This window comes from Centruroides vittatus, unplaced genomic scaffold (assembly GCF_030686945.1).
Source record: "Centruroides vittatus isolate TY-2023 unplaced genomic scaffold, ASM3068694v2 contig_1250, whole genome shotgun sequence".
Lineage (NCBI taxonomy): Eukaryota > Metazoa > Arthropoda > Arachnida > Scorpiones > Buthidae > Centruroides > Centruroides vittatus.
In genome coordinates this window covers 1-63,425 of record NW_027120800.1, presented here as the reverse complement: position 1 = coordinate 63,425, position 63,425 = coordinate 1, and the positions used below count along the sequence as shown (strand labels likewise).

The following is a 63,425-nucleotide window of genomic DNA, read 5'->3' as shown; positions in this document are numbered from 1 at the left end:
TTGAGCTTATTGTCCAGAGTAGCTCTATTGTTGTCCAATACTAGCTCCTATTATAGAGTCTCTTGCCTTGTTTTTATGGCGGCGTCGCAAGCTGAACAGTTAAGTTGTAGCAAAGAAGATAAAATATATTTTTATGGGTTACTCTCCCATATATATATCATAAAAAGTTGAAGTATTAACTTTTTTATGATATAATTATATGAAGTATAAAGATAAAGCAATCACATAAAAAATTCAGAAAACTTGATTAAGATTTAATTTAAAATATGTATAGATTATGTGGCTCATCAAATATAGATATTATGTTTATAAATATTGTGAGCAAATGTAATTTGTAAGATTTAGTATTAATTAATCATTTACGGTATTCGAAAACTCATCATCTGGAATAGGTTTGTTCGAATTCTTTACGACCTTGTTGTAAGATTAGAGAATATAAACACTGACACACTCAAAACTAATGCTGAGGTTGCCAGTAGTCATGTTACGTAGGGTGTGCTAGAGTGCACTATCATAATCGAACTTAGTAATAGATTCCAGATAAAAATGTAAATAAAATGTCTCGGAGTTACATCATTTAAGCAAGAAGATCCTTCTGGTGTTGCACATAAGTTGAATCGGTTATATTGAGAAATCAACTATCTTGTGGCTTGGTAACTCTATTCCCATTAAATTTGTTGCAAATATTTCCTTCTTCAAGCTGTTGCCTCCGGGGACAGAATTTTGGTAATGGTATTGCTCTATTCGGGAGATTGGGTGGTTGTCGTGTTTTGATGAGATGGACATCTAGGCTGCTCAATAGCACCAAAAGCGTGTTAATAATGATGCTATCTGTTAAAGATTTGACAACATATTGGAACATTAGATTTCAGTTCATTGGTTAGTTTGTATTCGAATTTCAGGCTTATATTGTGTATTATGTGTTGATCTCCAGATTGAGTGCTATTTATTAGCGTTATCTGAACTGTGTGTTGATCTCTGTTGTTGCTCGAGAAATAGTTGGATGAAGCTATGACAAGATTCTAGATAGAATATACTTTGCATTGAAATAGTAGTTTTGTTATACCGCTAATACAATTTGTTCGTAATTTAGATAACAGAATCAAGTGGAAACACATGATACTCACAGTGATTGAGTTTTTACTTTATTAAACGCCTAAGGAGTAGCAATCCAGTTATATTGAAAGAGTAGTATATATCATATGTGCTGAAAATAGTCTTTATTATAACTGTGTTGCGAGATATATGTTAAGTTAGATAGAAATTGGGGTATCTGAAAAATAGCATATACGTTAATGCCTCGGAGTATAATCCAGATAGTCATTTTGATAATCATAACGGTTTTAAAAGCGGATTTGTTACTAGATACAACAGTATTATATTATGTGATTTAATTTTATTAGATGGACAAAATTTTGTAATATATCACGCTGTTCATACAAAGTAATGTTTAGGATTTTGTTATACCTGAATTACGATATAATTTATATGTGGGTACCATACGCACAATGGCAAGCTCGCGAGATAGAGATTGATCACATAAGTTTGGACAGGAAGTTTATATTAGGTGCATAGAGTATAAATGGCGGTGTAGGAGTTAGTCGGTGGTATCATTGAATAAGAATGTTGGAACTTTTTCTACAAATTAAAAGCAGATTTTCTCTCGCATCAACTTACGTTAAACAAATTTCACGCAGATAAGATCTCTTGTGTCGGGCCTTTGGTATGTGATAACATGAAAGCATACTGGGAGATGGTTGATTTTCTGTTGATTAAGTCCGCAAGCCAGATTCAGGGAGATTTGTAATTGGCAAAGAAGTCTTCAAAAACAGAATCATCTTGAGTTAGTAGTAACGCCTCATGCAGGCAAGAAGTGTGAGAGAATGAGACATCAGGGATCGAAGTTGCTAACTTGCAGTTATTGGTGATGCAGATTGGTATATAGTATAATGTTATAACATCTAACAATTATTTGTCTCAGCTTGCACAGTATACTTTTGTGCGACACTGATACGCTTATTATAGCATTCCGGTTCCAATGGATCTCTGATCTGAAGTTGTGCCCGCTTATAATCTTCCCAGTATACATGTTTTATATGTACGAATTGTTTTTACAATTTATATCTGTAGCGCATGTAGTAAATATGCATTTTTGTTTATATAATTGTGTGCAATTAATATATATGGTTTCATAAGAACTAGTATTTAAGGATAGGCTAAATATGCTATATTTATGTTAGATTATTTCGACTTATATATCATATATTTTTTAGGGATAAATTAGTGTGGAGATAAGATAAGAATAATAACTCATATTTCCTTATGTAAATAATAAGAACTTTAAAAGTAGGTGTGTAGGTAAGTTATTCATCTGGAATTTTCGTTTTGGACATAAAATAATAATGTGTGACACTAAGATATGTATAGCTCAATATAATATGACAACGCCATAGTTTTATAGACAACCAAAAATATGAAAACAGTTAGTAGTGAATGATAGAAACTAGAAAGGTTATTAATGAAGTGTTTATGGATAGCCTTGAGGCACAAAATAAATAGGAAGTAGAGTAGTGTATATAAATATAAAGTAAGTGAGAAAGCATATATAAACGTTTATTGCACATATAAGACAGTGTTATAAAAAGGCTCAAAACAGACTTTGCCAGGAAAGTCAATCGTATATGAAGCATTCAGGGGTGAGTTGGTTTAATAAAGTTTTATTTAGTTTCTTATTCTATTACGAAACAATAATAGATTGATTATTATAATAAGTATTATTTCTAATATGTAATATTGTTTTATAACATGTTGTCTGATTTATTTACACTAAATTATTGTACTCCATAATTCTGTGTATATTTATGTAATATGAGAATTATATAAGATTGTTTATAAAAAAGTTTGATATATCAATCTGAAATATAAATGGCTTATAGTTTGCTCAGATAAAACTATTAAGCCTAAAATTAGCACTCATTTAATTTGTGAACAATTAAAAAATATTATGCTCGGCCGTAAGCTCAATAGATTGTTAAAAATTTCAATTTATAATTCTCGCATAGGATCATACTAATATATAGAGAGATTAATATAGCTGGCATTCGTTAATTATGGGAAACTAAGTCTATATATTATGACTATTTTTTCGCCACGCTTATATACTTGTATCTCTATATGGGATTAGTATATTATATATATTCATTAGGTTCTCTATAGATCGTAAAATCGAGTAATACTTAAATTGTGTAGATGACTAATTATGTATATAACGGCAATTTCTATTAATAATGATTAGGGTTTTCATATAAGGTTGATTTTTTCCTAGTTATAATATTAATTATTTAAATAATAGCAATAGCTTTAATTTATGTGATAGATCTTGATTATAGAATATAAATAAGACTAGAATTTTCAGTGTATTGTATTCATTTAAAAACATATCTAACGTAATTATTTTTGCGACGTTGAAATAATTTACTAGGTGCAAAGAATTGTTTTAACATTTGAGGTTACAAATGGATGATCCAGTCAAATTTCAAACTTAGCATTGTTTGTGTCATTAATTGTTAAAATGAGAATATTGAGAGTTTAACTATTTATTCAATTTTTTTAATAAAACTATATAAAACAAACATTCTAATATTATAAATCAAGCTCAAAAGATATTATATATTTATATTTTATCGCAACTTCATAAAAACTTAATTTGATATGAATATTGCGGCTCTATATGAAACACATAGTAACTCTAGAATTTAGAACATTGACTGAAAGGCTATTTCTGGTATGATTAATGTAACTAATTTTTTGATTATATTAGATATTAATTCCGAGCGATTTCTAATATTATAGTGTATTTGTGCAGTGTTTATTATACTCACGTGTGAAGAGATGATTATAAAAAGTAATTGATATATATCTTAAATTCTATAGATTATAGATTAAGCTCGTAAGTTTTTCGTGGTGGACTTGAAAATTGTATACACTTCTGTTGTCGTAAGCAGATGAATAAAGTGAGTGTTGCACTAACAATAGCGGTGTCTAAGAGGGTTTTTGTTTTGTTTGTCTGTAATTTTTAGAGAGCAAAAAATGACAAGAAGATAATAGAGCATCAGGTATTATGTTGGCAGAAATTTTGATTGTCGTATAGGATATGTTTGGTTGTAAGTTTTTTCAACGTGTCTTTTTGGTGTGTTATAGAATTAAAACAGTTTTGTGATGACTTCGTTAGGATTTAAATTGTGACGTCACTGGATGTTTTTTTTACTTACAATTTGGTGTGGTATAAGATGTGTGTATTAGCAAACACAATAATATGTATTTTTTCTTGAATATAACATATTGATTTAAAATTGAACAACTTTGGTGACTCTGACTGTAACTAAGAATATTAACTCGCTGTGTGAAATTAAAGTGGTAACTTTGTTATATGAGATCTGTCATGGGTCATAAAAGCAAGTGACACGCTGACTTTTATTACTAAGAGGAGATTTTCTGACAGCACATGCCAGAAACTGTTGGCAATACAGCCAATGTATTGTAATATTATTTGGATGGTAAAAGACTATCTATTATTGTTTGTTATTTGTTAAGTAAAAAATGAGTGCAGGAAGAAGACTTGATAATATCTGGAACCAGTACAAACTAATTTCTGGAAATCCAGGAAAACCGGCATACAGGGTGTAATGATAAATATGTAGGAAAGAAATGGCTGGATTAGTCACTCGTACGAAAGAACGTATTGAAAATAACCACCTACAGGATGATATACAGGAATTGCAACAGCTGGGTGAGTATTTTGAACCATTATAAGTTTTAATTTTTTCTATAGCTTGCTATAAAGTTTTACCTGGGTCATAATTCATTTGTACCTATATAGATATTCTTAAGTTCTTCGCCCAAGTTACATAGTTCTGCCCTCTCGGGCAGTTTACATAGCGTTACGAAAAAATACGGTCCTTTTCCAAAAATGTATGGGCTAGTACATATACATCGTTATCCTATGAAAATTTTATTAATTACTTTTGCCGCGAAAGTTTTTTATAACGTTTTATTAATTAGCATATTAATTGCCATCATTGTTTTTTAATGAGAGTTTTTTTAAGTAAAATTAATTAAATCGTTCTGAACTTTTATAGGACGTTTTGACTTCGATAAAATTTTTAAAAAATACTATTGGATGATTTTTATGACATCAGCAGGTTTTTTGTTTGTTTTTTATTCAGTAGAATTTTTTATATATACCTTTTTTCAGTTTCTTCCCTATATTAATAGCATAAAAATCAGAAATTTTGTGTAATACTGTCAACTGGTTTGTAAACAATGTAGACTGCACGTGTGAATTTTCAGGCCTGTCAAATGAAAGAATAACAATTCCTGCAGCTATATTTATCAAATAAAAGCATTTTTTGGTTATTATTAAATTTTTCATATAGTTTTTTCTATAAAAACACGTTTTTTGGGGGTATTTATTCCCCGGCAATTATTTCGGCTGTCAGATTCGCTTTTACGTGGAAATAATTATTTAATATAAAAAAATCAATAGATTAAAAATTTTCCGAGCAGAAATTAATTAGGCCTCGGAAACTAAAGTCAATAGTATACAATTATATATCGTAATCATTGTGAACTGAACATACAGAAGTGTGTAAATTATTAGACTCATGCATAAAGTGTATTATTTTTGGTTCTTATCCTAAAATGTATCATTTTATATTGCACTTGTCCGACTTGAGTCTAATAATTTTCACACGTCTGTATGTAGTAGTAATTTTAAAAACATACACCTAATTAGTAATTAATTTATTGTTTCTATATTTATTATTTAGATTGGCAGGAGTCAGAAAGTCAGGAGCCTGAGTCTGAGACCAGTGGGAAGCGCTCCGCCACCACTTCTGGCTCCACTAGTGGCACTGGCACTGCATCCCAAAGCAAAGTAAAATTGCAACGCATTGATTCATTTATTGTGAAAACGTCAACTAATCAAAAAATGCAATTGGATCTCCAATGCGCAAAATTTATATATGCCACCAATTCAGCCTTTACTCGTGTAGAACACCCCAAATTTATAAAATTTTGTCAGATGTTGCCACCTGGATATGACCCTCCACACAGAAAGGAAATTGGGGGACCCTTGCTGGACACTGTACACAATTCCATTGAGAATGAATCAGCTGATGAGTTAAAGGATATTACAGTCTGTATGGCTATTGATGGGTGGAGTAATATCCATAATGAACCAGTGTTTTGTGTCTGTGTGACTGATCCTAATGGAACAGTTCATTTGATTGACTCAGTTGATACAGGCGCAGAAAGGCACACATCAAACTACTTAGAAATTATTGCAACTGCAGCAATAAAAAAATGCAATCAAAAGTATGGCTGTAAAGTAAGAAGCCTGGTAAGTGACAATGCAAGCAATATGAAAAAAATGAGAGAAACATTAGCAATGACAGAAAATTTAGATATTGTCACTTATGGATGCTCTGCTCATATTTTAAACTTACTGGCTCAAGATATCAACATTAAAGAGGTTAAAGTTTTCATTCACCTAAACAACACTACTGAGCGTTATACATTTCTGAAAATAAGAAATTCTTCAAGCTGAAGAAGCCACTGTTGTCAATCCTGTTTTGGTTTTGTACATGCAAATCTTAAAAATGCCATTTCATAAAGAAACATTTAAAAATGCTGTATTTTATATTAAATAAAACATTCTGTACATTCTTGAGTCTTACACTGAAGTTTTTCTGATTTATTTTTCTATTTTACTAGATACCCACTGTTTTATTTATCAAAACAGTTTTAAAAAATGTTTTAAAAAATGTTTTAAATCAGATGTCTATGTTTTAAAACATTTTTTTAAATCATGCCAACCCTGGTTATGCCACAGCTAAACACTGTATAGTGGCCGATCTGATCTAGTGTTCAGCGTGAAATATATCGTAAAATCATATATTAAAAACTATGAATACATTTTAAACATCATTTCGTTAGAAGTGTTTTAAAAATATCTTATCTGGCGAATTACGAATTTTCAATTTATGTATTTGACTTTCTAGAGCCAAATCAGTATCAACTATCATGTAAGGACCGTATTTATTAATGACTAGGGCAATAAATTTGTATTTTTTATTTTATATTGTATTTTTTCCAAAAATCAAGTAAAAAAATAAGGCACACCAGCTTTGAAATCATTTTGTATTATTTCGCATTTATTATTATTGCATTCATTACTACTAAGTTTTTCATATTTACATCATAGGACGCAGTATTTCGTTGTAGAGTTAGATAATTTGCCAGAAGTAACCTAATTAAGTTATTTACCTTGCATTTACAATTGAATGAACTGCCATTTTTCTCAAATAATGTGCTTGAAATAATAGCACGTTCGTAATAAATTTTTTTGCCTATGTTGTTTTTAACATGCTTTTTGATAGATGACATAAGAAGCAAGTTCTTGAAATTTGTGTCCATATGTTTTTGAAAATATAATTTTCTTAATATGCGTTTGTAAATATTTTTACTTTGAATCTCAGGCATATGTATTTTTAAACTGAATGAAGATACCATTTACACAAATGGGAGATCAAGATATAGGAAATCTCTCTTACTTCGAAATTCAAGGGACAAAATATTTGCAACTTCCTTATTGAATTTCAAATTAACTGAGATTTGCATATTTCCATATATCATGCCAAATACGGTACCATGTAACTGGTGTAATTTATTAAGCAAACGGAATATGGCTATTTATGTAAAAGTTATTTTTGTTAATTAATAATAATAAGCTGTGTGAAATAATCAGCAGGTAGGGGTTTGTCCCTAACTCTTGAACGGCGTCAGGATTGTGAGTCCCGCTCTCTTTATCATTGGATGGCTGAAAATGGTTAGAATTAACTAGGAAGGTTTTTTCTAAAGTCGAGTGAGGAGGTGCGGTAAGTCCTCATTAGGGTGATCGTTCTCCGAAGGAAGTCTAACAAATAATAACAACTGAATATAGCCAAAGAAAGCAACGAGTACTGTACATTAATATACTAGGTTTACATACAGACACAAGAACCATTTCTCTCCGGATAATACGTCTAAGAACACAAACTATCTTATAATCTAAGTACTTTATACCGCTAATTAAGCGAGGAAGCTTACAAGGAATCGCTGAGTATAATACCTCTGTAAAAAGTTGTTCGGAGAGAGAGTGGACTTCAAATATTCTGGCTGTAGACACTCTGGAGATGGCTTTGGAGCAGAGATCGTTTCGGAAGAGAAACGAGTCGATCTGGAGAATGCCTGGAGAGTCCTATTGATTGGATAAAGGTAAATCTTTCATCTGGCAAGGCCAATGAAAGCCCAACGTCAGCCATTGCTTGCGGTACCCTGCCAAAAGCCTTCTTCTGCTTTATAAATATTTTGGCAGCACCAGAAAACTGATTATGTGCTTTGCAGTCTTGGTTCTCATCCATGGAGCAGAGGCATTTTGCATCCTCTTTATTTAGAAACCGTTTCAGGTATGCTCGAAAGTTTCCATGGCAGACCATTATGAATTGTGAGGTGGCGAAGTTTGTGCTGGTAGAAGTTCTTGGTTTGTCTGTCCATAACACTCGGTAGAAACTCGAAGGTGTGTCGGCCCGTATCCGTCTAATTCTACCGACGTTGCCACAGCTGTATTATGATGTTGTTTAACTTGGACTTAATAAGGCTTGTTGGAAGAGTGCTTAGTGAGATGGGCATGTCCAACCTCGCGGCCCTTTTCGCCAACAGGTCTACCCGCTCATTTCCACTAACTCCTGAATGTCCTTTAACCCAGTTAAAGTAAATTGTCACTCCTTCTCTTTGGAGTGTTTCCAGAAGAGTTCGATGGGTTTCTTGAACAATAGACAGTCTTGTTCGTAACCGTTTGAATTGAGCCAAGTGCTGTTTTGCTGTCACTGAATATAATTGATTGTCTTATTGTGAAAGTGTTGCGGTTGTCTTTTATTGTAATGGAGAGCCTTGAGCCTGGCCAGACTCTCTTGCCTGATTAATTGAAGCAATGTTCTTTAAGGTTTGTAATTAGCTTGGAAGATGGGACTGTCCGTACTTGTTATAATACTACTACCACGCAGCACAACCTAACACCTACTGTTGACTTTGAGAGCCGTCGGTGAAGATTTTGTATCCACCGTTGCTATAGTTGCACGTGTAAACAGAAACGTCATACAAAATAAAACAAAGAGAATTGAAAGAGACCACATTCCCTTGCCATATTGATTTACAAACTTGGAAATAAACTACATGCTGATAAAATGTGCTATATTAAGAAAGACTATATTCTAATTCTAATTTACTAATTTTAGTATTTAACAAAAAGTCCGAAATATTAGTTTGTTTGTTTACTTTGTGTATCATTGTTTTTGATTTATGTATTCTTAGTGTTATACAGCCATAGGAGTGGTGCACTTATTCTAAAAAAAAAGAGAGAGAGAAACCACTACACGGTCTTTCTCCCATAATAAAAAATGTGTATGAGTGTGATTCTGCTAGCGTTATTAATAATCAGTAATCAAAGCAATTGACATCGAAAACTGGCGTTAGTAACAACGAGAAGTTCTTAAAGAAAGCGTCAAATTGAAACCAAATCCAAAACTCCACCATTCAACGAAATCAAAAAGTAAAAATAAGAATATTACGTAAGACGAGATTTATTACCCCCTACCCCTTGAGTAAGAAATCGTAAGAAATCCTTGACCCCCATTTACCCCAAAATACCTTAAGTAATTTATGAACGGTCCCTAAATATCTGATCGATATTGGGTTGAGCATTCTCCGAGCTCGGAAAGGTTTTCGAATTGTTACCTGGAAACAAGGAAAACCAATCGGTATTCTTTATTTTATGTCGTTTTCTTTTTGTGTTTGTTCTGTGAAGTGTTCCTCGTCTGAACATAAAAATCGCGAAAAGTGTTGTGTATCTCTATTTGTTCGCTGTCCGAACTGTTCGTTAACCGATCACCCACTGTACTTACAAATTTGAGGTGGATAACACGGATTTATTCTGCTTATACTTGTATTAGAACTTAAGGTTAACATCTTGTTTGACTTACGGACTGATATATATTAACGTAAATGTCGATAGTTTTCATTTTCTTTAAAACTGTCAAAATTGCAACTTTGGTCCTTCTCAATCATATCTTCACAGAAATTAACAAACGTTTTAATTTTATTAAATAAAAAATGGTGATTGATCGTGCATATGTTATCGTTACTATCATTATCTTTACCGTCATATTCACTATAAGCTACAATTAATATGGAAATTAACAATTCTTCAAATTAATTTTATACTATTTCAAGCTCACATTAACCCTATGCATTAACATTAACGTTATGTGACATAAAAATCTTTCATTTTCGGGTAAAAGCCATCAAAAGGTTTTTACGACAAATAAGTTTTATAAACAAGCAGCATCCATTCTTTACACAGTATCTAATAGGACGCTGCAGAGTTTTATCACGGATCAAACAAAAACAGTGTAAAATGTTATTTTTAAACTAGTTTTATTGAAACTTGAATTGCATTTAAAAAAGTTATTGAGTAATCTGAAACTGCTTCTATGGAAATGGGTGTTGTGTAAGGAATTTTTCAGTCAGTACGTTATTAAATTGATATCATGCTTTTCTAAAATAATTTGACATATTGGTTTAAATACTGTTTTCTTCCTCCATTATCACTTGGTAAAGAAAAATATGTTTGATTTCCCCAGTTTAGTTTTATTAATTCCTTTCATTTAATAGACCCGTATCATTAATTTTTGATTTTTCCGTTTCATTTAATTAAAGTTTTGTACATTTGCATTTGCATTGGAGACCAATATATACAATAAAAATGATCTTACATAATTTTTTTGATGTAAAGTATCCAATATGTTTGTTATATATATCTCATACGATTTGTTTAATTTTTTGAAGAGTAGTTAGTCGCAAAATGTACGGTGGTTTGTTTTTATCAAATACATGATCTTTGGCTGCTTTACCTCACCACTGCTTCGCAATTTTATATAATAATTCTTTTCTCAAATTTTCACGTGATTCTTCTTGTAGTTATTTCTATTCTTTATTTATTTTTCTTAGCTTTTTTTTTAAAAAAAAATGTGTGTGGCTATTACGTGTATCTACTGTTGTCACATTTGTTGTACCCGTAATAACCGCTATAGAAGGGGGCTTTATAAGTGATGAGCATTAAATTCGGCTTTAACGTTCTTCACAAGAGTCTTTAGTTTTTGAAAAATACTCCTTTGAATGAAAAATTTTAGTCTTTTGAAATATATAAATGCACAGCAATTTATATAAATATGAAATTTATGAAACATATAAATGCATGGGCTTTCGAGAAAACGCTTTTGCAATGACATCAGTCCATACCATTTTTTAATAATATATACGTATTTACTGCCCTGTGTCGCCTTTTTCTTACATGAAATGTTAAATTACTAACTTCTGTATATGAATTTCTATTTGAATGTTTTATTTCTAATCAATGTAATGTATTTCGTATTTATACAATACATAATATGGGATAGGAGGTGAAATAAAATATAGAATTAATGGATAATTTTTAATAGTTAAGATAAGCTAATTTCATTTCAAGAATATAGTAACGATGTATACAACATATAATATAAAGAATATACTGTTAATCTGCAATAAATTCAATTAACATTTTTTTAAAATTTTAACATTAATGTACTATTTTAAATTTCGAAGAAATAAAGTTTACTCATTAAGTATTGATTCACTTTCTTCGACTTTTTCCTTGAGTAAATTGATTAACTGGATATTATTTTTTCCACGGTTTCGGCTCCTATGCATATATGGCTAATGCGTTGATATGATTTTCCGTCATATAAAAGCAGGGTTAGTCAACCTTTTTATACCTACCGTGCACTTTTGTATCTTTGTTGGTATAAAATTTTCTAACCGCAACCCGGTTCCGGCAGTAACTTAATTTAGCGCAATTAAAAGTACTCGTAATTTTTGAGTGGAGGTTTAGAAAAATACGTAGTTAAATTAATTATTTTTATTTATACTTTGCATATGTTTATAGTACACAGACAATTTTTTGCCAGTCGCCATATGTTTTTCTTTACGCCAAACTGAAAAAGTTGCCAAATCTGGCAAGGCTGGCCCCACCACGAAACGAGCACAACTCGAGTGATGACCACTGTTACACCCCGCCCTCGTTAGCGCACTTAGAGTGCAGTACAATTTGCTTTGACCGTGAGTCATAAATGCGCGGTGATGATAGCTTCAACATCCGACAAAACTCCTACCGGACATTATAAAAGCTCGAATCGCCCATTAGTGCGCGTAGAGACCAGGTAATAGAGACCAGGTAATACCACCGTAATAGAGCATAAGTAGATTTTAAAATTCTTTTTTCAATAATGAAGAACATTCAGCTGTACAATTTAAAGCAAGTGCAAAAAATTCTCAATGCTTTATCAACATTAAGATAATAATGTGAAAATTCCATTTTCGTAATCATTGACAGAACGAAATCAATTCTTTACTCTTAGTTTCCACATTGCATATTTAAATATAAGATTTAGATGTAATATATCATTTGTGAATAAATTTTTCTAATAATTAGATATTATGCTTGCGTCATTCACATATTCAATTAATCTATCTCTGTGTGATTGGAGTTAGTAAAAAACGCCAAAATTTAGGCGTAGTAAATTAAAAGCATCATTTGCTTTAGTTCAATCATTTAAGGACAAACTTCTAAATTTGTGTTAATTTAAGCATAGGAATTTCTGATTCATTTGAAACGTATGTATCTCTTCTCTTTTGCAATTCAACAATAATGAGAAATGTGTTGAAAACGAAAATTGTTTACTATTTACTTCTATTTTTCTTTCATAATTTTTGTTATAAAGTAGCTCCTTTTTTTTCGGTTCAGTTCAAATTTGAGTACATTCTCAAACGTGCAAAAAGGTATTTTTAAACATAAAATGATTTCGCAATTCCATAATTTGTGTCGCCGTAGTCATTTGCTTATTTTGTTTATGAATAAAAATCTGTCTGACTATTATGAATTATTTTTTTAAAAAAATTATCAACAACATAATTTTACATAGTTTTCGACATAACTCGACAAACAAAATATCTAAATCCCAAAAAGAAGTTAGTAAACTTAAAACATTAAAGTTATGATTTATACGTTTAATCAAGCTTAAAAAATTAAAATAGAAACATTCAAAAAATTCAATTTATCGACGGTTGTTTAAAATAATAAATAAACGAGGTTATAATATATGTACAGTACGTATTGTACTGTACATATTACAATAACACTGTAATTGTAAACAAATAAAACAAATAAAATTTACAAGCGAGATTGTTGTAGTAAGAACAACAGCAGAATCTTCAGGACTAACTTATAAGAAACACAAAATGTTAAACTAAAAGTTAACAATTTACAAATGCTTTATTTGCCATAACCAAAATTGCTGAGTGAAACTATATAAAAAATAAAAGTATAAGTGTAATGTTATGTAAAACTGCGCAAAATTTGAATGGGTTTAACTTCTGTTTGAAGGGTAAACAAACTAATCTTTCATTGCGCAAGCATGGGAAAACGGTGGGCAAACGAATGTCATAAATTATTTTTTAAAAAATAATTAAAGTGATGTTTACGTAAAACTGCCACAAATTTGAAAGGGCTATGATTTTTTTGAAGGATTTGGTAAAATAAATGGTATAATACTTTGAAAAAATGCAAGTGAGTTGCCAGTTTCACAGACGTAAAAATTCACAAAATCAATGTTTTGACAGAAATTTGTATACCATTCGGTGATCTGTTTGTCAGAATATTTAATTTGACATTGCATTTTTTACTACTACTGAATTTGGTAGTCCAGGATTTTGCTGTAATCAATTTACACGTAATGAATATAAAATTATTGGAGTTCAATGAAATGAAAAACGAATAGAATATCCACATATAATATCATATACAAAAAAATTCAAGGTACTTTCGTATAAAAAGAATTATTAAGGGATTTGTGATATCTGCTTTTACTCAAATAGTTACAACTATAAAACATGGAATCTTACATGTTTGGTAATGTGAAATCTGGAAGTTAAGAACCTAAATTTCTAAATTATTTCACTCCTGTTATACAACGGCTTAATCAACAACATTCCATACCGGGAAATTGCTGACCCTTGACTGGCAACGATCGTATAAATAAATTTTATAAAATATTTAATGTTTTTGTTGATGGCGAATTTATCTATAGGTACTGTAGAGATGAACTATGTTCTCGTTTATATTTTTAGAGTCAAAATTATTATACTGCACCGTTATAAATTAAAATAAGTAATTTAATAGTAATAATTCTTAATCAATAAATATTTTTCGCATATTTGTAAAAATAAATTTTTTTCTAACTGCAATTTATATTTAAATATTATTGAATTTATTATAATTTTTCAGAACTCTGCGAAAGTAATCAGACCGTAATTGATTATATGCACAAAAAAAAATAAAACATGTACAGGTACCTCAAAAGAGCCATATTTTAATTGTAAGGATTGTTTGCCAGGATTTAAAAAGAGGAAGAGATGATGATAACCGTTTGCAATTAGTAAGAAACAAAATCTGTTTGAAAATAATAATTGTGAAACATTTTAAATAGCAAATTACAAATAACAATGATATACAAATATAAATTACATTATGATAAATAATATTAAGATATATATGATTTAAATAATGTAGCAATAGAAATGACTTTTTACTTTTGAAATGCAGTAATTATTTTTAATTTTTATTATTATTAACGATAAAAAATACATAAAAAGTTTTTTCATTGTAATTAATACGTAATGATAGTTAGACTATTGCCAAATAAACGACTATAAGTCACTTAACTTTCTGATATTTTAAATTTGATATTTTTTACAATTCATTACTATTTCTTACTTATAACGTTTGAAATTTTTTTATTATTTCCTATTAGATTATTGTGAGAAAAATGAAAAAGGATATAATGAGTGCACTGAAAGAAATAAATTATGCGAATTTTCCAAAAAAGAACCATATTTTAATTGCGCAAATTGTTTGAGAGGTTTTGAACTGGATGGTAATATTTGTGTCGTGAGTAGATTTTTAACTCTTAGAAATTATTCTCAAAAGTATTGTTAAGTATATACTTTCTTACATACAAGTACATAGTATATTTGAAAATATATGCTTGTCCATTTAAATATCTGTTCAGGAGCAAAAACAGATTTTTTCAGCATTCCAAGAGTGTATGCATTTGGTGCATGTTCGTTTCAAGTGCTAAAATAATAACCGAAAGATTTCAATTTAGCAGGTTATGCAAACATTTTCTCACTGTAAAAAACAACATTACAGAATTTAGACAATAAACATTTCTTTGTAAAAACAACATTACAGAAATTAAGACAAAAAGCGAGTTTATTTTCTTCAGAAATGTTGAAAACGACCGCCTTCAATATGAATGAAAAAATGTAGAAGTTGAACATGGTAGAGTATGGATGGCATGTAGCATTGTTGCTATAACCATTTTACAGACCTCGTATGTTTCTCTTCTGTTCCCAATCACGCAGTGCTGCGAGCGCGTATCAGTAAGAAATGTCGTAGGATCCTATTTCAATGTACTAGGAAAGCTCGTACTAGAGAATCGTCCCTTACGATTTCCTAATTCCCGTTAGATCATTGGAGAACGCTAAATTAAAGCGACTTTTTACTCTGCACAAGCAGTCCAATCTTGCCTTTGTTCGAAAACTTGCTTATCTTTCATAACAGACGTTTGTGTATAATATAATACATAAACGTATTATATCTTGCAAGGTTTTTTGCATACGAGGTATTTTACATTAAAGTACAGGTATCTCTGATATGATACGGTAGTTATGTTCCGAAAACGTGGCGTGTTAACGCGAATTCATGTCATACTAAATAAATGACTAATGCCAAACAGAATTATGTTCCAAAAGTTAACAAAAATATAGTGTATTTTTATTATTAAGATAAATATATTTATTAAGCAATCAACAATTTATTTTTAATCAGTACTTAATTAACAATCACAATTAAAAGTACTGTATCACGCGTTAATATTAATTTTAGTTAAATTAATACGTTTTCTTTTTACGAAGTATCGCCATCTTTTGAGTTTTTTTGTTGAACTCTGATCAGTAATATATGCAACGTCTTCTATTTTTATATTATTATTATGAAATTACTTTATGGATGACAAAATAAAAATATGTTATTGATCGAAAATTTGTTCTAGTGGGTCGCGTTTGTTCAGTGGAGTACAGAGCGATTTGTTTTTTCCAGAATTTGTGTTCGAATACCGAATTTTTCGAGTTAGAACAGTTCGAGTACCGAGATACCACGGTATTTTCGTTTATCACTTTTACGGATGATTACTTACCTACAGTAAAAATAGTTTAACGACGCGTACTTTAAAATGTTTAAAATAAACTTTACTAAATACGAAGATTAATCTATAAAAACAAAAATAGTGTCTGGGTTAAATGCTAAAATCTAAAAGCAACGACAACATCCGGTTGACAGGAAAGCTAGGACGAGGAAGAAAAAACTTACTATCAGTTTTCATTAAAGTAAACCTAACTAACAAAAGGCACAAAACAAATGGAAAATTTTAGTATTCTAAAATCCGTGAGCAAATTTGAGACGAAAAAGCATGCTTACTTGAATAAAAAATAAAATAATAAAATAAAAAAAGTTAAATGACAGAGTTTACATTTAAAAACTGTGAAATTTTTTACGGAGAATTTTTCAAATTCTCGAACCGTGTTAAAACGAAATTGTGTTGAACGAGACATACCTGTATATAGGTTAAGGTAAACTGTATATAGTCAAGTTTTCGAGAGAAATGGAATAAGACAATCAATATTGAAAAGATATTTAGCAAGGGCTTCTCTGTAATTCGAATGTCGGTTAGCTCATGCTCGTTTTTCTGACGTTTTTACAATGCAAACATTTCCCTGGCTTTAAACGCAAAGGAAGTAGTAATCAAACGTAAGCGTTCAGAGAGAATACTTCCTTTCTGTCATGTCTATCTCCCCACCCTCTCCCTTCTTCCACCTGCTAAACACTGTATACGGCCGTACTTTTTGTTAAAATTTCCTTAAAGTGTTTCTCAACTTCTTGAAAGTAGTAGACATCCTTTTATTACATTTTTAGTTGCAGGAAAACGAATAATTAAATTTACTATTATGTAAAGAAAAGAATTTAAATAGAAAAAAAGTTTTTTTGTACAATTATGAGCACAACGAACATAAATTTCGTTGCTTTTTTTTCACAAATAAAAGCTGTAGGCCTATTTAAAAGTTACAAGACAATGTTTATCGTAAGTAAAAAACAAATTATACATAATTAATATTAAGTTGCTGTTTATAATAAAGATGTGTACTGTTCATTGTATATTTATTTTCATTTATTAATTGTAATTTAAAAGAACTTTACGATATCGTTATTATACACTTACAAAATTAATTAATTTTTCGATAGTATATTGTTCGTTTACATATGTTTATAGGATATTGATTGTAAAAATTATTAAAACGAATAATTTATTTTAATAGTACATCTTTTTAACAATTTATTTCTTCTCAGATGTTTGTAAAGAAAATCAAAGAGGATTCTTAGATTGTAAAAATCAAAGCAAGAAATGTGATCCTACTGAAGAAGGAAAGTTTTATAAATGTGATAGTTGTTTAGATGAATATGATGTTGATCCAGACGATAAATCAAAATGTATTCGTAAGTAATTATATTTTTATTCTCAATAACCGAACATTTTAAAATCAGTTAAATTAATTTACTTGTTATTAATAGGAGCGCAGGATTTCCTAGCTCTTATGCATACGTGATAAGTTATTTAGTGGCAGAGTTAGTATGACTATATATATGCACGAATTACAACGAATAGAGCTGGACAATTTCATTCAAATCAAAAAGTAAAGAGAAAAAAGGCCAAACTTTTGCAAATAATTTTTATGTTAATGAAACTAAAATGCTAAAAAGCGACATTATATTATAGCTAATAGTTTTCATTTATGGCTCAAAATGTATGAAAATGTGAGTTTGACACATTAAGCGTATGCCTAAGTTGTCTGGAAATTGAAAACTGCTTCTAAACATTTAGAAATGAAATGTTCTGCATAAGTACTTTATAAATATTTCTTCGCTAATCATTAGTTATTAACAATTAGTATGTTGTCACTGTTAACAGCCAATTATTATTAATCACTAGCTGTGTGTGCTAGCTCCGCCACCCTCTCAAAACCCAGAGAAACGCTGGTTTTGAGAGGATGGGGGATCGGTGAACTTGGGGAGGGGAAGGGTGATAAAAACAATGGTTTTAGTAACTAAAATGTATTTTACATTAATTAAGTTAAGTATTTACAATAATGAAACTGGAAACACAAAAATATTGCTTGGATCCAAGTTAAGAGCAGGCAGGCTTTAGAAATGGTTAATGTGAGGACACCCATAGTAGTTTTTATAGATTGTCGAAGATTATTCATGCCAAATTTGGTGTAGATACATTAAACGGTATAGAAACCTTTACTTAATTAACATGCATACATATTCTGACTTTTCTTTATATAGATATAAATGAAACTTATACCAATATTGTTAGAACTAAGTAACCGAATACACGAAAGCCTTCAAAATATCCGACTTGCATATATGTAGTGCTATCTAGCACAGTACTTTTTCCAAGTACTCGCATGTTTCGCTAATTTCTCACTAATTACCTTTTATTAGTTCTCCAAACATGATACTATAGTTAAATATTAAAACTTACTTATAGATAATCGTTCGACGGAGCGGCTGCTTATTGATATGTGTCGCCATCTAGTGAAAGAAAGACAAAACGACAGACAAAATTCCATTATACAGTCGAGTCCGCATAAGGGCTGTTTTACACTATAACCGACTCGACCGACCGGTCCTATCCGACCGCTCCTATAATCGGACTGACTAGTAGTAAAAGCATTCACACTGAGTACGATTATATGTCGGTGGCCGACTCGTAAGGACCAATCGGAACTCGTGTTACAGATCAAAACACTAGCCAATCATGGTAAGATTTTCAATTTAAACAGAAAACATGGCCGTCATGGAAAGCGATCGTGCATTTCGAATTGTTTTAAAACATATTTCATTCGAATCCAGAAATTGTAGTTCTGAATATGTTACAATTTATCGTCAGGCCATATCTTTGGCAACAATATCCATTGGAATGTTTTATAGTCAATCACGTACAGTACCTTCAATGTTTAGTTTCTTGGAAATCTCCGTCCAAGAATTATTTTTTTTTTAATGTTGTCTTTATAATCGGCTCTCCGAATATCATAAAGTCACGGATATTTTCTGACTTCGTTTATTAAAGCTTCCGAGAAAACTGTACCTTTCGTCATTTTCTAACTTTGGATATATGAAAACTATCGAATCAATCAAACGTAACTTTACTTTATATAATATTTCTGATTTAATTTAAATTTTTCCTTGTACCTTATTCTTTCATAACTGCTTAAATTTTATATGGGAACACATATGATTTTAATATATATATTAAAAAACATTATTGACGTAATGAGAAAAGATGGTATTATTTAGAGTTTTCGTAAGAATTTATGAACGAAGTAAGATCATATCCGCAAAGTTTAATCAGGTAGATTACAAAAATATTTTAAAAAATTAGAAAAAGTTAAAACGATTTCTAACACCCGTTCCGATTGGTCCTTACGAATCGGCTACCGACATATAATCGTACTCAGTGTGAATGCTTTTACTACTAGTTGGTCCGATTATAGGATCGGTCGATCGGACCGATCGGTCGAGTCGCTCATAGTGTGAAACAGCCCTAAGTCGTCACCCCGATAACTCGACACCGTAGGTTAATTAGTCAGTTTTCTGTGGTCCCGGCCGACTTACATAGGCATTAATGTTATTAATGTTAAAAAACTCGGTTTACTCGACATCGTTTAACTCGTAACCACTGGATAAATCGACATACTTTTTCTGTTTCACACTTTTCAGACGTCTGATAAGTCGACTTCCCTCCTGAAGAAAATGAGTTCACACCATAGAATAAGCTGTGTAGTGTAAACTCATTTTTCAGGGGGGAGTCGACTTATCAGAATTTTAAAAAGTGTGAAACAGAAAAAGTATGTTGATTTATCTAGTGGCGACGAGTTAAACGATGTCGAGTAAACCGAATTTTTTAACATTACTAACATTAATGCCTATGTAAGTCGGCCGGGATCAGAAAAAAACTAACTACGTAACCGACGAGTTATCCAGGTGACGACTTATGCGGACTCGACTGTTGTTTTAATTTATATAATGTACATTTTGAGATCATATGTACAGTACATTTAAACTTCCCCCGAATCATCAGATTCAAAATATGAAGTTTGTACGAAATATGTTCAGGCATTTTCTCGGTATATGGCAAGAAGTCCAAACTGACAAACAGACTGATCGTTAGTTTTATTTTAACCTATATACGGTTTGTTAAATTCAGCGCTGCTGCAATTAATGCTGAAGGTATTTTAACAACACACACGGAGCAGCGCTGCAATTCCAAAATGACAAATCTCTATGCAGCTGTTAGAATATTTTGCGAATTATTTAATTCGAAACATTAAAAAGTAATTCTTTTCTGTGACGTAAAGCTTTGTATAGGAGGTAAAATTAACGATATAACGAGAAAGGCTCAAGTTTAAAATGTGGGCTTTCTAGACTCAGCAGTTTTTTCTCTACAAGCGTCTGCAGAGTCGGATGAAGAAAATAAAGAAATACGGAGTTTTGACGAACTTACACTTTTTAATTGCTTATGTTTCGGCAGCCCTTTATAGAAAATCTTAAAATATTGCACTTTACTTAAGATAAAAATTTTCTTTCGAACGAGATATTCGGAATTACTTCAGGTGTTTGGGCGCGAAGAAATCGACCTCTGAAAATCGGCAAATCTTATTCCTATATATATAGTCTGTCAGTGACTTTTTTACTTGGTGGAAAGTCACTGCCGTGACTCTTGATTTACATGTTGGATACTTTTAAGGTTATTTTTTAAAAATAATTTTCATAGCTTTAAGTGTTGTCATTTCTATGATTTTTATTTTATTTTCAAACATTATATAATGATTTCGGTTGCCAATAAATCGGTCTTCACTGTTTATAAAGCTGTAAATAACACTAGCACGTGTATAGGATGCGATAAGAGGACCCGGTCCGAGACTACAACAATTACATCTCATGTTTCAAATCTGCATTGGGACATTCATACATTACTAGATTCAACTGATTTTGTTGTGGAAGCCTAGGGTTTCGCGGAACACAAATTGGGAACCCCTGCTATAGAGGAATACTTCTCGACATTGAAAAGCATATACTACAATGTTACACCTTAACCTACAACAACTGATGAGTTGATGCGTGTCATCGACGCTACAATGAATTCGGACATTGAATTTTATGTTATTATCCGCATGTGAGAATTATGTTCCAGATAGCATATAATACATTACGTTTAGTATAACTTCATCGAACATTAACTGTTGAAATTCTATATCAATCTTCTGTCAAAGTAAGAAGTATCCGTTTTATGTAATTTATGTCTGCCTTTATATCTGAAAGACACTGATTTTTCGAAGTCGGAATGATAGCAAATATATCTTAGTTTTTTATACAGTATTATTTAGTGAGAGTTACTTCTTACATACATGTATATAACGCGTCAGAATAAAAGTAAAATAATTTTTGCAAGAGCAACATACTAAACTGTCTATATTAGGTTATAATCATTCGTTAAATTGCGGGATTCGACCTCTTCATTCTGCATGATAAGTCGTATTTTCTGCCACGTCGTACATTCAAGGTGAAATCCTTCCGATCATTCTTGCAATTTGTTCAATCGTTTTTGCGACGAGTCATCCTGTTCGTGCAATCTGTCCATTACTTTCTCTAACATCGAACACTTGTGTGAAATTGAACCGGAAATAGTTGAAAAGTGTTTCTTTATTCGTGATACGCATATGTTCATTTGTAAAATATTTCGCTAAACGCTGCCAGGGATTGTAAAATCCATTATAATACAATCACTGGGATGACAACCTAATGGGTTGTTAACTGTATTGCTTATATCTAAAGGTGTGTTCTCAAAAGCATCTCGCTCGAACGTTATGGAAAATCTATAAGGTTTGCGCGAGATGCTTTGAGAACATCGCGGTTAATAATTCGTAGGTCTGGTTGTTATGATTGAAAGTCTGTTCAGAAATAAAGTGAAAGGCTGGACAATATTTTTCTATCAAGCGTTCCAGATACAAAAGCAGCGTGATGTAAGCACGTTTTGTAACTAAAATGTTTTTAAACGTTAGTGATGTTTGGCATGCTTTTTCCTGGAGAAATCAAGTCATTATGTGATGCACATATTTGATTTTGGTTCATATTGTACTAGTAGATACAGCGCTCTCCTCTATTTTACATACGGGCGCCTACATTTCAGGCTTGTTTGAAATTTGTGCGCGCGCGTGTGTGTGTGTGCGCGCGCGTGTGTGTGTGTGCGTGCGTGCGTGTGCGCGCACACTATATTCATATCTCCGCTTCTTGTTCAGAATTAAAATCAGAATTAATCTTTTTTTAAAACATTGAAGAAGCCTCAGATATTAAGAAAAGCAGAACCGCAACTGCTTTACGAGAGTATGAGAAAATAGAGTAGTCTGAAATTCAGTTTCAATAACACTACATACAAATTAAATATTCATATTATTGGGTTGCAATTTAAAAAAACAAAGTAAATTCTGTCGGTGTCTGTCTCCCTATCTCTGTTCTTAATCTCGAGAACGTAGTAAGATAGATGAAAAACGAGATCAGATATGGAAAGCTTAGTGGCAGTAGGTTCCGATTAATTATATACAAACCTCCCAGCCGGATCAAAAATCTCGTGATTTTAATTCAAAAATTTTCCCCTGTAAGCAGTTATGATGACTAGCATGGCTCTATTGTTAAAGGAAAAGTATGGTGTATAGGGGGACAAGACACTACAAATTTCAAGTTGAGAGCATATATTTAAATTAAATAAGTTAAAAATACGATTGAAAGTTGTAACAATCGCATTGCGACGATGTCACAATAAATAATTATTCACATTACCTTTAAAATCCTTGCTAAATGTAACGAGAATATATCTGCTGAAAGCACTCTAGTACACACAAGGGCGTTCCTTCAAATGTATGAAAGTTTTTTTCCTTTTCTTGTATAATTTGCGGAAACAATTATATTAATATTAAAGTTAAAATATAGTACATCAGTAAGAATATTAAATTATTTCGATAAATTCTTCAATACAATTTGAAAAATTTGAAAGGCTTTTTATCAAATTATATATTTAACAGACAAATCAAAAAATATTAGTGAAGTGAGTACCATTTTTGATAGTTTCAATCGCCGTTGATGTCTGCACTGTTCTTTTACTCTGTCCTGGTTTATGAATACAGGCTGATGCAATAGATCTACAGAAATGGACGAAACTCTAACTATGCGACTATCTGGTGTGTTACCACGCCGACCCAAGTTGAAGTGTAGCATGCATATACGCTGTGTAGCAACGACACAATAGTTATTTTAAAAATAAGCCTTTCCTGTAAAAGCGTGTTGTTCGGTGGACCACCTATCATTGCCAAATGAAATGGCAGCTCAATGACACTATAACTATACCATCATCTGAAAAGTGACGTTACTAATGTCACTGTAATTTGCATATCAATATATATGAACACGACTGCCTGGATGTAGAGTATCTAGCAAGAAATGTGTCATGTTTCGGTTAATGTTTTAAACTCATCATGTTATTTAATAAACATACATTTTTCTCTCAATGTGAAGACATGTCTTTTAATTTTTCAGGCTTAATAAAATTCTGGAAAGTGTCCATCTTCGGTGTCAATCGCTAATTGTAGTCTTGTTTTAAAATTTTTAATCGTTATTTTGAGAGTGTAGTTTTTAATCTCGTCAAAACTACTCACAATGGCTTCTCCAAATAGCTGATCGTTCTCCGGGTCATCCTATATACTCTGTCTTTCACGTAACCCCAGGAAATAGTCACAACGATTCAGATCTGGTAAAAAGGGAATCCATTTCACATCCTTCTGGAACAACTGAGAACATCTTGTTGGATATCAAATGTTCATCAAAAACACCAAAAAAAGTCCCGTATTAATCCTAGCGGTATGTGGTCAAGCCTAATCCATGGTGTCCTGCATATACCATGTCTTGTTCAAACTTTCCAACTTGATGAAAAATGATAAAACTCTATTCTCGAGGATGCTGAAATAAACAGCAATCTATTAATGGTTTGGTGGACAAATATCAGTGCAATTATGCCTAGGTAATTCGTTGCTACCCAGACAGTTTTTTCTGGATGTAGAAACATATTTACGAATTTCTGGGGGGGGGTTCAGTTGTCGAAAATTGATAATTTAGTCGATTGATATATCCCATTTAGATTAAAGTGCAGTTCATCTTAAAAAACAATAATTCCAAAAAATTATAAATTTTTTTTTAAAATAAACGAATTAAAATCACTCTTCTTTATCCGATTTCGAATGAATTAAACCAAACATGGACACTTATTTAGAAAATTACCAAATACTTTCTTACTTTATTAACCATATTATCCAAATGCATTTCACACGTTGTGCCTCCTCAGTGGATATCATGTTACACACGACCAGTACATTTATACTCTATCAAGTTATCCTAGCATTCATCGACACATACGCCGGTATTTAAATTAATAACATTTACATAACTCTTGATACAATAATGCTCGACAATGCGTCTCATTACAAGATTCTCTATTTTATACAGTATTTTAATGTTGTTTCTATCTATAATACAATGTTCTACACTGCAATGTTGATGCCACGGAGATTCAGTTGTATTTAGCCGGATTGCTGCCTCGTGTTCTTTCAGCCGCTTCTCAAGTTGTCTTCCTGTTTCACCGATATAATATTTACTTGTTGCATATGTGCACATCAGTCTGTAGACAACGCCTGCCGCCTCCAAAGGATTTGTCGGATGTTTAATATTTCCTTTATTCACCAAATAAATACTTTTACTCAATCTGGTTCTTTGTTCACCTACTAAGTTGACAAAATAAGTTTTAAAATTATTTTTATATTTTTCATAAAATTTTTAATATATGGAATTTTAATATATAAATTAATAACTTTTTCTTTTTTTACATTATATCTATTAATGGTATAACAATTATACCACCTACGTATTAGTTGTTGTGGGTAATCATTAAATAAATATTTTTTAAAAAGGCTTGCAGTTTCCATTTCTATATGTTTCTGTAATGTTCTACTAAAGATCTTTCTTAATTCCATTAAAAAAACGTTCCTCTTTATGCCTATTGGACAGTACGATTTATAATTAATCACCTTATTATTATTGCAATTTTTCTCGTACTTACGAAATAATAACGTTTCTTCCTGTCTTGTAATTGTAACGTCAAGGTAATTAATCTCATTATTTCTTTCTTCTTCATAGGTGAATTTAATATTTTCGTTTAAACTATTAGCATAAATCTCAATGTCTTTAGCCGTAGTGATATTTGAATCGTACAAAATCAATATATCATCTACGTACCTAGCATAAAAAGAAATGCCCTGGGACTGGAAAATCTTTTGATCTAATGTTGTCATACAAATATCCGCAATCTTCGGGCCTATTACGTACGCCCATTGCTATCCCATCTTTTTGTCGGTAAAAATCTGGGGTAGAAATTAAAAATAATTATTTTTAAAAGCAAATTGTATAAATTCTATGATATAGGTAGTTAAATTATAATTACTTAGACATTCCGAAATAAAGTTCCACTTCATTGATGGGTACATTGATTTTACATCCAGGCTTACAAGTCTAAAGGATTTCTTACTTTGACTATATAATAGGTGCGAGATCAACTGATCTGTATTTTTTATGCTATACCTAAAATCTGGTATACAGTGTAAATATTTTCTAAAGTAATTTTCCAAATTATACAATATAGAATATTTAAAATCCACTAAAGGTCTATAAACATTTTCTACTTTATGAGTTTTAAGTCTAATATTGAGTTGCGGAATACGCACATTATTAAAGTTCATTATCTTCTTATACTCTTGGCTCGTAAATATTTTTTTATATGTTTTCATTAACTTCGTTAATCCTTTTTTAATGTCATCTATTGGATTATTATGTAAAAGCGTATATTCATCAGTAGATACTATTTCTTTTTTCTTTAATTGTAAATCTGAATCCGAGATAATTATAAGTGCGTGAGATTTATCTGCTTTAATAATAGATATTTGCTTATATTTAAAAAATTTTATTAATCTATTCATCTTACTAATTATATTAATTGCTTTTTTGTCTATTATATATTCTTTATACGCAACTTTTCCTTTAAACTTTTGAAGATCTTTACTTAAATTTATTCTCAACTGCTTTTTATCTTCCTTTTTCCCTGGAATTCTTTGAATAGCACTTTCTATTCCGGCCACAACTTCAATTGACTTTGAAAAAATAATTATATTCATATCTCCACACGACAATAAGTGTAGATAATCTTTCGGGACATCAACATCTGTTAGGTTTATAATTAATTTATTTAACCATTCTTCTTTATCTGCTGTTGAAGGGTAATCGAGTTTTTTAGTTAATTTGACATTGTTTTTCATATTATACTGATCATTATTATTAATAATATTCCTCAGTATTATTAATATTTGTATTATTATTATTTCTCTTTATTAATTTAAGTTTTTTAGATAGTAAGTGCATTTGTTTAACTTTTTTCTTTATAACAGATTTAATAATTGATCTTTCTAATTTAATTATACCACCATATCGTATACTGGTCCTGATAAACTTCGGTAATTGTAATGTTATAGGTGTGTGCTGTTCACGCAAGAAACACTTGAAATAATTTCTATCAATCGTCAATCTGTCCATCTGTTGCTTCAACTCCTCTATTCCTATCTTTCCTTTATTAAACTTATCAAATAATAAATAAATATTAAAAACAATGGAATCGGTTATTATTATAATGTTAAAAAACAATAATTCCAAAAAATTATAAAAATTTTTTAAAATAAACGAGTTAAAATCACTCTTCTTGACGTTACAATTACAAGACAAGAAGAAACGTTATTATTTCGTAAGTACGAGAAAAATTGCAATAATAATAAGGTGGTTAATTATAAATCGTACTGTTCAATAGGCATAAAGAGGAACGTTTTTTTTTGTTAATGGAATAAAGAAAGATCTTTAGTAGAACAACATTACAGAAACATATAGAAATGGAAACTGCAAGCCTTTTTTAAAAATATTTATTTAATGATTACCCACAACAATAATACGTAGGTGGTATAATTGTTATACCATTAATAGATATAATGTAAAAAAAGAAAGAGTTATTAAATAATTTTTTGAAAAATATAAAAATAATTTTAAAACTTATTTTGTCAACTTAGTAGGTGAACAAAGAAATAGATTGAGTAAAAGTATTTATTTGGTGAATAAAGGAAATATTAAACATCCGACAAATCCTTTGGAGGCGGCAGGCGTTGTCTACAGACTGATGTGCACATATGCAACAAGTAAATATCATATCGGTGAAACAGGAAGACAACTTGAGAAGCGGCTGAAAGAACATGAGGCAGCAATCCGGCTAAATAAAACTGAATCTCCGTGGCATCAACATTGCAGTGTAGAACATTGTATTATAGATAGAAACAACATTAAAATACTGTATAAAATAGAGAATCTTGTAATGAGACGCATTGTCGAGCATTATTGTATCAAGAGTTATGTAAATGTTATTAATTTAAATAACGACGTATGTGTCGATGAATGCTAGGATAACTTGATAGAGTACGAATGTAGATAGAGTATAAATGTACTGGTCGTGTGTAACATGATATCACTGAGGAGGCACAACGTGTGAAATGCATTTGGATAATATGGTTAATAAAGTAAGAAGTATTTGGTAATTTTCTAAATAAGTGTCCATCTTTGGTTTAATTTATTCGAAATCGGATAAAGAAGAGTGATTTTAACTCGTTTATTTTTAAAAAATTTTATAATTTTTTGGAATTATTGTTTTTTAACATTATAGTAATAACCGATCCCATTGTTTTTAATATTTGTTTATTATTTGAAATTCATCTGTAAACAACACAAATCGACTATCCATAACTTCCTCTTCGATCATATTGAGAATTATCTTTGCCATATCAGCTCTATTTTGTTCGGTTCCAGAAAGAATCGCTTGGAACACATGGATACGTTTCTACAGCTTTCCAATGCAAAAATTCGATAGATTCTGCTTCCGATTTTCTAGTTTTCTGGTTAATTTTACTGATAGAACTCCTCGAAGACTTCAAGACTGCCTATTTGACCTTTCGAAGGTTGGTTTCACTTGATGTTGCTGGACCTTTTCCCTTGTTCACTGGAGTTTGATGTCGAGAGTCCTCGATCTGATACTTGTTATGCCAGCCACAAACTCGCTCGTCTAGTTGTGGATTTAACTTTTTACGCATCTCTTGACCCAATTCAGTTATAAAGCTAAATACATCGTGGTGACGACTTTCCCATGCATCAAAAATAGATCCACAGTGCAGATTTTTTGCTCAAGTTTTAAGGACATTATTACTCAAACTGTTTTCCCTTCAAATCTAAAACAGTAACGTTCTCTTCACCTAAAGCGACTATCCCAAACTAATTTGCTTAAGCAATTGCTGTAGAATAATAGTTTAGTCATTGAAACTTTTTCAAAGGCCTTTATATAAAGAGGGTGCATAAATAGGCATACTTTTGAGAAATACATATTTGATGTTTATTATTATTATTTTATTTCTTATTTCTTGTGATTTAATTTATGCATAAAAGCGAATGTTTTTCTTCTATGTTTTACTCACTTGCAAATTTTATGACATCAAGTGTATACTTACTTTTGAACCCTTTGTATATATATATTTTTACCATGACTTCTTGTGTGGATTTATCTGAGATGAACATAAAACAATCTAGCAACGAGTAACTTAATTTCCCCAGCAAGGTGATGGGTCATGCACACAGTTCTGAAACTGTGCATGACCCATCTGTTTTGATATTTTATTATATTTTTAATCTTGCGGATAAGGATGGGTTTTATAGAAAAAATTGTAAATGCTAAGAACGAAGAAAATGGTCAATATGACCGACCCTACTCGAGATATAAGATACGACACTCCTTTATCTCTCATCTCGACCTTTTATCTCAAAATTTAAAAGCCTTAACCCCTCTAACACACAAACCTCTCGTGAAAAATTTCTGAAATTTTGCAAAAAAGAACAGGAGTTATTATGCTTCAAACAGGGTGAACAAAATCGTTTCCTCCCACACACTTTCATACGCACACGCATACACACAAACACTGTAAAATCTATACATACAGAAAAACCCCGGAATTTTTTGGATTTCTCGACGTTTCAACGTGCCCTGAGTCAAAAAGTGTAAAAATCTTCGGGATGATTTTTTTTTATACTTCTATACTTTGCTATACTTTCCTTCTGTTATACATGACAGCCGAGAAAGTAAAATGCAATTTAATAGTACGTAATTAAAACAGTGAATATTTTAAAAATTATATATTGATAACACACGTAAATACCAAAGTACTAAGAAAAGAAAATAGCAATTTCTTTGAAAATAATTTAATTATAAATAATAAACAAGTATATTTATGGACATTACATTATTGAAATAAATATTATAAATAAGTCATAAACTTTTTTCTTCCAGATCTTTGTGAAACAATTGAAGATAAAGAAAAATTGACATGGAATGAATTTTGCAAGAAAATTAACGCAAAATGCAAAGTAGAATCAAAAAGTATCGTATGTGAATGTGTAAATGAAGATCATTATTTTGACAGCAAATGAAAGAAATGTCGAAGTTTGTTTCTGTTTTTCTGTTTACATTGAATTCAATTTGGTTAGTAAAGTTTCAAAAGTTTAAATTAATACATAAACTTTTTCAGTTAAAAATCCATGTAATGAGAAAGAAGGCCTATGTGGTGCTGATGCTGAGTGTATACATATTGAAGATACTTACGCATTCGAATGCAATTGCACTGAGGGACAATATTATGATTATTCAAAAAATCAGTGTTTAAGTAAATTTTTCGTATTAAAATATCTTAAATGCTCATAAGAGGTCGAGATATAAACGTTTATAAACTTTCAATTTATTTTTGTGTAGGTATTGATAAATGTTTAGGTAAAGCATGTGATGCATTGAAAGAATGTAAAGAAGGATGAATGCAAGTGTATGGAGGGATTAAAAGAAAGTGACACAAACTGTGTTTGTAAGTGATCCTTTGTTTTGAATTATCTTAGCATACTGTATTCTGAATACTATTAGTAAAAATTCTGTAAAATATTATATTTATCAGATATTTATATATACTGTACATTTTCGAGTTTACTCTGATGTTCATTATGAAAACAACATTCCGAATATATTTCGAATTAATGTATTCGGAAAGAACATTCCAAATTCGTTTGTTCCAAAGCATCTGCCAGAATGAAAATATAGCATTCGAGAATATCAGACTGCTTCTGTTAGTCGACGTGTGATATACATTAGGCAGTGCGTCAACAACAATTGTTTACGTCTCAGCTTGAGAGACGTCACTTTCGTTTTTATCGCAATACAGGTTGTCTCTTTTATCATATCTCATATAAAGGTCGCTCTGTAGTTGGCAATAACAACATGTTTGGATGCAGCGAACCATCGTCATTATCATATCACTTTACGTTATTACTCCGTTATGTTGAGGGTTAACAGTATATATAAACTTATATACAGTATAAAGTTCATATTCTTAAAGCAAAATTTATCTGTATAACAGCTACATATTATGACGTACAAAATTCTATTTCATACATTTTTAATGTAATTATATTCATTACGTTGTTTAAACAGTAGTATATATTATCGTAAAAATATTTTTAATAATTATTAAAAATTCTTTTATTTTTTTTACTGATAATAATTTTAGTATTTTCGTTTAGGATAATGGGTGAAGAGACATTTTTAATAAATTTGTTTTAAATTTATTTTAAAGTAAAAGTATATAATAATATGTTTCTATTTATAGAATTTAACAGTAATATATAAATATTTGTTATGCAATGGAAACTATGCTATAATTTTAACTAAAGAAAATACGAAATCAAAATCTTTATACTGTATATGTTTACTAAAATTCAAAATCTATTTTAAATTTTCAAAGTTTTATAAAACTAGATAAGAATTTTATATTATTATAAAATAACACTGTATACTGATACAAATTCAGTGTTTTATCTTATTTTGTAAAAATTTTACAGTGGATGAAAAAATTTGTAAAAATCGTTATGGGAAATACGCCATATGCAATGTAAAAGCGGATTCATTCGGTAGGCCTGTATATAGTTTTGATTGTGATACAGGTTACTATTTTGATCCGAGTTCGGAAGAAAAATGTGTCGGTGAGGAATTTATTTAATTTTTTTTTTGTTTTAAAAATAAAAAGTAATTAAACTAAGATTTAATTGGTGAATCTTCATATATATAGTATCGACTAAAATAAATTAATTGTAAATTTTATTTAATAAATTGTTTAAATGATTACTGTAAATTTTGATATATTTTCAGAAATTAAAGGAAATTATTGCAAAATGGGAGATACGTCGTGTCAACAAATATGTAGTATAAAGAATGAAACACAGAAATGCAGTTGTTACGAAGGGTTTACAATGAATTCAGATAATAAAACTTGCGGTATGTAGATTATAATTAAATTCTTGTTATGGTCATGTTTAAGTGTTGTTAAAGATACCTGTTATCTATCCTAAAATAGAACTCACTATCGAAATTTTTGTAAAGTTTTGACATTGAAAATGAATTAATATTAATAGATATTTATATTCAAAACATCGAAAGGAAATTGGTTTTATTTGTGGCGCACCATGTAAATCAAACAAAAGTGCATCATTAAGGTACATTTATTCTGTTACCCCCGGATTCAACCATTATTACTTATATCATTTTTGAAGTATTATAATAACCTGTAGATTTCAAAATCAAAATATTTTATAAAAAAAGAAACTTGCCACGCTTTATTTTCTTTAAAGTTGAAAATAAAAACGCAGAACTCCAGAAAACCTTCACTCTGAAAGTTATTGGGCTGCAATTTGAAAAAAATGTAAACATAAATGTCCACTGTCTGAGTCACTCCTTCATTAATCTCGAGAACGGATATAGATACACGAAAGCCAAGACCAGATATGGCAAGCTTACCGGCGGGAGAGCCCGATTAACTATATAAGAACTCCCGTTTTGGACTGAAAATGACTCCATTTAAATTCAAGTTTCCCCCTGAAGGAGTTAGATAGATGATCGGCAAGAGTCTATTGCTAACAGGAAAAGTATTATGTACAGGGGCAAGACACTACTAATTTGAAGTGAAAAACATACTTTAAATTAAATAAATTAAAAATATAATTAAAAATTGCAGCCCGGCATTGTGAAGATGTCACAATAAATAATTGCTCGTTATACTTTAAAATACATTATAATAATTATAGCGTTAATAATTTTAAAATTACATACTGTTATTGTAAGTGTGTTCTTACTTATCTATTAAACATATAAATATTCTCAAGAACATGCATATTTGAACTCTTTACTAAATCACAATCTTTCTGCTTGTTAAATAATGAATTCATTTTTGAAAAACATAAATTTTTAATAAAATTATTTGGCATGATGTTGAAAAGTAAATTAATACTTTTCTAATATCATAATTTATTCAGATAATAATAAAATTGGACAATATTTTAAAGACCTATAATATTGTAAAAAAGAAACATTAGAGACTAACAACTTCGATTATTTGGTATTCCTGTTTCTTTTATATTATTTTTTAAACGAATTTTATCTATTATATTTTTATAAATTTTAAATTAGAAACTTTTGGTTTTATTATTATTTAATTATGCAAGTAATACTTACAGTTTGTAATATCCAATGATTGATTTATAAAATCTGTAATAACAAAAGCATTAAAATTTCATTTTCATTATTAAAATATTGCTTTGACTCCGAATGTAAAGTTGCCAAATTTTCGTAAACTTTAATGATGTGTTTCGCTCTTCATAGCTTAAAAAGAAACCTAATAAAAGGCAGTGATAAAGGAACAGATTTTTATTATAATGTAAAGTTTAAGTTTACATAAAGTTTTATATAAAATTTTATTTTATAGTTATTTTTCCCGTAGCTAGTTTACAGTATTACATTTTGTAATTGGAATATTTTAACTTAGAAAACATTACAATAATTGTATGCATATTGTGAGATCGCGAAGTGTATATTCATTAATTTATCGTAAACTTTATTGAAAGTTTTTAGAAATAATAATTTGTATAACTTTAACAAATTTTTGTCTACAAGAGAAGTTTCCGTTGGAAGAACTTCCTGGTCGGTGACGTCAAAATACGTCAAGAACTTTCGATCTCGTCTGTTCGGATAAAAATCCCTTTTGTTAGCATCTAAGAAATATATGACTATAATCAACAGTCGATATAGAATGTTAAGTCAAATAATGTCAAGACAGATTAAGACATTTTAGAAAATCATTAAAATAATAAAATGTAAAATCGAAAGTATTAGCAAATCAACGGAAGTCAAACTTCCTCTTCTGACTGAAGTGAAGATGAATCATAGAACAAGTCTTGGCCGGCTGCAGGCCGCTAGGCCCTATAAAAGGGAGCCGTTTTAGCGCCAAAATGCGCAGTTCTACGAAGACTGGAATTGCCATACAAAAGTTAGGCGCAGTCCTGAGGATAGGAGTAGCCATACAAATTTAGGCGCAGTCCATGGAAGGATACAAGCCATTCTTAAGTGTAGATAGGCAGTGAGCCATATTTAGTTAGGTGGATCGTCGGAAGATTTATCCTTACCAACTGACCACGTGATAGAAGATGCGATTGATCTGAATTCATCACGCTCTCATATAAGAAGCAACCACTGAGGTATTATAATTGATAGATGATTGTAAACTCTCTCTCCGCGCAGTTAGTTTAGATATAGCGCGGAATAGGTTATTTATCGATCGATATTATTAGTTAATTTCCATGCAATTTATTATTATGTTTATTTGGAATTCAGTTGTTTCATTTACTATGTATATCTTGTAATTATTCTAGTTTGAGTCTCAATAAATATATTCTTATATTATTTAAAAAGAAGACTTAGATAAATTGTTTATCGCTCACGCCATTTCGCGAGTCGATTATTCACGCGTGGTTATTTGCGTCCTAAAACTGATAACCTGGTGTCAAGGAATCCTGACGTTACGGAGAACGTTGATTTTGCGATCATCGATCTCCGATCTTTTATCTTAAAGTCCCTCCTACCACTTGGAACCTTACAGTAACCATCCCCTCTAAATTGGGTTTATGACAAAACAGGGTCGTGTAAGTGGTATGGTAGTTAATTTCGTATCTCCATACCTCGCGGATCTCACAATATGTATAGTCGCATTAAAATTAATTCATTTTACATAAACCTTATGTGATATTATCGTCAATTTATCAAAAAATAATAACTCTTTATATGAAAGCAGAATTCATCACATGACCTATTTTGTCAGGCTAACTGACGATATTCAGTGAAATATTAATAATTTTATAATTAATGTCACTGAAAAAGTCACTGACTGACTACATTCCTACACAGAAATCATATCTGAATTTTCGGAGTTTAATTTCTCCGGGCTTATCCATTCGAATTTGAAAATTGGAATGGGTTAGCCGAACGAATTTCGTATCGCAAAGTGTAATTTCAGATTGTCGGGGTGGAATCGAGTAGAGACACGCCTTTTTTTGGACTGGTAACAGTCGCCTTAACTGTTTCAAGAAAACGGTTGAGGAAGCGACCATTGAACTTTGAACGGGTGATCACCGGTTGGTCGTTCGGTCCGCCGTCGACGACTATAAATGGTCAATGTCGAGGCGGGAAATTCGAGTTTGCTCTCGAGATGTCAAATAACCGATAGACTTGGTTGTCGAGGTGAAGTTCGCCCGGGGACGTTATGCTATCCCTACAGTTCGTTAGCAGCATCAAACTATACATCGAATTCGTCTTGGACGTCAGTCAACGCATCAAAGCCCGAAGCGAGACAGAACCCAGCGCTCTGTTTGTTCGGCATCGGAAGATAGCTACCAGCTATCAACCATTTAAATCGTCGCAAGGTGTCTTTCCGACGAACCTGACCAGCGGTTACTTCTAATTGAACATTCGGAACTTTGTCTAATGTTATTGGCGCACCAAGTCGGTCGCCAATCGGGTACACATTCTATGTTTTAAACTTCACTCAGATATTAAAAACTTTTCAAAGGTAATATATTTAAATTACTCTAGTCCTCAAACTTGGAGGTTTGAGAAGTTAGGTCTGCACGTCATCTCCTGTAAAAAAATCACACCGCAACAGAAAGCTCCAGGGAAAACACCGGACAAATTATATGGTAAACGACTAAGGCAAAGTAAACGGACAATGAATTTGGCCACATGGAATGTATAAGGGATCAGACCAAAGGGACAAGAGTTAGTTAAAAAGATAATAAAAAGAATGAAAATTGACTTTATGAACTTAACAGAAACAAAAAAGAAAAGGTCGGGAATGGAAAAACTGGAAGACTTAGTACATATTTACTATGGCGTGCCAAAAGAAGAAAGAACAAAATGTGGCGTATCCATGATGATAAAAAGGAAATTAAAGAGGAATATTACTGATTTTGAAAGAAAAAATATGTAAAAAAGTATATGTAAAGGAGTGGATTGTCCTCAGGGTCGGAAACGCGATTTAAAAACTAATGAAAGTTGAAAAAATAGGGCAAACGTGGAACAAAAGAAGGTCAGGACAGAAGCATGTAGAAAGTCAAGAAAGAATGACCAGGTCAGACGACGGATATCGAAAGACGGGAAAAAGAACTTTACATATATAATGCTATTGTTAAAAGCATTCTATTATTCGGAGCAGAGGCATGAAGAATGACTAGCGCAGAAAGAGAAATGTAACAACAGTTGAAATGGATGCATTGAGAAGATCGTGCAGAATCTCGAAAAGAGAAATAAAAATTAATGAGAGGACCAAAGACCTAATGGGATTGAAGGAGACGGTTTTGGAAGAATTACAGAGAAAACGACTTATTTGGTTTGGACATGTGAAAGAATAAGTGATGAGAAACTCTCGAAAATGTCAATGGAATGCATTTCACAAAAAAAGAAGAGAGGAAGACCCAGGCGAACTTGGTACGGAGTAAAGTAAGCATGTAGTGAATACGGAATTAAAGAGGAATGGTGTATGGATAAAGAGAGATGTAAGTGTTGCTGGTGGTCGAAAGGCAACGTCAGACGCCATAAACAAGAATTTCTTTGTCTCTCAGATAAACAAAACAAACGTTTTCACTCTAATACCATAGGCAAACTTCAGATGTAGCTGAATTCAAACGCCTTTTCAAAAATTTAACATTTTAACGACGGAACATCCGAACATTTTACATTTAAATTTAAAGCGAAAATAAATTGACAAATAAATAATAAAACAACAACGGAAATTCTCCAAAACTTTTGTTTTCTGGAACGAATTTATTACAAACTTTAATGGCGGCACTGAAGAGAAAAACTCATAATTTAATAATTTAGAAAGGGAGTATTATCAGATGGAAAACACCACGCTAAAGAAAAAATGTTGAAATGAAACAACTGAAGTGCAAAAAGCAATGGGTTAATGACAATGATTTGGTTCTACATGAGCTGACAAACGTAAGAATCTAGTCATCATGAAAAGACAAAACTAAAACAAATCCTTAGAAGAGTACATTAAGTTAACGGAATGTAAACGGGTCAATTAAAAAATCGTTACAAATGTACAGAAGGGTTAAAAACATGAAAGAGCACTATTAAGTTCCGTATTAACTCTTTTATAAGATCTCATAACCCGAATCCATGGATGCCAAAATTGTTTGCATTTGCAAAAATACATAAAGAAAATAGAGATTAGACCTATAGTTGAAATATGCAAAAGACTCACACACGTTCTTGGAAAAAGTTTACATAGATCCTTTCCAGAATAACTAGGTAACAATGTTCTCGTTGCACAAAACTCCAGGAATGAAGTAAAAGAATTACAGGAATTAAGTTTACTTGATGAAGATGTTGGAACAGTAATGGATTTTGAAAACCTATACCATCTATAAAAATAGAATCCTGATATGAGGTATTAATGGAATTTATGCTCTAAATAAAACATGAAGTTGCTGCATCTGAGAATGATATGATGAAATTAGCCAAATCAGTATGGTATGAGTCAAACTTACAGACGAAAGAAAGAGATACCTATGGGAAGTTCGATGTCAGGATTATTATCTAAACTAATTTTGAACAACTTAGAGAAGCACATTATTTATTGGTTCAGGATGGATATTGTATGTTACAAAAGATATGTGGACGATGTGTGCATTATTTGGAAAAACGGCAAAAGAATATTTGAGTTCGTACAGGTAATCAACAATAGAACAATGATGAATTCAAACTTAAACAAGAACAAAAAGTCATGAACGGATACATTTCTTAGATATAGACATCCTGTTAAAGGGAAATCGTATAACAACGGGTATCTACATAAAACCAACACATGGTCCATTATACATTCCGGCAAACTCAAACCCGTACGGATACAAACTGTCCGCTTTTCGTACATTCATTAGAAGAGCGTATTTATATTGCTCTAATGTACTAGACAGGATCAAAGAAATTAATAGAATCAAAGAAACAGTTTCATATTTTGGGTACAAAAAAGTACAATAGAAGGACTAATTAGAAGATACGAAAAAGGAAAAAAAAACCCCAAACAAATCAATGTAAAATCGCCAATTTCAGTTATAATAAAAACACCAAAAACGTCATGAAACAAGTGGCGGACAAAAAAACACTCCAAAATAGTTTTAAAAAGAGCTCCTAAGATGCTTAATTAAAGAATAAACGGGCATATATAAAATTCTATTTGAAAATCGGCAATTAGGAATTAAGAATGACTATATTGGGGTCAGAAAAAAAATTAGCTATTAGACAATAGGAGCACGAGTCTGTCATCAACAAAGGGCAGGGCAACACAGTGTTGTTCAGTATGGCACAAATAGAAGACACTGTAGTTAAATGGAATGAAGCGACTATCCTCAGGGGCATGCGTTCCCCATGGTTAGCAATAAACGAAGAAAAAATTGAAATGAATAACAGTAAATTACAGGATAGTTGTATTGATGCTAAGGATGCAGCTTAAGTACCTTCTGCATGGAAATCCTACGTAAAAGAAAAATTAAAATATAAAAATTCTTAGTCCGTACCGCCCTTATATTTGCATGTATTTTTTGTGTACTTTATTTTAATTTTATTACTTATATCGTTATTGTTTTAGTTTATTTTATATATTTTGTTTTATTATTTTATTATTTATTTGTCAATTTATCTTCGTTTTAAATTTAAATGTAAAATGTTCCGACATTCTGTCGTTAAAATGTCAAATTTTTGAAAAGGCTTTCGAATTCAGTCACAGCTGAAGATGTCCTATTGTATTAGGCAGAAAACGATCGTGTTTTGTTTAAAAAATATTTCTCAGCAACAGAAGATGTATTGATAGTTTATTAACTATTTAAATGCTGAGTTTGGTGTTTGATCTAAGTTTCTTGTTTGAAAAATACTTGTTTTATTAGGTAGTGTACAAAATTTCATAAAGAGGTTGCCAAAATATAAGCATCGAATAGTGCAAGCATCATAAAAAAAGTTGTACTCTCCTTTTTCTTCTTCTAGCACTGCAGACGCTCATAGAGAGAGAAAAATTACTGGTTCTAGAAAGCTCAAATTGTGAACTTAACTCTTTCTCGTTTTCAAGGAGGTGCTGGCGAATCTTCCAGGTGGATAGGTCAAAGTTCGAGGGATTCCCCTAGAACTATTTTACTTTTTTCGCTTAATTTTACGGTTTTAAGGATAACATTGCATAGAAACAAATGACTTTCATTCAAAATGTCATATAGAATAACAAAAGCAGAAATTCATGCAAATTAAAACTTTTTATAACGATTTTACTAACGGCGTATTGAAAGCATTCAGTCGGCTGCTCACCTCTCAGTCCGATTTAACTGTACAGTATGTTATCGTCTTAGATATGAGTGTAATATTACAGTCATTAACCAAAAAAAAAACAATTGATATCCAAACAGAAATATCTGAGATGTAAAAAATTATGACAGATTGAACGATAGTCAAATTTTTCTCTTAGGAGTTATCCTTGGTTTGCTTTCTGTTTCGAATAAGTTTTGTGTTCCGAAGCGGTATCCACAAGATTTTTATTTGTAATATTGTTTTCTGCAGTTTCCTTGTTTGCAAACAATCTGACGGATCTGTTTGTTTGTCTGTCGTTAATTTCGAGAACACCATTCTCGCGATTAACGGCAGACAGTCAGACAGCAGCAGGACGAAATGGTGATTAAAATCAATACTGCATATGAAAAACTGATAAGCCGGAGGCTCAGATTAACTATATATGAAATTCCGGTCTGGGCCGGAAGTCATGTGATTTCAGTTCAAATTTTTCTCCACAGCAGAGTTTGATGAATGACCGGCATGACTTCATTGTTATGAGGAGAAGTATGATGTACAGGGGAAACAGCACTAAAATCGAGACTAGGTACAAAAAATTTAGGGACCGGCACCTCGATTAAATATATACCAACCTTCAGTCTGGACCATAAGTCACGTGATTTGAAGTGTTTAAATTTAAAGATGATATAATTAAATATTCAATAATATTTTAAGAAAGGTTCTTCTTAAGAATATGTTCCTTACGTTACATGTTAACTCCTTACGGTAAACTCCTTCCGAAACACTTCCATAATGCTTCACTACTAAATATTGTAATTTTAATTGTTTTAATTGTACTCAGAATTTCATGACATTTGGAGTAATCCTATTAACTTTTCCCTTTTTAAGGCACTTTTTGCAATATCAGAATTATAAGCTAACTCACCAGTAACAGAAACTGATTGTTTTCAGCGTTGCAAAACATACCTTTTTGTTTGATGAAATTCTAAATGCCACTGTCCAGGAACCTGAAAAATAATTTAGTCACAGCCTTCCAGATCGAAAATTTCAATGTTGACTATTGCAATTTTAATGACATAATACTCTTGAGCATTAACTATGATTTCTTTTTTTTTCTACGTCATGTTCAGGAAGGAATGCCCTGTTACAGGAAAGATTATTTTAATTAATTTTACTGATGAAAGAGCATTACAGGGCAGAAAATTAGACCACACTCCTAATGAGACAGTGATCTTGTTTTAGTCCTCACAACCATTTGCTAACAAGCACAGAGTACCACTGCCTTCAACGTTAATTGTTGTAGAGAAGCAACGAACAATGCAATTAGATATTTCATTGAAACTTTTGAAATATGTTTCTTCAGTCCAGATAACTGAATGTGATATCAATAATATTCTGCCAGTATTCAGCTTTGATTCTGATGACTCTTCAACTACTGTATACCCCACAACTACTGTAAAGTTGTAAGCATGCAAATGGACGTGAATAATACATTATCTGGCCCGGAAGTTTTGGAAGAGGCATAGTATTTGATAGTCAGATACAGATCAAAACTTACGAACTTTCATGTTATCTTTCTTTCTTTCAATAGTGAAAAGAGTCTTCTTTGCCCTCAGTTGATGTTGTTTTTTAATTCAGTTTTTAATCTTTCTATTTTTGTGTATTCTTTTTCGACTTTTTAGACAACTGAAGGAAAGGCAAGCAGGCATCTGTTCTGGATGTGCCAAATTCGATGTTAATCTTTGTGTTAGAAACTTTTTAAAAACTTTATTGTTTTGCTGTATTGAGACACTACTGTTGCCATTTTCCATAGTTTTGTTATGTTTAAGTCAGATTCTGAATATTTGTGGTTGATTTTTTTTTGCCATAACGTGAGTCAATTGGTATTAATTTTATAATAAATAAGCACATTTTATCTGCTTTTTAGAAAACCGTATGGAATGTCGATCTCTACCCTTCTTTCATATACTCCTATGCCGGTGTAAATATGTTTGTTTGCATCTCCATTGATCCGATGTTTTGTTAAACATAAAATGTTATAAAATGATAATCTGCATACAGGAACAATCCTCTAGTATTCTTAAGGCAAACAAAATATTTGGTCGTATTTGTTTTGGTTACCTTTCGCAAGTTGCAGGCTGCCTGTGAATTGATGTAACCACGTTTACGTTTTTAAAAGTAAATTATCTTTATGTATTTTATCACAAAATAATGAAATGCTTTATGGAAGTCGTAAGCATTGTAAGTTTACTGCATGTCAATTTTTTCGTATTATGTCCACATCTGTGCCTTTCTGGTAGTCTGTGCTGGGAATTCCTTTCAAAAATAGATAACATTGTAAAAGTCATAAGAAAAAGAAACTTAATGATTTCAACGATAATAAAGATTTGCTGGCACTTCAAATTTAGTATGATAGTTCGGAACTTTCATAGAGTTAATGAATATAAACATCAACCTAAATTGTAACAAGAATCTGATAGTCAAACGAGAAAGATATCTGTATACATTACCTCATTCTCTTTTCCTTGACCCTTTTCCAACTCATTTTGATTTTTTAGCGTTTTTCTTGTTAGATTTTCATTTTCTTCGATACTTCATAAACAAAAATAAATATTAATTATTCATAAAACAACTGGAAACTGTAACAGTTACTGTAATGAACTCATAAACATTGCATGAAGAGCATGTGAACAAATCTGATTAGTCAGGAGGAACTGCCTGACTTGAAAAAAAAACAACCTGAACATGACTTATTTTGATACTAAGTCTTGCTTTTTAAGTCGAATGTCAGTGCTACATATTGCATTTGTCTTGTTTTGATGCTTACGGGTTGTACATAATTATATAGCGTTCAATATGATATTAATATCTGAGATAATTGAATTTTTTGAAGATGGCTGCTTTTTTACTAGGCCACTCATTTGATATTCGTATAACACGAAATAATTTTAATAAAATTATTTTTAAGAACATTTAAAAATTAAAACTAATTAAAGGGAGAAAAATAAAAGATAAAAAAACACAAAATAAAATTTTAAACTAAAACAGTAAATACGATCATAAATTGTATTTAAGTTTTACTATGAGAGTCAGTTATAAATTAGGACATAAAACAAAATTCCGGCTGATTGGACCATGTAAGCCTGCATCATTTTAGTCTTATTAAACAGCTGCTACTCTTAAGTTTAAATAAAGTGTTACCAAATATAAAATGAAAGACGAACCACTGTTTACTGAGGAATAAAAATTATTGGTACTTAAATATTTCTAGAAGAAAAAAAATCTAGATAAAAAAAGTTTAATATAATTTCAGTTTCAGCTTTAATTTCTTCAAGGATATGTTTTCCAATAATCTGATATAAAATATCTGTACATTTTTAAATATTTTCGTGGACTATCAACTGCCTCTAAAAGTGTTTTAAGAGAGAACGATTTCAGGTGGATGTTTTTAAAGAATTTAAATGAAAATTTGTCACTCAGTTATCAAGAAGAATTTTTTTCATCTTGTGTTTGTTCAGATATAGGTCTTAGTTTATTATAACTAGTAAATGAGCCCGGCGTTGCTTGGGAAAACAATATGGATGATTTGGTAAATATTGTACGTTTGAAAATTAAGTTATTACTATCAACGGTAAACTTCGACAACCATAGCAATTGTTATATAACATGTATGTGCAAATGCTGCCCTTTTTGAGTTACATGCGGCTCTTGCTGAAAGTGCTATCCTTTCCAGTCTTACCATACTATCCGCCACGACAGTACAGAACTGCGGCTCCCATGCATTTTGCAAAACCTACATTTCGGACTTCCACTGAGCTCTTGCTTGCCCACCTCTGTTATATAACATATACTCCTTATTGCTGAAAATCATTTTACTGCTTAAAACGAATGTATTTAACCTGATCAATTTTCTAGAAAGTTTGTTACTGAGTGGGTTAAAACTGGCCTCCTCGCCACATATCACAAGACTATTGTAGCTAGGGGGTGCAGTAGGTGAGGTCCGCACCGATAGGCCCACGGGGCTTCAAAATCATAGGAAAATAGACCCGGAAAATTTTTCATGGCAATCAGAGCAAAGCAAAATTTGGCATTTGGCTGCTTGAACTGCTGGGGCCCCTATTACTCAGGAAACCCGGTGCGAAACCAGATTTCTGGGACCCCGAAAGAAAATTTTTCGCGACCTCACAAATCTGGTTTCGCACCTGGTCCGAGAGAACCCTAGCTACGCCACCGAGCCACAGTTACGATTACAGAAACAAATTTTGATTATCTTGATTTATTTTTGTCATCAACATTTGTCCTAAACAATTGCTTGCCCCGATTAAGCGATAATTCTATTAACCGAAATTTATAAGTAAAGATGCCAATATGTAATAGTATTATATATTTACGTATTTACTTGCATTTTTCCTTTACCTGTATAATGTGTAATGGAAAAGGGACTAATGTGGTGTCCATATTTTTGTTCTTTTGTAAATAAACATAACATTATTCTAAAAGTAAGCATACAGTTCTAAAGCTTTATATTGAATTACAGATCTAGAAGGAAAAGATAATACGACTTGTGAGAATGGAATACGGAAAGATGATGCTTGTGTATGCAACTTAGGTTACGTTCATGAAAGCAATAATAAAGATAAATGTGTTCGTAAGTATATAAATCATAAACAGTTTAATAATATGACCGATCATTCAAACGTTCAGTTTCCTACAGTAAAATGAAAATATACTAAATTAAAACTGAAATAAAGTTACATACTACAAAATTTAACAATAAATAAATAAATAATTTCAAATGCAATAATAATAGTTACTTGATTAATACATTTTCTTTAAATAAATTAAAAGATTTTTGTATTGTTAATGCAATATTTATTTGTAATAATACGAAATCGTCATATGCAATTCATTACATTTAGAAATTTAATTATTATATGAGGATAGTTTGACCATACAGACTTTCTGTTACGTCAAAGTAGGTCATCATATAATTTCTTATATTGCAAATAAAATTATAAACGATTTTCTAGTACTCAGATAAATGTGACTATACAGATGAAAGCAGAAAACAAAAGAATTCTGATGTTAGTAAGTTATGTTAAAACTGAGCTTATTGTTATGTTTTTTAAAACAGCATATGGTACATTAAATGTGAACCACGATAAAGCAAATTTGATATAACTTAAGACATTTTTCATTTTACTATAAAAATAATTAAAATTCTCGTTTAGTGCCCAAGTATCGGGAAAATTACAAACCATATTGTTAAATTTTATGTAATTAATAAAAATTTATTGTTAAAATTCATGCACAAATTTAATTTTTATCTAGATGTATGCAATAGTTCAGAAATTGAAAAAATCTGTCCAATGGGTTGTGCATCTTGGGATAAAGAAAAGTTTAAATGTAATTGTACAGGAAAATACGAATACTCTAAAGATGGGAACACCTGTATAGGTAGGTAAATTATATAAATTTTCTTAATTTTCAATGTTATTTAAAATTTTTAAAACTTCAATTAAACATATTTAAAAAGATTTTAAAATTAGTGACGTACAGAGTATAAGTCAGTTCAATAGCGTTAATCAATAGGATATATCTTATATAACTTGTTTTAAAGTAAGTTTCAGTAATGTTTGTTACTTGAAAAATATTATTCTTATTTTTATAATTTGATTAATCAAATAATGTACATTTTAGAGAAAGCATTGTGTGCGAAAGGAGAAATAGGGGATGTTGATTGTTCTAAAAAAAATGCACGATGTGAAAAGAATGAAAACAATGATGAAGGATATGAATGTGTTTGTCCAGAAGGATTGAGAGAGTTAGAAAATGGAACCTGTTCAAGTACGAAAAATTAATAATGGGTTTTTTAAATATTGTAAAATAACATTTTTTTATTTTATATTACCATATATTTCAGGTGAGTGTATATCGGACGAAACACAGGAATGTATTAAGAAAAATCGTGAATGTGAATATGATCAAAACGAAAAAATCGGAAAATGCATTTGTCCACTTTCAATGGTGGATTCGACAAGTGAAGTGTGCGAATTTGGTAATTTTTTAAACTAAATTGTTTATTAACTTTGTCAATTTTCTGTACATTGTTACACGTTTGAAACGTAGCAGCGAAACGAGATTGCAAAATACTACATTATTATACTATTTTATTATAAAGCATTTTTCTTAAACTATTACAATATTTTAAAAAAACAATTGGTTTTAATCAAAAATTTATCTATACCTTTATATTCAGGATTTTCCTTTAAAAATAAATATCTAACATTTTAAATATATTTCTTCGTGTTTTGTAAAGAATTTATCGAATTTCTAAAGTGTATAAATATGTGGACTTTTGATGATATGAAAGGGATCCAAATAGTAATATACTTCCGAAAATTTCAGTTGGCAAGATAAAAAATTTGCGTCATACATTTTGTGATTTTGCTACGCACACTTAGAAAGATTGCCCACTCCTGTCCAAGATTTACACTTAATATGGAGGTGATTAATACATGGTTCGGATTCCTCCTGTCGTGTAAAGCTCTTAGGACACAATTAATTAATTGTGTCCTTACGTTACATGACTGTCATATAACAACATTTAAAAAAAAAGTTTTACTAAATTTTATGCTTACTTTCATAAAAAGTTTTGGATTATTAAATCTTTTTGATTATTATGAATTTTTGAAAATTTTATAAAAATTAGATTTGAACGATTTATGAAGTGCTCAAGAATGTCATATCTAAAGTACACATTATTATTAGTCAGTTTTTTTTAATTTTACAACTTCTATACGGTAGAATTTTATATTTAAATTGTTTGTAATCAAATGTTCAATTTTGTTTTAAGTTATGCATAAAATTTTTGGTTCTATTCTATTCTATTCGTCTCCTCTCTGGTTCATATGGAGATTATAGCCTAATATTCGCCTTTCCTCCGAAGAGCGGTGTAATGATCGCTACGCGACCGAAGAGCCAGCCGTTTATCTCACGGCCTAAACGTGCGCGCGGGAAACCGTGCCTTCCGGGAGGACTTTTATGGGAAACTGGCTTCCTATTCAGTCGTTATTGGTTGAAGAGAAAACCCGGAAAACTCCTAGCAGCCAGCCTGTCCGAGTCGCGGCGTGCACCCACGACCGAACTTTCCAGTGTTTAGGGTCTGGTCACCATCGCTATGAGCGGCAACGGAGACCACTCGCCCACTGGTGGGGCAAATTTTTGGTTAATGTGAGCCTAGGTATACAAAATGGCGGCGCTTCCAGTAACCTCGATAGCAAGTGTTTTTAGAAAAGTAATGTAGATGGCGCTGATAGTAATGATGCCTTCGTATGCAAATATCCATCAAAAATTCCGTTCAGGAAACATGAGGAATAATGTGAATTTCGAATTTTGGTTACGATGTAGACGGATTATGCATGTTGTTAATTTTTTTAAAAGTATCTGTGTTTTTTTAAAGTTTGTACAATTTACTCAAAGTCTAAAGTTATCGAGGAGGAAAGTTTGTCAATGGTAATTAACATGTTAAACGTGTCCTTAATGTGTTTAATGCGTGTTAAATGTCATAAAAGTGTATTAAAGGTGTGTTAACATTGTGTAAGTGAGGTAAAAATTTTGTAAAGGGTTTATATGTGGTTCAAATGTGCGTTTTAAAGCTGTGTAAATGTTGTGTTAAACGTGTGTTAAATTTGTGATACCAAGGATATGTAATAGTGATTTCCGACCCGAAAGACAACGTGAACGACACATGGAAGGCTAGGTGGCCGTGGATCGCAGGTGACACCCTCTATGGAGACGCTGCTTATCGTAGATGAAAAGGCGAGAGATGTGAATCGTAAGACTGCAGTTCTTAAGAGGAGTAAAATTTAAGTACAATACAAGCAAATTTTGTTCGAACCACTGATGTATAGAATCTCGTAATTCACTTTGTCCATGCATCGATTGAATTTATAGGTAGTATGACGACTTTTTTATTTTTCGTTTCTGGTCCAAGAGTAGGAAAAGTAACCAAAAGCAGGGGAAAAGGTAAGTAGCAAATTTACAAGTTAAAAATGTTTTAGTTTTAAAAAAGTTTAAATATAGGCGCGTTTAGGTTATTGTCGACGGTCGCCATCTTGTTTGCACATTTGCGATGTGCAAACAAGATGGCGACCGGAAGCGCCGCCATTTTGTATACCTAGGCTCACATTAACCAAAATTTTAAATGCAAATTTCTAAACTTAACTTTCAATGTACATTCATTTGTTCTGAGTTCTGTTTAATGAACTGATCATTGACCAAATAGGTCGGAAAACATTTCTTTTTAAATAAATGTTTTGGTTCCCCCAACTTAGTAGTATATTGATTGAGTTTACAAAAGAAATCTTAAATCTTTTTTTTTCAGATTCAAGTATGAGTATTTAATATAGAAATATTGTATTCTATGACTGTAATTAGGCCGAATGGCCAAGCGGTTAAAGTTACAGCCTTCTACTAGGGCCCGTATATTCTACTGGTCATGCAACTCTACGAAAAAGTTACCAATGACAATCGTTTCTGTTAAGTGGCGCTACATTCGAGGATTGCGCCACAACGCTACTGAAAAGCCTCGTAGAGTAGCAAATACAAAATTTTTTGAGTCTTTAAAAAATACTTTACTAATTAATATAAATACAAATATTGTGGTAAAAAAGAGTATAAATAAAACATGGTCGACGATAATTTACATTTAATGAATATACAAAAATATAAATACAACGGTTTTCACAGAGTAAAAATCTTTGCTATCGTTGTTTACACTATTTTTTACTGGAATGTATTATTACGATAGTGGAAAGAACACCTGAGGATGCTTTACAATACTTTGCATATTTTATTGCGTAGAGTACCTAAGAAGGAAGGTCGTCTTCATATGTTTTGTAAATTTTAATGGACTGCTGATGGTGTGAACGACGGAAGACTAACAATAGCAAAGGTTTTTTTTACTCTTTGTGAAAAACGTTGTATTTATATTTTTTGTATATTTATTAAAACAAATATTGTGGTTGAGATTACGGGATGATCTCAATTTACAGTAGAAAGTCGTTAATCGGAATCAATTGGGGACTGGGGTTGTTCAGATTAGTGATTTGTTCCGATTACCGATTATGTACGAAAAAATACATTAACTTGTCCGATGTTCAAATTTTTCTCCGTTGCGTGTCGCTTTGTGTTGAATTTTCGTCGATTTTAAGCCTAACGAAAATTTTTATAATAATAATCGAGGCTATCGTATCGTTAAAAATTATTTCTGCATTTTGTACAAACAAAATAAATATATTGAAGAATATAAAAACATGAAAATTATACTTCAGAAGTAAATCTAGTATAAAAAACGTTCGATTCAGCACGACACAGTCCGACTGAAAATATTTCCGATTACCGGGGTTCCGATGAACGACACTCTACTGTATTCTATCATCACTATTGAGACTTTATGGATAATTATTGCTTTTTGATCGACTTTTTTTCTAATGTAATTTCTAATGTAGATTGCTTAAAATCGACTTCTTTATAATGTAATTTAATTTTTTTCACATAATTAAGCATAGAATAGAGTCATATATGATGTTTTTACTGTTAATTGACTACAGATGTATTGTTTTTCAAGATTAACAAATCTATAAAAAATAAGTGTGAATGAAAAAATATTATAAAATGATTAAATAGAAAAAATAGCAATTCTCAAGGTAATTTTCGATTAATTTGACAATAAATAATTACACATATCTATGATTAACGATGGGAGATCTGACGAAACTAGATGATACATTAACCTCAATCTCAAAAGATAGCTGCATTATGTGAAATCAAATCTTACACATGATAATTTTTAAATATTTCATACTTTCTGTTGGGCTAATATCATATAATCTTACGAAGAATATTAGGCAAGTCATGTTGACGGAGTGTAATCAAAATCAACATTCTCTATTTTATGAATATTTTTAAACAAGGAATTGGCTTATCGCAGCCTACTTATAACTATTTTACATAATTTTGCAGAGGCGTAGCCTACAATGAAAGGTCGTCTCTGCAAAGTGAATACTGTTCTGATGATTAGACGGAGCAGAAACATTTAGTTTTGTTCTATATATTTATTTAAAATTGTGAAATATACTGTCGGCCATTTTAATTCAAATTATGTGTATTTAAATATATAGTACTTTTAATTTGTTTTTAAATGATTGTTATTATGAATTTCTTTTTAACATAACATATATTTTTATGTAATGATAAAAATTACTTATTCAAAAATAAAACACTTATCGCTGAGAACAAACAATTTATTAGCTAAAACTAACGTTTTCGGCCCAATTTATGGGCCATCTTCAGGTTAAAGCTGTTCGATTCCGATACAAAATCGAACACATTCAAAATAAAACCAAAATAGAACATACGTTTAAATTAAACCAATAGAACAAGCATAGTACAAAATAATAAATAACAAAAATTAAAATAACACGAAAAATGTAAATGAAATTAAATAATAAATAACAAAAATTAAAATAACACGAAAAATGTAAATGAAATTAAAATACAAATAAAATACTGTGACTGGCCGTCAATCTTAAGGAACCATTCGTTTTGCATTAACCCAGAAGCCTACTGAGTGACGGCAGACTCATTATCACGAGTGTTACGTCTTACTATGTATTTCCAGGATGACGGTAACACCGTCGCATCCTTATAATTTAAACATCTGCCAGCCAAACTCGCTCTGTAGATTTCACATTTCTCAGTTATGGACGACAGCGTTGGCGAGTGTACTTTTACAAGAATTTTGGCATTTTCCCATTCTACCACTGAACCATCTGCTTGCGCCATTTTGGATAACGCTGTTGTGCACCTGTTTTTTGTGACATCGTACCGATGCTCCTTTATCCTCACTCCAAGGTTTCTATTGGTGACACCTACGTAGTCCCTATCGATTCCCAACTGGTCATTTTTGTAGGGAATTGCATATACTCCCGCCTGTTCTTTAACACCAATTCTTTCTTTGTCATTTCTAATCAACCTATACACTGTGGGGGCCCTTTTGCATATTAAACTGGCGTTTTTGTGCCTCGCTATTTGCTTCATAATCGGGAAGAGACATTTATTATATGTAAACTTTGTGAAGTTACCCCCAGACTCCGGTTTCTTCTTAGAACTGCTCCTAGGCTTTATGTACGCCGCTATTAAACGTTCTATAGTTCTTGTTCCAAACCCTAACTCCTTTGCTATCTCTTTGATTCTACCCAGCTCATTCATCGTGTCCATTATATTTGAGCAATATAAAAACGCTCTTCTGATTAGGGCCCTAAATGCGGATAATTTATAAACCGTTGGGTCATTGGAACTCGCCGGAATATACATCGGATCATGTGTGGGCTTGATGTACACCTTCGTGCATAAAGCTCCATTCTTAAATTCAATGGCAACGTCCAAGAAGTGTAGCTCTTTGTTACTAACTTGCTCAAGGTTAAGTTTCAAGCCATGTTGGTTAGAGTTCACTTGGTCTAGGAATCGCTGTATCATTGTGTCATTCTTCCAAATAATTAGAATATCGTCTATATATCTTTTGTACATGATTATGTGTTCATTATAGTTGAAAACTGTCATGCGTTCAATCCTTCTCACTACCAATTCACAGAGCAGGCCAGACATCGGGCTGCCCATTGGGACCCCTCTTAACTGCTTATAAACTTTACCTTGGAAACTGAAAAATGACTGAAAGCATATTAGATCTACCATTATCTCTAAATCTTTTTTGTGCTTGTATGCTTTTGGGTGCAACCCACATAACAGGTTCACTAATTCATCAAAACATGAGGCAAGATTTATTGATGGAAACATACTCTCGTAATCCATATCAGTTTCCAAGGTAAAGTTTATAAGCAGTTAAGAGGGGTCCCAATGGGCAGCCCGATGTCTGGCCTGCTCTGTGAATTGGTAGTGAGAAGGATTGAACGCATGACAGTTTTCAACTATAATGAACACATAATCATGTACAAAAGATATATAGACGATATTCTAATTATTTGGAAGAATGACACAATGATACAGCGATTCCTAGACCAAGTGAACTCTAACCAACATGGCTTGAAACTTAACCTTGAGCAAGTTAGTAACAAAGAGCTACACTTCTTGGACGTTGCCATTGAATTTAAGAATGGAGCTTTATGCACGAAGGTGTACATCAAGCCCACACATGATCCGATGTATATTCCGGCGAGTTCCAATGACCCAACGGTTTATAAATTATCCGCATTTAGGGCCCTAATCAGAAGAGCGTTTTTATATTGCTCAAATATAATGGACACGATGAATGAGCTGGGTAGAATCAAAGAGATAGCAAAGGAGTTAGGGTTTGGAACAAGAACTATAGAACGTTTAATAGCGGCGTACATAAAGCCTAGGAGCAGTTCTAAGAAGAAACCGGAGTCTGGGGGTAACTTCACAAAGTTTACATATAATAAATGTCTCTTCCCGATTATGAAGCAAATAGCGAGGCACAAAAACGCCAGTTTAATATGCAAAAGGGCCCCCACAGTGTATAGGTTGATTAGAAATGACAAAGAAAGAATTGGTGTTAAAGAACAGGCGGGAGTATATGCAATTCCCTACAAAAATGACCAGTTGGGAATCGATAGGGATTACGTAGGTGTCACCAATAGAAACCTTGGAGTGAGGATAAAGGAGCATCGGTACGATGTCACAAAAAACAGGTGCACAACAGCGTTATCCAAAATGGCGCAAGCAGATGGTTCAGTGGTAGAATGGGAAAATGCCAAAATTCTTGTAAAAGTACACTCGCCAACGCTGTCGTCCATAACTGAGAAATGTGAAATCTACAGAGCGAGTTTGGCTGGCAGATGTTTAAATTATAAGGATGCGACGGTGTTACCGTCATCCTGGAAATACATAGTAAGACGTAACACTCGTGATAATGAGTCTGCCGTCACTCAGTAGGCTTCTGGGTTAATGCAAAACGAATGGTTCCTTAAGATTGACGGCCAGTCACAGTATTTTATTTGTATTTTAATTTCATTTACATTTTTCGTGTTATTTTAATTTTTGTTATTTATTATTTAATTTCATTTACATTTTTCGTGTTATTTTAATTTTTGTTATTTATTATTTTGTACTATGCTTGTTCTATTGGTTTAATTTAAACGTATGTTCTATTTTGGTTTTATTTTGAATGTGTTCGATTTTGTATCGGAATCGAACAGCTTTAACCTGAAGATGGCCCATAAATTGGGCCGAAAACGTTAGTTTTAGCTAATAAATTGTTTGTTCTCAGCGATAAGGTGTATTGTATGTTTCTACATGTATTGTCATTAAGAAGCTGAGTCTGAGCAGACAGAACATATATTTATATGTAATGATAAAAATTACTTATTCAAAAATAAAAAATGTCGTGTGTAAAAGAAACTATTATTGGAATTTTAATACCTTATATTTTTATATGTATATATAGCCAACAATTCCTATTATATGAACATAGTTCTACAAAATCCAGAGAAACATTCTCGTATTTTTAAAAGAAACGTAAATGAAGCTGCCAAATTAAGCATCCCTATTCATGAGATTAAGCAGAGGTTGATTGATGCGGTAAGTTCGAAAATGTAATTTATTTTCTAATATTAATTCAATGTATTAAAATACTATCTTTTTTATATCATAATAAATACAAAAGGGAGATAATAAGCCAACCAAATAAACATCATATACTGAATTTTTAATTATGTTGATTTTCTTGTAGTATATAAGTCCTTCATGAATTGTGAAATGAAAGCAAATGTTATTAATATTTTGTTAGTCTCAAAAAGTAATTAAACATAAAATTGTGACATAAAGTTAAATTAACTACTTACTATTCTGTAGCAAAAAGACATTTTTGAAATGCATCTACTAAAAAATATCCTTAAATAATAATTCGAGGAATATCTCATTTATTACATAATTTTCAAGGATTTACTGTATTATCAACTCCATTACTTTAACACTAAGATTCATTTGATTCTAGCAGTAACTTTTCTTTTCTGTATGTTTATGTGAAACTATTTTTAAGTGTTTTTAAGAATTTTTTAAGTTTATTAAGTTTTAAGTATCTTTACACTTAACGCTGCAAATCGGCAACGTGCAATTATCACTGCAGTCTTTGGTGTGTTCTATCTGTTTAATTCAATAAATAGGCAGTTGTACCATAATTAGGTCTTAACGACTTCGACAATCATTTTTAATAGTAAGGTATGGTTGCTAAAGTCGTACCACTGCCAAAATCGTACCTTTTACATTTTGAATTTAATGGCGCAGTAACAGAGGCTCTAACGGCAATAAGACGTACTAGCCAACAATATTGGATCAGGTAGTGAGTGTCTGTCACCGATGGCGTAGTAACAAATTTTCTCAACAATTGAGTTTATGGCATTTTTGCATGACAAAATAGAAGCATTAAGTAGAAGCTTCTCTCAAGTGCGTTTTTAAAGTTGTAACAACCCTTGTTTTAAAGGAAGAAATTCGATACATTCAACTAGTCATGTAACGACTTACTGCAAGCAATAACGTTAATGTATGTGAATATAGAATTATCATCAAAACTATACTGTTAGAAATTTATTGATGACTGAAAAATAGTTGAAACCTCATAAAAAACAAATTGTGTAACCAAGTTGAGTTCAGCGTAAACGTCTAAATAAAGGAAGCTTTTGAAAGTTGTGCCATAAAATACTGGAACCAGATTTGACAGTAAGAATCAAAACGAAAATGAACTGCACATTACAGAGACTACAATGACAAAAAGTTTTTGATTAAATAATGTAACGACGCGTTACTTCTGAATGCTTTTCTGTTACGATGCTAGTTTTCTTGATTAATAAATCAAGAAAATGAGCATCGTCACAAATAAAAAGTTTTGAGTTTTACTTTTTGCCTTAAAGTTCCTTCACTAATATTGCTCAAAGATTCTCTAATATTCAGCCAAATTATTGTAGGTGCAACAACGTTTGTATTGTAAAGAATTTGCACATTGCACATTTTTCATAATTTAATGAAGGCCACATTAGATCCATCTTAGCCGGAGACATTAATATTGACTCAAATCTTTAATACCTGAGACTCTTAGGAATAATTGATTCAAAGTATCTTTTCTTTGTAGAAAAGTCTTTTTTGAAAAAAACGCAGTGTTTCCGAAAAATACTTAGAATTTTATAATTCTGATTTGAAGTTAGCTCATATATAGGAAAGGAAGTTTAGTTCTTTTTTCAGTTTGTTTTTATACTTTAGAAAAAGTATTTTAATAAAATTTTATATAATATGTTTGTCTAAATAGTTACGTAAGATATTACTTTTGTAATTAACAAGCTGATAAATACTATGTATGAATTATTGTAATTTTGCTCCATGTTATCATTTTTCTTAAATAAGTACTTGATTAATGCATAATAAATTTATGAAGATATGTTGAATTGTATTTTAGTATAGCAAAAAATAAAAATTTAGAATAACAACTTTCTAGAAAATATAATCCTTATTTTTTATACTTTATTAAAATAAGTATTTAACATTACTGAACTGTATTTACTATAAAATTCAATATTCATTCTGAATATTTAGTTCAGTAATATGTTCAACACTGACTATTATTTAAAATTTTTAATTCTAGTATGTTATATCTACTATAGTGAGCTTATCACATATTGAGCTTTTAGGAAGTTATTATACAGTATTATATTAATTCATAATTGTAAGATATGCTCTGTACATTCTTTAGACCAGTACTAAGGCCGCGACTCCACTAGCCGTAAAACAGCCGTAAAACCCCTCGCCGTAAAAGCTTTTAATCACGTGACCTATTTGCGTTTGCGCTCGGATTGCGGTGGAGGTCCGGCTAGCGAAGCTTTTTACGGCGACAGTACTATTACGGTGTATACGTGATATATCGATATAAAGACAATAATTATATTCTACGAGTTTTCTCTGTACTATAATTACAAATATAGTAAAAGTAATATCTTTACTTTCATATATTGACTTTTATTATTATATTATTAAGATAATATACAGCATTTATAAGCTTAGCTTTTTTATTATATACTCCTCTAAATTGAAGGATTTTCCTTTGGCCGTTCATATCGCGTGTTTTAGGCATCCATTATTATAATCGGGATACCTCTTGTCGTAGATACATGAATACTTTCGGATGTTTTCGATAAATCTTTCCAGATCTTCTAGAGTAGCCACGAGAGAACGTACACAAAAGCTCGTTTTCCGCCATTTTCGCACCGTGTCACGATGACCTAGATTTAACTGACTTCTGATTGGTGGATGGTACCGGTTTACGGTCGTATTCGCTTCGAAAGTTGAACACTGCTCAACTCGCTTTTACGTTGGTTTTACGACCTGCTCAGGCGTAAAATATCATGGTCACGTGATTAAAAGCTTTTACGGCGAGGGGTTTTACGGCCCTTTTACGGCTAGTGGAGTCGCAGCCTTAAATGCATTTCGGCCGTCTTCAGTTATAATTTTTGGTCTACAGATTTTATAACAAAGGTTGTATAACAAGGCTTATACAACAACAAAATGTAAAGACACCTGTTTAAAATACAGTTAAATTACAGTTACCATACACCTGTTACGGCTACCATACAGTTACCATAACTGTTACAGTTATACGGCACTACATATTCGAAGTTAAACATATCATACAAACAGACAATTAGTTGTCGACAGCCACCATACATTTAATATTTTGCTTCCACATTTCCTTTTTTATACATGTTAATTCATTGATTCCATAATTAAAATACCACAACTTTTCGTACTTATATCTATTTTGTTCCTTGCGTTTTTTTTTTATTTTTTGTATCGTTTTATTGTTACACTTTAAGGTACTTTTCCCTTAAATTAATCGGAATTATTTATCAATAGATACGTAAAATTATATTTAGTAAGTGTTTAATAAGTAATCACAAATTTTAGGAGAAAACGTTATTACTATTGATGGAATCGTAACATACAAAAATATATTTGTATGTTAAGATTTCATCAATAGTAATAGCGTTTGCTCCTAAAATTTGTGATCTTACATGATTAGAAACATACTGCAAATGAATTACAATCTTAGGGTAATATAGTAGGTGAATTTATTTTAAAAACTTTTTTAAATATAATTTTATATATCTAAATAATTTCTGTTAATTAATTTTACGGCAAATACCTTAAAGAGTAACGATATATGTAAGATAAATCACATACGAAGAAAATACTCAAGGAACAAAATTCACATAAGTACGAAAAGTTGTGGCATTTTAATTATGGAATTAATGAGACTGTGAATAAATATTCACTAACTATAGTATGTATAAAAATATGAATGTTATAATGTTATGTAATGGATCTATACTACTATACATATAAAAATGAAATAACACGTATTAAAAAGGAAATGTAGAATCAAAATATTAAATATATAGTGGCTATCGACAGTTAATTGTCTGTTCATATGATTTGTTTAATTTTGGTTACGTAATGGTAAATAATTGTGTTTTAAACAAATAGATGTCATGCTGTTGTATGAGTCGTGTTATACAACCTTTTATAAAATAAATGTCCACCAAATATTCTAACTGTAGATGGTCGAAAATGTATTGACCGAAATGCATTTTACTACAGATCTAAACGATGTACTGTACATATCCTATAATTATAGACTAATATGATAAATGCTAAATAGCTCAATGTGTGATAAGCTCTATAGATATTATACAGTTATATTAAACATTTTAGTTACTAATAAGAAAGCGAGAACCTACTTGTAGTAATAACTGAGTATTATTTTATTTTAACGCGAGGAAAAAAGTGGCAGTAATGACAACTCCAATCATAAAGTGTTAGTCAAGCGAACACATGATCGCATTAATACTACATTCATTTTCTCTTTTGCAGATGAAAACTTTATATGGAGCCAGTTTTGAAACAGTTCAAGTCATCAAGTGCAAGTCAGTCTTGTTTCAATTTAATGTTTATAATAGATTTAAGAATGTAGATATTTTCTTTGAAAGTAAGAATATTTTTATATAAAATCTTCGTCCCTTTCATACAAAAACGAGTCTGTTTTCTGAACTTTTACTTTAATAGTTACTAAAGCCACGTTTACATAAAATATAATAGATCTGGTGGATAAATGAATATACAGAGTGTTGCAGAAACGTTTGTACAAATGTCAGTCTTTTAGAGACCTGAATGAAAAATTCAAGGATCAGTTTTTAATTAAACTTAATTAGCGATTATTAACCATCAATTTACAGTGACATCATTTTCATTTTTGAACTATAACTACGTAATGTATCAATAATATCGTTTTATCTGTGAAAAACACAATCGTGGGAAAACGCAAATTATTAATTCTTTTTCATAAACATTTGACAAAATTGTATTCATGGCACAAATGCCTGCACTCACTCTAAACCGTGTGGATGCAATTAGTATTCACGAAGAATACGCTTTACATTTGTATTAGTAGCGGTAGTGTTCTAGCTATTTGTCTAGAACTCATTGCTAGAATTGGTGAGAATTCTAGTAAAACTTATCCATTTCCGGTGTTCTTGCGATTTCAGCTCTTCCTCCATAGAAAATGACCATTAAAAGTGTTTTCGTCTGTCGGAGACTCTGAGCACAGGCTGAAATATTTATTAAATTAAATTGACTTAAAAGAAATTGATTAAATGATCAGCTTTTTTAATAAGAAAAAAATGTGGTTAGTATATTTAATTAATGAAACATTACATAGTTATACAGTACTTATAAAATAAAATGGACGTCAGTAAGTTTTTTATGCTTAATTATTCGTAAATTAAACATCAGTATCAAAAAACGCCTTCGCGTTTTTTTCGCAAGCGTATGAAATTTGGTCAAACATTTCTGAAGTACCCTGTATATTAATTAATATGAAAAAATTTTAGGAAAAATGAAAATTTAAGCAGAAACGACAAATAGTCATTCAACTAGTTCCCTATACTTTTTTCAAACTACCTACAAACAAATGATGAAATTTATGGTTTCAAACAAAGTATTTTATTGAATAAAAAAAGATAGTTTTGAACATCAGCATTGTTCAATTTCAAAACGTTCTTTCAAGAGAGGATGGTCCGGAATGTGCTCAGTGAAAAACCAGTCTTTGCATGTTATGATATCAGTGAGAACTAATGTTTCAATCATTATTTCACGCCTGATTCTCTTACGTGTTGATTAATTTATCTGTTATTTGAAATTTTAATAAAATGTATTCATTAACTTCCTCACTTTGCTTTTTATTTTTATGTTGAACCTTATCACTTTTTAGTCTTATTACTTATTGGTCTAATTTAATAAAACTTTAATTCAGTTGAGTTCAATATTATGCTAACATTATAGCTTTTTATTATACTAAAACGATATAATTTCTAGGCCAATATAACTTATATTAATTCATTTTCTTACATGGCTATAGTGGCAAACAATATCAAGATATCAGCAACTGATAATGGTTTTGTGAATCCTGCTAAAGATCTTTAAACCATCCAGAATCTATCTGAATTACTATAGACTGTTTGCTTGTCAGTTTATAAGAAATTCGGGGAAAAATTAAGGAGGAGTCACGAAAGGATCGTAACTCTCATCGTCCAAGATTAATCAAGAACTAAAGGAGCAATTCTGGTTGCTTTGAAGAGAGTGCACAATTGCTACTGTTGGCAGCGTTCTTGTCCTAGATTCAATTGTAGTACACTTTTGCCTTTTCATTCTATAATGTCAAACATTATCTTTTTCATTGCTTTATTTAATATCCTGTATTTTTCGCCAAAGAGTTAAAACTGAAACCAACTATTAAGTTGAGGACATGCTTCAAGATTCGTTTGTCTTTATCATCCAGTTGTACTGTACATTCGATCGGCCCACACCTGACATTCTACTGCTTTCACAATCGTTTACTAATTTATCCAAGATCCTGTAACTCCTCCATTTTAAACCAGCAGTCACAAATACCTAACAATGTCTGAATTTCTTTTTCTCATGTCCGGATGAATCTCTCAAAATAATCTCCATTTTTCAATTACTTTCAACTGATACCAAATATCACTTGATAGCAGACGAGCTTCTTGTTCTAATTAGATTCATTTTACTCTAACGTATGCGTCAAGAATGCAATAAAGATAAATGTTATATATATACAACAGGTATCCCTCAAGTAACACGTCAGCTACGTTCCGAAAAAGTGCCGTGTTATGCGAATCCGTGCTATACGACTAATATAAAATAGGATTACGTTCCAGAAGTTAGCAAAAGTGTACTATTCTTTTTTGTTACTAAGAGAAATATGTTTATAAAGCAATCGATAATTTATTTCCAATCAATAATTAATTAACAACGAGCAATCATTTCTAGAATTTTCTTCATTTCTGTTTGTTTGTTAGTTTTATTAACGGCCATCAATATTGGTTGTAAACACTAGTCTTATTATACACAAAATAGGAAATATAGGCCAATTAGAAAAGTATCAACGTTTATTCGTTTGTATTAACTGGAAATGCATTGCAGACCTTCTTGTTCCTCATAAGCTCATAAAGTTATACATTGTATGTAATTGTGCATCTTTTTAGAAACATGAATATACATACATATTTAAGAATTCACTTACATATTTTGATAATGACTACCTTATCCACTTTTGAACCAGACAACTACAGATGTCAACACTACTAGAACCACATTTTTCACTTTCAACCGTCTCGAATTCCAAAGTACTGTACATTTTACAGCTCCACTCCCTTTCATCCTTGTTTTTAAACTCAACTGTATGTTCCCTCTAGTGTTTAAATAGGTTACCAAGAACTGTGTAATTGAAAGCCGTTATTATTAGTAATATTTTGTTTTTTTTTAACTTTATAATTTCTACACGTTTATAGAATCTTTTTTAAAACCAATTTTTTCGTTTTTTAATTATTTTAACAGAATCTTTAACAATTTCGTAATTATTATTATTGCACTGTTCTACAACTGCTGAAGATTCGTTATTTTACATTATTGCAGCAATGTGTTTTTTTATTTTAATTTTGAATTTTCTACTACATACATGTATGCATTAGCACAAATATAGTGAAACTTATCTATATATATAATCGAGACGAGTTGACTAATAATAATAATAATCAGCGCAGAGCCCAAACGGTTAGGAGTTGAAAGTTGAAATTTGGTACACAGTTAGGGAACCAAATTTAAGTACCAAAGTGTTAAGTAACAATGTCAACAATGGAAGTGTTAAGTAACAATGGAGAACAAGAGAAAGCGACGTGCAAGATTTACGGGCGCTGGAGGAAAAAGAAAAAAGAAAAAGAGTAACATGTTAAAACATATTCGATTTTCAAATTTAAACAGATTAGTTCGGTTTTTCTCGATCTTTCTTCTTTAGAACATTCGATTAAAATCGAAGGATATAATCAGAACACGTCATGAAAATTGAACAATATTAGAACATTCGATTTTCAAATTCGATCTTTCTTTAGAAATACTTAGTTTGTTGATGAAATTACTCTTTTTCTTTTGTGACTATAATGTAATAATCTTAATCTTCGCTATCGTTACTTTTGCCCGAGCAATGCCGGGCCTACCTGCTTGTAGATTATATTTTTCTCTTTTTAAATGTCCAAATTATTTTATATTTATTCATAATTAATGTTCGTCAATCTGGTATTAACGTTTTTTTTTAATTTCTATTTTTTCTAAGTGCCTTTCTGATATTTTACTTGTATAAATTGTGATTGGTTGGAGTATTGGTAATGTTTATTTTATTTTGATATATGTTGGATAACCACCGTTTTATTGTTTTTTTTTAATATTATTATAACCATTCATTCAGAAGACTTTTATTATTTCATTTCTTTCTGTTTCTTGACCACTAAGGGATGTTGTTCTATTTTTTATTTTATTTATGTACTGTACATAGGGAACACATTGTCTTTTATATACTGTACATGAGTATTCTGGTTAATAATCGTTGGAACTGAATATGGTCTTACATATTTTTTAATTTGTAAATGATTATTTGGTCTTATTATTATTCGAGCGAGGGATACCTGTACTAATATTCGGACCAATGTAATATGCAAAAAATATAAATACACAGTACTGTATTTAGAATGTGATGTTTTCAAAACTTCTTTGAAAATTAGGCGATTTCCATTTGGTATTTCTATCTAAACTGTTTTTAAGTTAACCGTTAGTGAACTAATTTTTTCCCAAGACAATCACAGCATTAAATTTTCGGAAGGATTAATTTTCCAATTTAAATTTGTTAATAGTTGAAATTTGTCAACAAATAAAAAGCATAGTTTCAATTTCGAATGTAAAGGGGGGGAAATCAAAGGAAATTTAGTTAGAAATCGTTTAACTGTTGATATTGGATAATGAGGATAATGATGTTGCATATGATATAATATTAATATTTAACGAATAAATGAAATTTTAAATTTCTGTTATAAATAAATGAAATTCCTTCACAATTCCGATATCCGTTGGTGTTGGACCGTAAAATTAATTAATTAATTACGAACCAAAATGAATACTAAAATATTTGTGGCAGCACAGCTCAATATAAACTAAGAAATTCAGAAAGGTGTTTAGGAGATGAAGTAAACTAGTATGATACTTTAGACGTAATTCAGAATAATACTTTTATAATTATTATTATATTTTATAAAAGTAACGATTCTGTTTCTTCGGTTACAAAGTTGTCATGATTAGTAGATTACTTTTTTGAAACAAAATGAAAGGTGATTATAAATATATGCGAAAAATTTCAGAGGCTGATTATTCGAATAATTTTAATTATAAAAGTGAACATATGTGAACTGTTAAAAGTGACCACTGCCAACTGTAACACAGGAGTCTATTCTTCGCCGCGTTGATTGGCGCGCGCGTTCACAAATTCAATGGCGTGACGTATTGTTTCACAGGATGCGGGCAATGCGATTCCTTAATTAGTCAACATTTTCAATAAGACTACACATTAGATATCCTGTAACTTTAAACACGGATGTTCATATGCACTTTTACGGCTGATTCTTCGAATAATTTCAACCGTAAAAGAAATTGAAATTTTTCGTATCTATTTAGAATCACCCTATGTAGGTTACTATTTGATATTATTGTTACATCTATTTTAGATTTACTTTTATAATTTTCATTTTATTTTATAGTCTGAAGGATAATGATGTTGCATGTGATATAATATTAATATTTAATGAAGAATTTAAAGATTATGTAAGAATAAATAAAGGCCATTCGTGTTCTCCAGTTGTAGATGATGCTAACTATTGTGTTCTTCATCCAAAGTTGATCGTTTCAGTAAATGATCTAAAAACTGGTATAATTTTAATTAATATTTTATCAATAAGCTTCATATTACTTCTTTCATAATGAAATTTTCAATTTTAGCCGAAATAGTGGAATTTGATAATTGTGACGATCGAATAAGTGAAAGCTTTTGCCCAGGAGTAGCGAATACTTGTAAAAGCAAACATCCAGGCTACGACTGTTTTTGTAATGAAGGCTTTAAGGCAATAAACACATTTTACAAACACAATACTGAATACGAGTATTGTGAAGGTAAAACTTCTATTTATATGTTTGCTTTCCAATTTTTTAAAAAATACATAGAACATAACAGTTAAATTTTTACAGATATTGATGAATGCCTCGATGCAAATAGTTGTGGGAGTAATTCGAACTGCATTAATACTATCGGAAATTTTACATGTTCCTGTATAGATGGATTTGTACAAAACATGAATAAAAATGAATTCGAATGCGGAGGTATCACGAGATTTAATTATTTAACAAATAATTTATATCGATTAAAATGAAATTAATGTTATTTGTAAATTTTATCATATATAGATATTTGTGAACTAGAAAAACCATGCAAAAATGGAAAATGTAACCGTTTAAAAGATCGACAACAATATAAATGCCAGTAAGTACAAATGGATATAAAATTTAAAGCAACGTTTTGAAAGGATTTATATCTTTTATTGGTTAATGTTACCCTAGGTCACGAAATGGCGGCGGCTGGATTTTTTCCCTACG

At 31.1% G+C, this 63,425-nt stretch overlaps 1 protein-coding gene across 1 annotated transcript; it reads left to right on the top strand.

Annotated features, from left to right (window-relative positions):
- Positions 1-30,161: 30,161 nt before the first annotated feature.
- LOC136988423 (fibrillin-1-like) lies at positions 30,162-63,312 on the top strand (the record flags this gene model as incomplete). The annotated part of the gene is made up of 14 exons (XM_067286271.1): positions 30,162-30,264; positions 30,351-30,456; positions 31,484-31,624; positions 31,791-31,916; positions 43,834-43,944; positions 44,628-44,753; positions 44,997-45,143; positions 45,220-45,354; positions 52,783-52,916; positions 57,252-57,304; positions 62,537-62,703; positions 62,775-62,945; positions 63,021-63,152; positions 63,237-63,312. Coding segments are annotated over exons 2-14 (1,556 nt in total), but the record flags the coding sequence as incomplete, so codon positions are not given.
- Positions 63,313-63,425: the final 113 nt, after the last annotated feature.